Below are 72,089 nucleotides of genomic sequence, written 5' to 3' on the forward strand. Positions count from 1 at the left end.
AGACTACACATAGAGCTCTGCTTTAGAACTGCTTAAATGGTCATGGAAGAAAACAACGCACTTGTGGTGTTGGTGCAGTGTCGGCCATTTAAAAGGTCAATAAAGATTGCCTAGATGTCCATGGAGACAAATTCGAGTGCATTCGTTAAAAGGATAGGTAATATCGTTATTTTGTAACGCCGTATCATTTCATTCTGTGCCATGTGTGATTTTGCCCCGCACAGTGGGGCGAAACGCCGCATTTTGAAATTTTTAATACCAATCAATTTTACTCGGTTCCTCTTCACGTGGCCTCAATAGATGTGAGGCCAGAAGCGCTGCGAATATTGCCGCAATAGCTGCGTTTTGTTAGTTGTGTTTAAAAATTGAAACCATGATTTTTAAATTTGTAAGGCGTTTTGACCCACTCTCCCCTAAACCTGTTTGCGTTGCTTTATTTTTAGCGCGGCTTCATTTTTTTGTTTTCTGTTTGATATTGATCCTGAACGTGATAGCCATTTCCGACTAGAGTCGCGATAGACACTGCCGAGCGAAACCAAATGGTACTTGCAAAGTTGTGACACTCGGGGAACAATTAAAATACTTTCACAGTGTTTCACACATTTCTCTAGACCACGCTAGTGAAGCACACCGGGGTGCGTGCTTACGCGATGGATATAAAAAGTATTCAGGAGTAGTTTTTGCAGAATAACTCGCGCAGAATAACAGTGCGCGCGCTGTTGCAGTTCGCGCTCGTAGTGTGTGCGTGTTTCTCCAACCCTTCTTGTGTTCTTCTGCGCAAAGTTTTCCGGAAGATGTCGCTACGCGAACTGTCCCAACGTTCTTCTCTGCTAAGTTTCATACAAAACGTCTAGAGGTCGTTGCAGCATCCCCTCTTGCAAACTTTCCTATGGACTGTGAGGCAAAGGTTACTCTTTGTAAAGCTCTTCCTAGCACAAGAAGCATCCCGGCAATGCCGATGTCGCGAACGCCTGCCAAGGCGATTTGTTTTAGCACCCTAAAGAAGAATTACATGCAGCACTGTACCCGGTGGGTAATACCTATGAATGACTCTGCTGTCGGGAACAGTGAAGTTGCACTAAATAAAAATCTGCATCCCTTCGCCTCGGGGCTGCGATTTATTTGGTAATAACTTTAAGCGTCGAAAGGATATTGTAGATTATTCTCTTTAGTAGCGCTCCACATCTTGGGGTGAGGCATAGAACATGAAGAAAATATTTCTAACCACTCGGGGACGCTGTAATGGTTTGGTTAGTTCATAAGCTCCAAAGAACTCCCCGCTTACTTCGTAGATGACCGTAGATATCCGTCAGAAATGGTTTGCACAATCGGAGCTAGATCAGCCTCGGAGGTCGTCAGCCATGCCTCTAAATCTGCCTCGGGCAGCTAATGGTAGTTTTTACGGGGAAGGTCAAGCGTTCTTATTTGCCCGTAGTGACACGTTCGGCCATATTAGCTGCCTTCTCACGTTGGCGCATTGTGTTGTGTTTTGTTTTATGGCACATAGGCAACTAAGGCTATCATGAGCCAACCACAAGGTATAGGAAATGTTTCTTGCTGAATTTTATAGACATGTGAAAAATCATCCGTGGTGTAGAGGGCCTCAAACTTTATACCGCCTAGTGAACAGATAAGAAAATTTTAGAAATGGCTACTAGCAAAAGCTTTAAAGAGAGCTGTATAACCTCAGCAGCTCTCCTTGGCTTGGCAAGGAACTCGAGGCTCCTAACGAACCAAATAAAGATCGCAGCCTTCTTCTAAGGGGTGAGAAAGAGGCTTAGGTGGAGTAAAATTTAAACTGAGCAGTTGGCAACAAAATTAATTATTTCTCGAGGAAATTCGCTTCTCTATAAAAGCTAAAAACGCAAGACATGTCAACGATTCCATTGCCTTTAAAAAGCAGTGCAAGATGAAAAGGAATGTGTTCGTTATAAAATAAATAAAGTGCTTTTTCTAGGTTTTCCCAGTTTCACGCTAGAGAACAAGATATGGTTAACCGTAAGTACATTTCTGCCTTCTTCGCAAACAGCTTTATCTTGTTTTGTTAGCAGAAAGTTATGTGTAAGGTGTGTGTGGCCTATTCGGGGGGACTGATAATCACTTGCTTGAATCTTTTCTGGTGCACTCATGACTTCCATCCGCCTAAAACTAGCTTTGTCAAGTGTAATCTGTCATTTACCTAAGTGTTCCAAGACGATTGCCATTTTTTTTCTCAATTTACGTTGTAGAAAGTTCATTTAATCTTTAAAGAGTATATTTACCTTTTTTATTTCCTAGCCACGAGCATGTGCAGCGCACAAATCTTCTTTCTCGTTACCTTTTATGCCGACATCGCTCCGGACCCAGCACAGCATTACTTTTGTCCTTGAGCTGTGGCTGTTACTATGCTGTGTATGATTTCACCAAGAATCGGAGTGATTGCATTGCTATAAGCGCACTTAAGGCGTCTGTGTAAATAATACTGTTTGTGAGGTTCTCCTTTACCATTTTTTCTATGGCCACACATACTACATAGCATTCCGCAGTGAAGACGGATGCGCACTGTGGAAGTCGTACTGTGTCCTCCGAATTACCTCGCACCACTGCTCTTCTTACGTGAATATTCGTTTTCGAACTATCAGTAGAAAAAATCTGTGAAGTCACCGTATTTTTCCTCAAGTGCAAGAAATTCTTCTATGATTTGTTGTTGTGGAGTATGTTTTGTGCGGAAGTGTGTAAGAGTGAAATTGCACATTCCAGAAAAATTGTACCATGCAGATAGTGGATGTCGTCTTTGTGCAACATCAGGCAATATGTCCAGCATGTCGAGATCCTGGCCTATATCTTCAAATCGCGAGTGGAGGCCTGGTGGCTTGCGATCTGTTGTTGAATATTATTCTGGAAGGACAGTTCGTTACAATACGATAGCAGATATGTTTTCGTAGATATCGTATTTAAGGATATATGAACAAGTCTAGGTGGTTCTTCTAACTTCAAGAGGGGGTTTATTGGTTTCTACATAGAGGCTGACTATAGGAGATGCTCTGTATGAGCTGCACGAGAGGCGTAGGCTGGTGTGTACTGGATCCAATTTTTTAAGTTAAAATGGCCTTGCTGAACCGTACATAGTGCACCCATATTCTGGGGAGGAACGCATCAAAGAGCAATATATATGCAGAAGATATGTTCTATCAGACTCCCAACGCTTCCTTGAAAACACTTTGAGTGTTACAGATGAACGATGTGCGCAAAATATTCGACGAACCACATATACGGGAGGAGCACAAGGACTGGCTCAAAACTAATAACTATTTTATTCTTCTCACACCAACGCATAGGTATACATTTTTCCACACTTGCGCAAGCTAACAAAAATTCCAGTCATGCGAGATTACTGGAAATGATGCGAGCACAAAAACAAGAATTCGGCGGTGTAAAGTGATAAGGAAGTATCACTAGCACATCCTACAGCCTTTTTCGTAATATGGAAAGCTTCGAGAGCCAGCCGCGCGTGTTCGTTTCTGCTCCTGCCCAGAATCGCCGGCTCTTCGAATCACTTTGAGTGTGTTTGGAAGATCGGATGCTTTTTTTTTTCAGTGTATTTTTGTGGCGCAGGATTGTTAGTTTTTTGGCGAATATTATGCCTAAAAATATTCCTTGCTTTATTATTAACATGCTTTCATTCAGGTGCAGAGGGGGTCGTTGTGAAAGCGTCTTTCGTGGGAGAAAATAACTGCTACTGTTTTTTGTGGGGAGAACTTAAACCCGTTTCTCTCTGCCCAAGTCCCTGGTCCAATGTGAGTTGTGTCTTTCTCTGAAAGGTTGACAAGCTAGATGATGTGCATGCAATTTGAAGGTCATCAGTATATGCAGAGTGCATGATGGACTTTATATTTATTTTCGATATGGAAATGATTTTTACAATAAAGAGCGTGGTACTTGAAATACACCCGTGCGGTACACCATTCTCCTGAAGAAATTTTTTGAAAGTGTTGAACACAGGCTACATGTAATGAGCGTTCAGACAGGAAATTTTTAAGGCAGTTCAGCATCCTTCCGCGGACGCCTTCGAAGAACGCCGAACCTCCAGGTAGTCTTGTTAGCCTTTACCATGTAAAAAAATACTGCTAGACAGTTTTGCTTGTGTATGAAGGCTCCTCGTACAGTGTTTTCAAGTCAGACGAGAAGGTCAGTTTTTGAGCATCTGTTTCTAAACCCACATTTCTGGATGTCAAGCAGTTCACGGTATTCGAGATTAAACATTAGCCTGATATTTATTACGTTCTTAATATATTTGGCGAGGAAACTTGTGAGTGGTATAGGTCTGTACCTAGCAGCGGAGGTGGGTGGTTGTCTAGGCTTCACCAATGGCACAATAACCGCTTTTTCTACGCCGCTGGTATTTTTGCCAGTTTCCATATTTTCTTTAAAAAATTTATAAGCGCTCTTACTGAAGCTTCGGAAAGGTGCGGGAGCATCTCGTAATGTATTTCATCAGTGTCGGGTGCTGTCTGTTTACCGGGCGACAGTACTTTATGGATTTCCTCGAGTGTGATTAAATTATTATATAGCTCGTTCAAAACTCAAATTGTTGGAAGTCTCTGTTTTTCAGATATGTTTCTGTGCTTTAAAATGACTGCACATTGTGCGGAACTACAAATTGTAGAAAGATGTTCCGCTAGAATGTCTGCCAGTTCTTCAATACTTGTTTGTGTGCCTGGGCCTGTGAGAAAAGAATTTTGAAGAGGGACTAGCTGCAATTTATTTTTTGGACTTCCTCCCACATTTTCTTCGATGTTGTTGAACTGTTTATATATTACATATAGTTTTGCCACAATGATTTTAGGCGCTTCGACGGATATACCTCGCTTAGGCTCTGATCTTTTTGAAATTTATAAGGTTTTATGTGTACATTATCCACAAAAATCCTTCATACTTTATTTTGTTTCCGTTTTGCTTTTTAACATTCTTGTGAGTACCACATCTTATGACTTTGTCCCATCACGCCCGAGGACTGAGGAATAAATATGCGCGCAGCTGTAACTATAATGGTTGCGAAAATCTAATTTATTTGGTCAACACCTAGGTCATCCGACAACAGTTTCTCTAGACGCATTTTCACTGAACAGTGTCCAGTCATTTGTTCGGGATGACTGACGGAGAATATGACAGGCTAATAATGATTGGCAAATGATCACTCCGCCGTGGGTCATCAACATCACATTTAAAAACAGAAAAAAACAACAGATTGTGAACTAAACGATAAATATAAATAGCTTATTTTTCAATGTTTGGAAGATATATTTTTGCTTTCCTGAATTTAGTAGACAAACATTATTGAGCAGAAAAAAATCTAAAATGCTATCTGTAGTGCTAGTTTCTTCGCTTCCCCAGAAAAAGGAATGCGCATTAAAATCCCCGACTAAGAGATATGGCTGTTGTAGCTGTTCTAGAAGTGTTTCTAAGTCGTTAGGTGTGGCTCGAGATATACGGAGCATATTGTGATAGTTTTAAAATGAAAAACAATGACTGAAACAGCTTAAAATTTGGCTTTTAATTCGATTTCACGGGTTCCAGAACTAGACAGGATGCTAATCGCAAGGGCCTACGTGCTTGCTGCCGGTTGCACCGAAAGACTTTGTACTTCTTTAAAATGTTTGTATCTTTAGGACCTAGGCTAATTTTCTGTAGGCATAAAGCCAACGGGGAAAGCGAGTTAAAAAGATTTGTCAGATCAGTGCAGTGTTTATAAACGTCCCCGACAGTTACGACTAATCAGGAACGTCATGTTGAATAGGTTTATGTGGGGCAGCTAAAAACTTGTTCAAGATTTTGAAGGTCCTATTATGGCCGTCCTGACTATTTCGCTCAAGAGAGCTGTGTGTGAGAGAGCTGGGGTGTGAGTGGGTGTGAGTTCTGTGTTGTGTTCTTCGCCTAATTGAGGCTCTGGAGGTACGCGGAGAACCCGCGGGTGTGCGGATTGTGAGCCTGTCCCGACTGGGGGAAGCCTTGCGGGCAGCCGACTGATGGGCCGGAGGGCGCTCTTCCATAGATGTCAGGGCAGCCTTCGCTGCGTCTACCGGAGGCGGGGGTGGCATTGCCGCAGGCTTTGCCTGAGCACTGGCCAAAGCCCGGTGAAATTTGTTTTTGCTGTGAATTGGAAAGTTGAGGGGAGTCGTTTTCGTGGTTCTTGATAAGTTGTTTCCTTTTCTCTTTATCCTTATTAATTCCACCTCTCTCTTCCAGGTCGGGCACGACCTCGAGTACGCGGGGTGATCTCCTTCGCAGTTCGCGAGCCGTGGTGCAGCGTTGCAGTCCACGGATTCATGATCATTTGATGAACATTTGGCACATGTTTAACGGCCGCGACAACTCTAAGAGCCATGGCCTAATCTCTGACACTTGAAGCATCGTCTGTGATTTGCCATGTATCGTCTTACAGTTAATTTAGATACACTACTTATATGAATTGGGAGGTTGGCTGGTGCCAAAGGGTCAGGACTATGTGTTTTGTCCGGGATTCTATGTCGTCTTTTCGAATTTTGATGCGATGGACATTGATGACAGTCAGGCAGGTTCCTGCTGCCGAAAATGACGTTCTAGTATTTCAGACCCTCCAACATGTCTTCTTCAGAAAGATTCAGGAAATCGCGTTCGGATATTACGCCGTTGACTATGTCAGTGATCGGTAAGTAGTTGCGGATGCAGGGATGTCCCCAAAAGACACTATGGTTGGGAGTTTAGAGTATTGTACTTTGTTTCGGATTTGAAGGAGTAGTTTGCCACTGGCTAACTTCGTCACCTTGCAGCCAAGGCCCACGGCAAGAGAAAGAGATTTAGAAAGAATGAACGGAGACATTTGGCTAGCTGGTTCCTCAGCATTTTCACAAATTATGACATAATAATTATAGAAAAGTTATTATTTTTTCGCAAGAATTCTGCTGCTACATGAGTCCGCACTCTTTTTGAGGGGAAATATTTTGTGGGAGGAGGGAGCCATGAAATGTATGTATTCTTTCGGCGTGGAGCACGACAGGAACTTGCAAGTGGAGAAGGCAGGAACTTGAAAGCAAGTCCTGCCCCTGCCAGCAGTACACCTCAACTATAACGGTATATGTCGAAACCCAGAGGAGTTCACCACAGAAGGTTAACCCTAGCCGCCTGGAAAAAAGGTAGAACCAAGAAGGAAGGAGGAGAAAGAAGAGTTGTAAGAAAGAAACAGGCTAGTAAAAGATTTCGGCAAGTCACTGAAGCTGAATATTTGTAAGCGATCAGAAGTGCAAAACGTAACTTTCTTTATAATGATCTACAGAAAATGAAAACCAATAATGCAAGGAAATTTTGGCAACTGGAAACCCACAACAATCACGCAACCTCACCCTTAATAACGACAACAGCGACGTTGTCAGTGACGCAGAGTGTGCCTTTTTGTTCAACGCAGCATTTTCATCTGTCATCACGATTGGACCTGATGAACCATAGTCCTCACTACCTTCTGCTACTCAGCTTGCGATGCCAACCGCCAGTTTTCTTGCAAATGGCATTTCGTGCATATATGATTAATTAAAAATTCATAATCAGCTGGAACCGACGAAATTACTTCAAAGTTTCTCAAGAACTCGAAAGACATTTCTTCTAAATTTCTATGCTTGTTTTCTCAGTCACTTGCCACAGGTATCATCCCGGATGAATGGAAGGTGGGGAACGTCGTTCCTGAATTCAAATCAGGTAACAAAGATTCGCCTCTCAACTGCCGCCCCATTTCGCTGAATAGCATTCCTTGTAAACTCATAGAACGTGCAATGTATTACCAAGTCATGCAGCATCTTGATTCGATAATTTTTTTCTCCCCATGATAACATGGATTTCGAAAGGGTCACTCAAGCGAGACGCAGCTTGCTATATGCCTTCATGATCTCCATTCTAATCTCGATGCTAACGTACATATTAATGCCAGCTTTTTAGGCTTCTCCCAAGCATTCGATAAATTTCCTCATAAACGCCTACTCTTAAAGCTTTCCTGAATGAATGAAAGAATTCCTAACACATAGCTCACAGTCCGTTATCGTTAATAACTGCTCCTCTACCCATATACCAGTCACATCAAGCGTTCCACAAGGATCTGTCTTTGGTCCATTCTTATTTTTAGCTTACATTAATGATTCATCTCAGCCGCCGCGGTGGCTGAGTGTTTATGGCGCTCGGCTGCCGGCCCGAAAGATGCGGGTTCCATTCCGGCCGCGGCGGTCGAATTTCGGTGGAGGCGAAACTCCAGGGGCCCGTGTACTGTGCGATGTCAGTGCACGTTAAAGAATCCCAGGTGGTCGAAATTTCCGGAGCCCTTCACTACGGCGCCTCTCATAGCCTGAGTTGCTTTTCGACGTTAAACCCCCATAAACCAAAATCAATGATTTACCACAAAACCTACCTTGCCGAGTGCGTCTCTTCACCGACGATTGCGTTATATGTACCACAGTTACTAATATAGACGATCAAGAATTCTTTCAGGAGAACATTAGCAGCATTCAAGCATAGTGAAATCTCTGGTTGGTTACCCTAATTCCCATTAAATGCAAGCTCATGTCTTTTCATCGCCCTCGTAACACGTAATTATCGGCGTATACAATTTCAGATCCTCCTGCCCAAATTGTTTCATCATATGCATACCTTGGCATCACTATCATCAGTGACCTCTCCTGTCGCGAGTATGTAACGAATCGAATCTCATCTGCGAATAAAAACTTGGCTTCCTTAAACGTCACTTTCACATGCTCCTCAAGATGTAAAGTTCCTTGCTTACAAATCATTAATCCGGTTGAAACTTGAGTACGCATCTGCCATTAGGAAATCGCAGCAAGAATACCTCAATGAATTTTAGAAACCGTAAAAACGGAGCTGTTCGTTTCATTAATCGTTCATACTCATACGATATCAGCGTCTCATCCTTCAAACAGCTGTCCCAATTACCAAGCGTTTCCGTTCGTCGACCCACTTCTAGCCTGTGCCTGTTTCACAAATTTTATTACTCCCATCTCAACAGGAACCATACATTTGCGCACTTCCATCCCGCACGTGTAATCGCATCGGTCATCCGTTTTAAGTTCCACGCCAACGTGCTGGTACGACTACTTTTTCCAAGTCATTTTTCCTCCAAACAGCAAGTCACTGGAACGACTTTCCCCACGAAATTGCAGCCATTACCTGCCCAACCACCTTCCTAGTAGAAGTCACATCGCACTCGTCATCGTGAAAATATGTTATATGCACTTATGTTAACCCCACCCTTTATGTAATACCCCGAGAGAGGGGTCTTTAAGGAAATAAAAATGAAATGAAATGATTTAAGGGGAGGTCAGGAAATGCAACTGCCGATTTCCCCCGGTCGGGTCAGGCCGGAGGTGCTGCCTACAGGCAGCTGGGGCCAAAGTGTTGCGTTGCCTCCGCCGAGGGGCCTTAAGGTCCAAACGCTCGGCATCGGCTCAACCACAAGGAGCCCCTTTTCCCCGGACACGGCTGAGCCACGCACGGCTACGCGCGGGTGCTCGGGTTCGAGGTGACACACTGCTGACCCCATCGCTTTGCGGGGATGTCTCTGCGGATGCTCAGGAAGCCGTGGTGTCGCAGCTCACCAACACCTGCATGCAGCAGATGCGTCTGCGCAGAGCGTTAGCGTATTGCTGCAGGAACGTGCACTGCTGATGAATTGGTCGTCTCTAAGGTCCAGCTTCAAAACCACGAAGCGGTTTATATCGTGTAGATGACCGCTGGCTATAGAATAATGTCCAGTACCCCAATTCCAAGCAGTGCCTAAGTACTGCCGCCATAGACGTGGAGATACAGAACTATCGTATCCGCTGGAACGATGCCCTATGACGACCATGGCAAAGATTTATGTCGTCACCGATATTTCCGGTGCCGTAGGGTTTGGAACGGGGGCCTTCACACGTGGCAACGACTGCCGGCATCACGTGTGGGCTTGAAATGGGGCCATATGTTATAAGTAGGGCCGCCACGTTGGCGAGTGGCGTAATCTATGGACCTCCTTCACCCCGCGACGTCACGAAGATGCGGTGGCGCTGATGTTAGCAGCGACTTTCGCATGGTAGGCAAAACAGGTTACGCTTGCCCGTGTCTACCGCAGCTGCCGCAGCTACCGGCGGCTGCTTCAAGCCTGTGCACTGCAGAAACAGCATGTATTGACCAGCTGCGTCACTGCTTGATCCGCGTAGTAGCATAAAAAATATTAAATTAGCCTCGATAGGTTTCTCGCGCATAAATGGCGCATTCGGAAACTGGCTAACAGGCATTGGGCCACTGTAGTAAAGCGCGAAGTCTGGGAGTCGATAGGCACTGCCACTCAATGCACTTATAGCATGCAAGTTACTGCGTTCATTCACCAGAACTTCAGGATAGTAGGCTGATAATTGCTCAAGGAAAAAAAAAGACATATGCAGCTGCACACGTACTTATCACCTTGAGCCGGAGTGCACGGGGCGCCGACAGGTTCACTCGCCCCCAAGGAATGCGCTTTTTGTTAATAGCACACCATGTTTTAATGGCGCGTTTTATTACATTTAATATTTACTTGAAACTGTTTCTTGATATGACGACGTAATTATTTCATTCGAGTAGAAAGAAGTCTGGTAAGTTGTGTCAATCTTGCGCGGTCGTGTTGGTGTGCTTAGAATAGCGTACCTTAAGTGTGCTAAACGCCATATGCTTTTTCACTGCATCATGCATGTGTCATGTTTCATGAGGTAGTACATGATCGCGAAGCTTGTTTGGAAAGAAGCAGCCGCAGGCGTGCTACTAACAGACACGTGGCGAGATTGAGAGGGGACGCGGCAATGAAAAGTGTTTTCGTTATTCATGCATGCGATATGTAACTAAACTTGGTGCAAATATGGAATTTCTACGCTAGTTTCAGTAATTCCTTTTATTTATAGCTATACCTGGTGCAGTTCTGGGTAATTATAATTAACACCGTCAAGTCCCCCCAAGGTCTAAATAATAGAGTAGATAGTGCGCAGTTTTTTTATGCCAGCATGTACATAAAGCCCAGTTCTGTACGATGACGCGATTAGTTCTTTTTCTATATGATCAGTACTTATGCATGCATAGTTACATGAAAACGTTTCTTACAAGAAATAACTAACACAGTACTGCACGTGTACGGAAAAAAATCGAGATTTATTACGCTCCACAATGTCTCAGGAACAGTTTGCGACAAATGGAATCATTTGATTTTCATGCGAATTACGAAGGTGAGTGATCCAGTCGCAGAAAATGTGAGAGGTCACAAAACGAACCTTAAAGTTTATTCCCTCGTTTATGGCATCTTCGCTTTCGCTTTGGTCAAAGAAATGCGGCACTGAAACCAAAGAAATTACCTGACAATTTTTGACGACCACACTTCTAAAAAGCGTAATTTATAAATTTTTTACTCAAATTTTGCTATAATTTTTCGTCACGAAACTAGACTTCAGGGCTAGGAAAGAAAATAATTCTAGAAATCAAGAATTTTCACCAAATCGAAGAGCTTAACAAGAGGACAAGTCGGCCTGGCTGGTGCGTGGTCATGCGGCTAAACAGAGCGCTAAGCTAGACAAGAGATCAGGGACACGACGCTGTCCCCACTTTTCGCACAGCGCGACACGTACGTATGTCAGCAGACGATGAGCGCATGTCTGCTCCGACGAAACAAGGCCAGCACTTCCCCTCACTATTGTCCCGAAGTAAAATCATTCCGGCTAGTGCAGAGTGTCAAAACTTGTTTTATTCAATGCCTAGCGGATAAATAAACGGCAGGAACGCTTTCTACATGTTTACTACTAACCATATATACAATACAGTGGCAAACTATTTCTCTTTATAGGCCGCACGTGGCCAACGGAGCTCGTGTACTTCAACAAATTACTAAGTTGGAAGCATCGACCATTGCTATGATTCGCAGAAACTGGAAACGCGCCTACAAGCCTTGAAAACCCGCGCTCAACACCTATCCGCGACGCCACTCCCCGACCTTTTGCCTACCACGAGCTCGCTAGCTACTGCAGCGCCACCTCATTTGTTTACAAACATGCAGGAGGTCTATACATGAAATTCATGTAGAAAAAGTAAGTTTATCTTTGTGACAACGACCGACCTCACTGAAGCACTGGCGAGCTGCTGAATTCTAACCAAAAGTTTTCTCTTTTTAGATCGTGTGCGAATGTATTTCTTGCCAAAATTTCAGCCTCTTAATTGGCGTCTGGCTTCGTCTGTGCCTCAGCGTTGCGTTCTTTTGGGCTTTAGCTCCGGCATTAGGTTAAACGTCACGTTTAGAGTTCATTCCCATATCAACTTTACCGCAATCTTTTGCATAATCAACACTATAGCTACGCAGGGGAGTTGGTGGCACGTAGTTAGCCCATCGCAAGAAAGACGTGAACAAAGTTGGAGAGGACACAAGTTCCAATTATCTTTATCTGTATTTATATTTAATTATCTTTCAATGAAATTGCCAATGAACACTTGCGTAAGGTGAGCAAGCAACATGGAAGTTTCCTTGTAGTCAAGTGCAAAACTTGCAAAGAGTGTCACACGAAACTAAACAAAACTATTTTTTTTTTGAAGAGCGGAAAAGACAAATTTGAGCGAGAAGAGTGGGGGCGTATGTTATTAAGAAAGCGAGAACCGCATGCGTTAGTAAATCGTCCATTTCAAACCGTGACGCTGAGGTGGCTTATCTCGATGGGTGTCGTTAGGTTCTATTGTTCCGAAGTTTTATCTGCATAGCTTGTTGTTCCTGGATGTGTTTTACCGGCCAAAAGATAATTGTGTAGAAACCAATACTTTTAGTACTTTGACGCTGAGCCAATTTCTGGAAGGTTTTATGTTTCGGCGCTAGTTTTAGTACTTTTACGCTGAGAGGATTTCTCGAAGGTTTTAAGTTTTATTGCCCACGAAATTTTCCGAGTTTGTTGTTGGTCAATCATTCATCATCACACTATGTGTTAAAGCAGGAATTTTGAGATTTCACTCTGCCTTGGCCAAGCGTGCGTCACTGTTGCGAGGATGAATTACTTTCCTGTTGGTTTTGCGCTCAGATCATCCTGAGACTTAGTCCAAAAAAAGTGTGCTTTTATCAGGTGTGAACTGCTTAATGTCTCTTCTGGTCTGTTAGCAGTAGCGGCTACTTCCTGAATTACGACTGTTGTCGACAAGTTGTTAATCTTGTGTGATAGACTATTGCGATACGGCTCGGGTGCTTTATTATATGTAAGGGTTTGGTTGAATAAACCTCAGTTGCAAGTTGGGGCTTGTCCTGTTGTGTTCTTGTGACTATCTCCTCCTTGTTCTTTTCGCACAGTCCTGACATCATCTACAGCTATGAACCAACTAGCCCCAACAAAAGTACTTCTTGATACACAGAACGAGCGGTGGCTCAAAACAGAAGCTTGCTGATGCGAAATATGTACATTACCTCGAAATAAAGGCAACCCAGCAAACAAAACAAATCAAACGTGTGGCTTGCTACGTAATGTCTTGGTACATGACATAATTTTCGCCAATCAAATGAGAGGGCTAGCTGATGACCAGTCTTTTTTGTTGTTTGTGGGCTACGATCACGAACTTCTCTCGCTACTTGATCCATGCAATGCATGAGTGTTATCTAAAAAGGGAAAACATGATTGTTGCTGGCATGATGATCTTTGTGTTCTGCGCGTTCGTCCTCGTTCTCAAGCGCTAAATGTTTCATCATGCAATACCATCAAGTCCGAACTGCCACTCTGATGATTTGCACTCTAGGGAAAATGAAACTAGAGTGGCATTTTGTGAGCAACACCCGCACATTGTGGTAAAAACTTTTTTGGTGCTTAATCCCGAAGGTCGTTCCAGGTTCTTTCAGTTTTCCTGCCGTTCTTCTGCAATCGCACAGATGCTATTGAGTTTTTTTTGGCGCATCCTACTACCTGTTTACATGTTTCCTGGCAATAAACCTCATCTGTGAGCGACACTCGTTCTGTGTGACTTTCTATCGGCCACATATTTGCTGCTGTTGACCAACGTAGTGAGTTGTTGGCAGGCGATTAGCGATAAGAGAAGCTGGAAGCCTGCCATGCATAATACAGACAGAAATTGTGCGCACACCTTTCGGGTAGCGGAAAGCTCGAAGGACGTATCGAGATATCACGTGCGATTTTCGTCAGAACCACTTGAATATCAGCAGAGTGGAGAATCAGGCTAGTTGGTGAAGTTTATGCATTTTGAAAAGCGTAAAAAGTACGAACACGAAGCAAAGGACATAGGCACATAAGCAAGCGATGTCTATGAGCTCATTTTTTATAGAGGAAACATAAATTTAAAATCAAGGCGCGAAAGCGCACGAGAGCACAAAAAAGTTTCAGATCGTTTATCATGGCTAAGAGCGGAATATCGTCGAGTATCGCTGGCACTTAAGGTGCTTGTGTTACTATGTCATTTGATCTAAAGGCCATAACTCTAAAGGCATTTGGCCTAAAGTCAATTAAACGGCATGCGTTTACTATATAGGTTTTCACCATAAAGGCTTTTACCCTTCAGGGTAAAAACCTTTAGGATAAAGGCCTTTACGACCACGCCTTTTTCTAAATGTTTTTACTCTGAAGGTCTTTGCCTCGAAGGCCTTCACCCAGGTGAGCCCTTCACCAAGGCCTTCCCCCAGGTGAACCCTGCTAGGCGTACACACCTTTTCAGGTTGCGCACAACCAGGTCGACAGGCGGGCTGCCTGCCACAAAGCAGGCTTCAGAGAGGTACGTAGGTAGGTATGCCCGAAATGAGAAAATGCTCATAGTATAGCGCTATTGCAGAAAAACAAAATTTATGAGAACATTTGTACAAACACACGGGGCGCACCAATGAGGCTGGAGCCACCGCAGTGATTCCGTGGTTATGGCCCTCGGCATCTGTCCAAAAACACATGGTTCGCTGCCGGTCGAGGCGGTCGCATTTCGATGAAGTCGGAATACATTTCTCTAGATACCCACGCACTGTGCGATGTCAATGCAGGTTAAAGAACTCCATGTGGTCGTGAATATCCGGGGCCGTCCACAACGGCGACGTTCATAGCCCGAGTCACTTTGGGACGTTAAAGCTCATAACCTAAACCAAGCCAACGAGGCTGCAAGGGCTTCGTCAACATAGTTCAGTTTTACGGGGTGCAAAACGACCGAAGGTTTTTGCAACACACGTCGTATGCGATCTGGCGAATTGATGCGCCGATGAGCGCTCTTCTATTCGCGCCTTTAAAAGAACGTGTTTTCGGTATAAAACAATTGTTCATCGTCAGAGCTCGTGTTCGTTCCTTGCTTTGTCTTCGCTTTTATTCGGGCTGTTATGTTCAAAATGGATTACTAGAGTACGTTGGGTCAATTACGGGCCCAACCCTTGGCTGTGGGACCCACTTTAATGGAATTCATTGACTAGAAGGTAAACAAAGTTTTTTTTGCATTGTATGCAACGATACCGACGATGTTTAACATGGAGACAAGACCGTTTCCTGGTGATGACCGTAAGATAAAATTGGTGGTTTGATGAAACGAGTGGGATCCGTGTTGCCAGGCGCTTAGCGGATACGCTGAAAAACGGAGTTGCCTTGATTCCGACGAATCTGTAGCTGGGTGCACAGCGTGGTATAGGAATCTAGCAACTTCCCGGATGCAGCTTTTAAAATGTTTTCTTGGAATACACGTGTTAAGCCACCGGAAGGCAATGCATCTTATGTATGTACAGGAAATGGGGACAGCTGCAGCTTTTAGTGTAGAGGCAACAACTGTACACAGCTTCTATTCTCACTGTCGATAGACTGCTTTCAGGAAAACTGAGTTTCTTTATTTTCCGTGGGGCCCTGTTGCCGTCAAGTGGACTCTGTTAGCGCCTATTCAAGATAGAACTCCCTGATCCACTAGACTGCTCGTCGCGTCGGCCGAACTGCGACGCTCGTAAGTTCGCCAGCTTCAACTTGCTGCATCATGTGTTGCCTGTACAATGAAAAATGAATTGCTTTAAACAAATAGACTAAAACCTATCCATTCCTTCATTGCTTCGTCATTTTATACTGGCGGACACGATGTAGAGCTGGCCATGAGGACACGAGAGCGAGAAAGCAGCGGTTTTCAACAAATTTCAGAAGTATTGCGCTGTGGCGGCTTAACCGTTCGATGCCTAGCGAATGACAGCTAATGAAGGGTGCGAAAATATGAAAAAAATTTATTTTTTGCGCGCGTATATATTTGCAGAAGCACACTTCCTCGCCGCAGCAAGCTAAATGTGTGAAATGTCGCAGAAGCAGGAGGCCTCCACAAAGCTTACATTATGCAAAATGAAACCGTAGTAGTAAAGCAGGCGAAAATTCATATGATTGTAATGCTGAACAAGCGGCTGATGGAATAGGGTTCAGGGTTGGTCTTAATAACGCCTGTGCTTGTTCTTAGCCGTCTAAAAAGCTGTCCTTAGATATTCGGAATTCATCAAACTCAGCTAAGCTTCTTTACGTTCAGTCACCTTCTTCGTAATGAATCTTGCTGCTTCTTGAAAAATTGTACACTTAATGGAGCATTAGTGACGAAATCTAGGAACTTCACACGTTTTATCCAACGTTTTTGATGCCAGAGCACTACAACGCTGACGTAACTCTTTGTTAACTGTGTGACTTGCTTTTGAGCGGCTGCACGCCGTGCTGCTTGGCTGCGCGTTTATCCGCCTGTATTTTGCATGAGGCATAAATTCCAGATCACCATTACAAGCAGTAGAGACGAGAGCGCGATACGAAGCTTTGATGTGAGGCTTCCGCGCTACTTGTAAAGGGTTGTCATCTATAGCCGGTGAGGCCGCCATGTGTTACACTCTTCGTACGAGTCGTTTTCAGAACGGCCTCTTGAGTTGAGCGGAAAAATGATTTTGATGAGAAAAAGGCGTTTGGGTAGAGTGGTCTTTCCGAGTCATATTTCGTGCGAGAACAGAGCGGAGGGCGAGCGGTTGAGTCGAAATTAAAATGCTGGTCGGACTGCAATAATGGCCTTTCTTAGAGAACATGTACTCACGGATGTATTGGGGTGCTGAGGCGGTAAGTATTATTTTCAAACCGCAGCGCTACTGAGAATCCATCTATCTGGTGAGATCTACAAACTTCTGCAGCAGTCGGGAACATGAAATTGCTTGCAATTTAGCTGGGTAGAGCGCAGCGTGGCACGGAAATGAAAATGATAGAGTGACGTAAAAATTTAACAGTGCAACAAAGTTTCGTATGATCTATAAAAGAAACAAAGAATTGCAGACACTCGCCAAATAGAAGTGATTGAAACTGACGTTTTGCAGACAGTTTGATTTCCTTGTTCGCCATAAAATGGGCATGGCTAGTGGCGTCTTCATCATAAGTGTATAATGCAGAGAATATTTGTACTGTTTGTTCATTCTTTAAAGCTGCCGTCATGCAACTTTATCACTTTGTTTGCGGATGCAAGACGCGACCAGATTTATCTCGATTGATCGCATCCAGGCGGAGCCGATTCTACGTTGTAACAAGAAAATTCAAACAGCGCTAGACAACAGGACAAGCATGGCGCTGAACACCACTCGCGAAACACACGCTGACCTCTGCATCTGGTCCGTAGTAAGTCCTTGAACAGTCTCGCCTGACGCCACCACTACACGGACCACTACACCTACTACGGACCAAATGCCGAGGTCAGCGTGTGTTTCGCGAGCGGTATTCAGCGCCGTGTTTGTCTCCTCCTCCTTCTCGTCGTGCTGTCTAGCGCTGTTTGAATTTTCTTGTTACCATGGAACACCAACTGGCCCAATCTGCTGTCCTTCTACGTTGTTCCAAAATGTTGTGGTAACTTTGCACGCCCTATCTCGAAGGTTTGCTATCACCTTTAAATGTTAAAATATTTTTTGTGATGACTTTTAAAAAATAATCAAATAAGAAATATCTGTCCTCTTTAACTGGCCGGTATGCTTACACAACAGGAAAACAAAACTTTAACAGCTGACGGGGCTCGAGGGCGAATCTATGTTACTATCTTAAGCGCCTTCTGCACATGGCACATTATTGCAGCGCTCTTCATACCTCCTGGATCAAAAGTCCAAGGAATGCCTATCTCATCATATCTTCATAGAAAGCGCAGGGAGATGTTCTTACAGGCTAGCAGGGGTTCGAGGTGTGCACAAAGAGTGGCGCGCTGTATGATCAGGACTGGCGTTGTGTCATCGAACGCGTGGTAAAAGAGCAAGTCTTTTTTGGCAATCCCCCATGCGGTTCTGTAAGGCTCACTTCATTAATGGTATGATAGGTGCATCATTTGCGATTCTTGGGGAAAGTAATTTTCGAGATTGTTGTTTAAAAAAAATAAATCACATCTCGTTGGGCAGGCAGAAGAGAAAACTACAACTACGCAAAACCATTGATTAGCATGAACCTATTAAAGCAACGTTGCCAAATGCAACCTTCACAATGTTGATCAGATGTTAAGCGGAATCATCCAAGGTGGAGTAAATTTGTAATAATAGAGTAATTGTAATTTTTAAGGGAAATTGTAAGGGAGGGAGGAAAATATACGGGAAATTTGTAATTTGACCAAAACTCTTTCTACTAGTTATTGATGAATTCTCTCTCGCCCTACCATAAGCTAGCAGTCATAATTAGCTCAGTTGGTAAAGCGACTGCTCCGGTCAAGTGGCGGTCCTGGGGTCAAATCCCGGACTAGGACGAATTTTTCATTAACTACAAAGTTTCTAAGAAGGCTGTACAGCTTTCCTTTGTAGCCGTATGACTGCGCTACGGTGGATTCCAATGAATAATTGCTCCCTTATTACAACGTTCACAAGATTTCTAGTAACAATGATATGTACTAAAAATGAGGATGTTTATAGAAGCTACGTATTTTCACCGATGGGATCAGATGACATCCACGTTCCAGCCATGGGGTGACTTTAATGGCTGACACCCAGCCTGTTACGAAACTTGGTGTAAGTGACAAAAGGATTCAGCTTCAAAGCTTATCTTCCGGGCACCCTCAGCCCCTGCAGCATTTCGCGTCTTTGCACGTATATATATATATATATATATATATATATATATATATATATATATATATATATATATATATATATATATATATATATATATATATATATATATATATATTGAACAAAATATCATGAGAAAGTATCATCGTTAGGGTGAGCTTATCGACGGCAAATTCCTAACTGATGACGGCATTCTATGTTGGGCAAAAAACTTTAATTAATGCTGAGGACAAGTAGAAGTTGGCGCGTGCATCAAAGAGGTAGTGCGTTCGGACCCAGAATGGGCTTATTTCAACGTAAACAGATATTGTTTTTCAAACTAGAAAAGATAAAAGACGAAATAGAGGTTTGGCCACCAGCGGTAGAGTTGGCAAATCTCATGCGGCATCGCCACTGATTTTCATCGCGAGGGTACGCAGCAGCTACGCTGCACTGCCTTTCCTTTCAAAACGGCTCATCCAGTCATTTTCGGCAAGGGAATCAGGAATGTTAGTGAAGTGGCGGAATCATTTTTTATTTCAGTTTTCTCTCCAATAAAGGAGGCTTCTGCTCCCAAACAAGCGACAATATAGCGAGAAAGAGACACATAATCAATTTTTGCAGATAACCTTATTTGGATTGAGTGCTCCTCAGTGCGATTTTGACACAAGATACGAGCTTAGCGATTAATAGCGACATAAATAATAAGCTCCTGTTTTTTTTTTGTCGCATGAGAGATTTGTAGCTGTCGCTATTTCTTCAGTGATATACGTGGTGGGAAATGAGTCATACATAGTAGGAACACATAAAAAACACACAGAAAAACTGGGACAAGTTGCGATGACTCGCCTTTTCTTGTCCATAAATAGAGTAACATACAAGCTTCAAAATTTGTCAAATTTTTACCTTTTATGGTCTGCCGACATAATGCCTGGTATTGCACTCATACAAAATAAAACGCTCATTTTGAAAACGAACTCACACATGTGTGTGGGCATGATGTTTATCGGTGTAACTGCTACCAAAGCAGAGATCAAAGGAGCGTAAGCTTACAGAGAAAATAGACTTGGTACGCAAAGTTTACAGCAGCTTCTTCCGTCGGCCAAACACAAGTAGACGTTGCACGTCCGAGGGCCCTTCAGTAACACACCGATATTCAACATCGGGCAGCGCTCAGGCGCTCCCAGCTTAGAGGTACTGCTGCCCTGCAAGCTGATGATGGCTAATTTTTAGGGCTCAGAAACAGGTTTTGCCAAAGAGGGACGTAACATGAGGTGTTTATATGAACGCAAAGACATATTTTCCAGGCATTTCCGAAGAGTTTTTCTGCAAGCGTTTCCGATGGGTGCTTTAGGCAAGGCTCCTTTCCGTTCTGTATCACAGCACGTCCATCAGAGTGAAGTGCGAAGTGCTTCACAAACTGGAAGTAGGTTCATATTTTCGTGCCCTGGCATAAAATTCTTCGAAATAAGGCAGTAATTATTCATTGCCGTCTGGCGAAGCGCAGCCGTACGACTACAAAGTAAAGCTATACAGCTTTCTCTGAAACTTCGTAGTTTAAGAAAAATTCATTCTGGTCCGAGGTTCACACCCGGGACCACCGCTTCACCGGAGCAGTTGCTCTATTAACTCAGCAAACCAAGATGGCAAGGTTATGGTAGGGCGAGAGCGAATTGATGAAGAACTTGAAGAGAGAAGAGTGTTGGTCGAATGTTTAGGGGAATCCTCCAGGATGGTCTAGATTTGAAAAAAAGAGAGTAATTACTCATTGACTTTTTGGCATTGGCATTGGTTTGAATTCCCCTAAACATTTGACCATAACAACCTTCATACACGCCTCTTTCTATGCTCCACCTAGCAGTTCAAATGTCGCAGGCGAATCTTTTTCCGTTTCTGCAAAAAGCGTGCATAAAAGTACTGGAAAAATAACCGGCGAAGGGAGCTGCGCACAGCAGATGTGTTCTCACTGCCCTGATCCTAACTGGATGAGTTGCTAATTTTAAGAGCGTGAGCTCTTACTCATCACGTTTCGAGATTTCATGGGGTCTGCTACTGGATGGATGGATGGATGGATGGATGGATGGATGGATGGATGGATGGATGGATGGATGGATGGATGGATGGATGGATGGATGGATGGATGGATGGATGGATGGATGGATGGATGGATGGATGGATGGATTGATGGATGAATGGATGGATGGATGGACGGACGGATGGACGGATGGATGGATGGATGGAGGGACGGACGGACGGACGGACGGACGGATGCATGGATGGATGGATGGATGGATAAGGGTGAACCTTTAAATCGGGTGGTGGCTCAAGCCACCTAGCCATGATTTATGAAATTTTACTCTTGTCTTGATTTTAGCCACCAATCAGATAACCTTATTTTATTTTTATTTATTTTATTTATTCAATACTGCCAGCCTCCATTTGGTGGCCAAGGCAGGAGCGGTACAAGGATACATCGTACATCGCGAAAAAACAAAGCAAGTAAAAATGCGGATAAAGAAGCAAACGCTAACACACAGGGTTTTATAGAAAGACAAAGAGCAAAGTTAAATGCACTCGGTTACCTAAAATACAAACGAAAGCAAACAAAAGAGCATGAACGAATACACTGCTCTTAAAATGACGATATGACAGCAGATAAAAAAGACTTCTGTTCTGTCGAACGGACCACGTCACACGGAAGCCCGTTCCATTCCAATATCGTTCTTCGAAAAAAAGAAAACTGATACGCTTTCGTTCGGCACCGTGGCACCATGATTGTCAAATTGTGTTTATTGCGCGTTGGTCGTGAAGTGTTGTATGCCATGTAGGTCTCAAAATGAATGTTTGTTAAGTTATTAACAATCCCATGCAACATTTTTAGTCGGTGCAACTTGCGACGAGATTGAAGTGTCTGCAGTTCAGATTCCCTCAATAGATTAGTAACCGAAACGTGCCTTCCATATGCGTTGTAGATAAATCTAAGCGCCTTCCTTTGAACGCCTTCAATGCGCTGTACATCTACTTGGGTGTGCGGATCCCAAACCACATCTGCGTATTCCAGTAATGGCCGTACGAGTGCAGTGTAAGCTGCTAATTTAGTTTTAGATGTGCAGTGCTTTAGACGATTTCTTAACAGCCAAAGCCTGTTGGACGCCTTTGAGACTATATGCCCGATATGCGAACTCCAACTCAAGTTGCTATTGAATACAACCCCCAAGTATTTGTATTCGTTTACGGGGGAGACAGCTGCACCGTTTATTGTGTATGTGTAATTAAGAGCGCACTTTTTACGCGTAAATGTCATTTTTGACCACTTAGACGTGTTTAGTGACATTTGCCAGACTAGGCACCACCTTGAGACCTCTGAAAGGTAGTCATTCAGCACATGTTGATCCTCCGCATTTTGAATAGGCAGATATACAACGCAGTCGTCAGCGAAAAAACGGCACCGTACAGGGGAGTCGAAGTTTAAGTCGTTTAAGTAAATAAGGAACAATAGTGGACCGAGAACAGAGCCCTGGGGTACTCCTGAGAGAACTGGAGCTGGCACAGAATTGGAACCTGAGATCTGAACGTACTGGTGCCGTTCAGAGAGGTAGCAATCTAGCCATTGAACAAGACTCTGATTTTGTAATTGATGTTTGAGCTTTATTATTAGATTACAGTGCGAAACGCGATCAAAGGCCTTCGCGAAGTCGAGAAATATTGCATCTACTTGCCCACCCTTATCAATGCATGCCAAAAGTTCATTGGTTGTGTGAATTAGTTGTGTTATGGTGGACAGGCCACGCCGAAACCCATGCTGGTTACTAGAAAAGAAGTTACTACTTTCTAGAAAAGAAATCAAGTGCTTAAAAATGAAATGCTCCATAACCTTACCCGAGGTACAAAGGAGTGAAACTGGCCTGTAGTTGTTTAGACAAAGTTTGTCACCCGATTTGTGGATAGGGATGACCTTTGCAGTCTTCCAGTCAGCCGGAACTTCTGAATTTAGAAGACTTTCATTGTAAATGATGACAAGATATTTCGCGCACCATTCTGCGTAGCGGGAGAGAAACGCATTTGGAATGCCATCGGGCATTTGGAATGCAATGTCGTAAGGATCCTTATTTTCTCTGTTATTCAAACGAATTTTACTAACTGTATCCTTCTTCTTTGTTAAGTGTATCCAAAATTTGTGTGGGTCTGTGGTGAGAAAGTTATGCATTTTAACGTTAAAAAAAGTGTACTTAGACTGTTTAATTTTCATGCGCAACTCTGTGCGTAGTGACTGTAGGGAAATGTGCCCTGTTTTAAATCGCTTGGATCCTAGACGCTTGATACGTCGCTTGAGCTGGAGCAGTTCGCGAGTAATCCAGGGACTACTGCGATTCATTTTTCTAAGTTTTGTCGGCACGTATCTTGTGATACATTTGTGTACAATAAACTTGAAGTGCACTTGAAGTGCAATAAACTTTCGTCTAGGGCATTGTTGAAGTCAAGAAATGGTTTTTTTAACTCAGGGACAGGCGGTCGCATCATGTTACTTTTGAAGAGTACAGCTTTGTGATCAGAAATTCCTGGTATGATTTCAACGGAGAAGCCAAGTTTTTCAATAGTATCGGTAACAAACACAAGGTCTAGAAGGGAGCTTGAACCTGATGCAGTACGTGTCGGCCCCTGCACGACCTGCTTTAAATTAATTGTAAAGGCGATATCAAGCAAAAGATCAAAATGTTGACATGAAGCTACAGTACGCAGAAGTTCCCAGTAGATTTTTGGTAAATTAAAGTCACCACACATCATTACATAAGCATATTTTTTAACATGTTCCAACAAAAATTCGTGCAGTCGTTCTAGAACCGAGACGTCTGCATCCGGGGGTCTATGCACAGAATCAATAAAAATGTTCAAATTGTTAAACCGAAGCAATATCCAAACCATTTCGATGCCTGTATTATGAGGAATAACTGTGTAATCTAATCCCTTTTTTATAGCTATGGCTACGCCCCCTCCCCGTCTGCTACGGTCGTGCCGTACTATCTCATGAGTGTTGGGTATTACTTCTGAATGAGGAATAGCTTCGTTCAACCAAGTCTCGGTTATGATTGTGATGTCAGCGTCGTGTGTGATAAGAAGACCTTCTAAGTCATCCCATTTATTCCATATGCTTCTGGCATTAATGTTCAACAAAGAAAAAGGGCCCGCAGTGGGGCGGACTTTGAGGCATTGGTTGGGTAACTTCACAGTCTGCGCATGTCTGTGATATTTGCGAGCGTCCGAACAGACTGGTCAGGGATCATTTACGGGCACTGTTTCCTCGAGAGTTTCGTCCCATCGGAACAGTTTTCCGTTGATCTTTATCTTGTCAAAAAAGAGCCCCACCTTCGCACCATTTGCTTTGTGCTGTTGGGCGCTGTTCCAAAGCTTCTTACGTATCGACTGAACCCGTGGCGAAAAGTCTTCCGAGATGACGTATTTCGTGTTTTTTAGCTTGCTGCAATTTTGAAGGATCCTTCTCTTGTCCCTTCCGTTCAACAGTTTAAAGATTAGTGGGCGGCATTTTTTTTCCGCAGGTCTTCCAAGTCTGTGAATTCGCTCGATAGCTACATTAGGCACCTTCAGTATGTCGTTGAGAATTTTTTCAGACACAATTGCCTCTAGGTCCTCGTGCTGCTCTTCATTATTTTCTGGCACACCGTAGACAATTAGATTATTTCTCCTGCTTCTGTTTTCTAAGTCGTCAACCTTACGAAGCAAAGTTTCCACAGTTTTTTGCATCTCGTCGACTCTCTGTGAATAAGATGTAACAGTAGAAGTCAATCCGTCCAGTTTTCCTTCGATAGCAGCTATCCTGTTATTTGTTTCGCCAAGTTGTTGATGTACTGACTGCGTGGTTTGCTTTAGGACATTCAGTTCAGCCAGAATTTGTGTAAACATAGTTTCAGTGCCAGGTCCAGGATTAAGTTCGACGTCACCACAAGAACAAAGCAAGTCCACGAAACAATGGTAAGTCGCCAAAAGCACTACGCTCAGGGGCCGTGGGCACGGCAGAAGCAAAAGAAAGGCATCATCGCTATGGTAAACGTGGACAGGACGCTTGTCCCTCACCTGGATAAGAAACAAGAAGGGGCTTGTAAGACGCATATTCCTTGAGCTTCCGCCGCGCCCACTGACAAGGCTGCACCGCAGGTCCGTCTTTATACCCGTCGGAGCTGGTGACGTAGACGATGGTGGCTGGTGATAATCAGCGTGTGGTAGATTCCAGGCGGGCAGGTCCGGATTTTCAGTTCCGCAGGTGTTTTCCGCTGACTGGTTGGTCAAGAAAACGTGATGCTCGGTCGCTTCGACAGGAAAACCGAAGCATATTTCGCCTGGTGAAAGCTTCACAGCGATGAAGTGCACGGCCTGGATAAGAAACAAGAAGGGGCTTGTAAGACGCATATTCGTTGAGCTTCCGCCGCGCCCACTGACAAGGCTGCACCGCAGGTCCGTCTTTATACCCGTCGGAGCTGGTGACGTAGACGATGGTGGCTGGTGATAATCAGCGTGTGGTAGATTCCAGGCGGGCAGGTCCGGATTTTCAGTTCCGCAGGTGTTTTCCGCTGACTGGTTGGTCAAGAAAACGTGATGCTCGGTCGCTTCGACAGGAAAACCGAAGCATATTTCGCCTCGTGAAAGCTTCACAGCGATGAAGTGCACGGCCTGGATAAGAAACAAGAAGGGGCTTGTAAGACGCATATTCTTTGAGCTTCCGCCGCGCCCACCTTCGCTTGGTTACTTCTACCCTGCTTAAAATCTACTTTCCCTTCACTGTCCTTAAACCCCAATGCCTTGGATAAATCAGCCCCGCTGCTTTCCACTCTAGTGTGAAGCCCTTTACAGAAAATTATCAACTGTTCAGCCGTTTCCTCCTCCTCTCCGCATGCAAAGCACAACGTGTATATCTCGTGGTATCTCACTCTATTTGTCTTTGTCCGCAAAACTCCCGTCCTGGCCTCAAACAACAAAGAGCTTCCCCTACAATTATCATAGATATTTTCTTTGACATTTTCCTGCTTAAAGATCCTGTATGTTCCCAGTGCCGATATCGTCAGCATCTCTGTTTTCCACAGAGCTCTCATTGTTTCTTTAACCTTTTTCGTAACCGATAATTGCTTATTTGCCCCCTACTGCGGTCCAGATATTTGCTTGTCAATTTTCTAGTTCGCTTTCTCTATTTCGTGTCAACATTCCTTATGTACAGGAATCTGAAAACGTTCCTAGCCCACTGCTTTTCCCCCATTTTTTTCAATCACTCCTCAAATGTCATCTTACTGCTCTCGAACGACGGCCATCCCATATCCCCCTGTACACCCGCCCCGCCCTGTACACCCTGATTTGGAGTATTGCCATGTGCTGCCAAAGCTAGCCTCCTTACGACGCTTTGTTATATTTCTAACCTCTCTTGAACATCTGGTCTCATGCATAGGACCGCATTACCGAAAGTCAGGCTAGGAACTATCTCCCTTTTCCAGTTACCTCTAACCACTTCATACCTACTGTAATTCCACAGTGCCCTATATTTCATGACAGCTGGATTCCTACTAGCTTTATTCATTACATAATTTCCTGCTCTGTCAGATGCTCAGCACAGTTATTTACCCACGCCCCAAGATACTTGTAATGATCCATTACTTCTAGCTTGAACTCCTGTATTTTATGCTCGCCGACCTCAATATTAAACATCATGACTGCAGAGTTTTCCTCACTAAACTTGATATCTAATCTATCTCACTCTGTACAACAAATGTCTATCAACTTCTACAAATCTTCCTTGTTGTCAGCCATTAGCGCTATATCATCCGCGTACATTAGTCCCGGTAATGACTGTTTAATCCATTCTCCTTGCTTGAAAAAAGGAAGGTTGAATCCTAGTCCTCTCCTCTCTAGCTTGGTCTACAACCCTTGCAGGCACAACATGAACAGCAAAGGAGACAGAGGACATCCTTGACTGAGCTGCCGCTGTATCTCCACAGGCCCTGATACAATTTTTCCCAATTTATAAGCTCTCTGTAACCATTATATATACCTTGTAAAAGATTAATTACTCTAACTTTCACATCCAATGTGCTCAGTATAACCCACAAATACTCTTCTATAACGTTGTCGTAGGCTCCCCTAATATTCAGAAATGCTAACTATAGGGGCCTGTGTTCTTTTTCAGCAATCTCTATACACTGCGTCGATGAAAAGAAATTGTCCATAACCTCCTTTGTTTCCGAAACCCATTTTGTAGCTCCCCTAGCACCCCCTCGCCCTCCACACAAGACTGCAATCTGTCCATTATAATCTGCACCACCATCCTGTAAACCACAGATGTCGCTGTTATGGGACGGTAGTAACGTCACCTTGAGCCACCCTGAGATCACAGCGCCATACGGGGCAGCAACTACTCAACACGTTTCGAGATTTCGTGGGGTCTGCTACCCGCCATCTGTGGCAGCAACTAGAAAACAACACATCTCGCATTGAGACTTGTAGCGCCATTTATAACAGCATTCCAGAAACAACCATCTGCCGAGTTTTGGTGGGGACGTGACAGTCTAATATCGTGTATACAGGTGGAACTATGTGAGTATGACGTAAGGGGACGAAATGGTGGCATGGTTTTGTGTTGTCAAATCCAAGAGGACGGCCATGGCGGCAATCCAACACGCTTCCAAGGGGAGGCTCTTATGTTCCATCCATCCATCCGTAATGAGCTGTCTCCCTCGGGAGCTCCTCACAGATGCGCTCGTTGCGCCAATACGTTCACTACCACAATGTGTTTCAAGAAGGACATGGATGTACCTGCCTTTATTCTCATCATATCAATTCTAGTAAACCAAATAACTAACGCTCGTTACTTCAAGGTCTTCCAGACGGTGGCGGTCTTTTTTTTGCGCAGCTACGCTTGTCGATTCGTTGGGCGCGGCGCAAAATGAACGTCACACCAGTTCCACACATTTGGCTTATCTGAAGATGCTCTCAATTTTTTTTTGTCGCCCTTTTGTCTTCGGACATATTCCTGACCCGTATTTGCGAATCATGACCGCTGTAGTCAAAGCACCATAAAACATCCAAGAGTCCAAACATATAAAGAACAGCTTTCACGTCGTCCCCATTTCCAGCTTTAAACTGCATGCTCATAAAGTTTTAACTCAGTACACAAGTGCGACAGCGAAAAGTGCACTAAAAGTTAAGTAACAATAAAAATTTCAAATTGCTAGTTTAGAAGTCACATACGCACAATCCATACATATGTGCAGATGGAACTTCCATTACTCACATATGTTACTTTTATCGAATTACGGGCAATCCGTTTATAAATAATATCAAAGACAAGTTGTAATTTTCTCATCAAAGACTCCATTTTGTAGACGAAATCCTATACTCCTACTGCGCATTTTTTTCATAACTAACTAAATATATGCATTTCCGGCGCCATTATAAATGTGGCGAGAAGGCTATATTGCGCAAGGCTTATTCATGTGCAACGACATGAATTTCTTGTGCCGTCACATCCTTTTGTGCATGGAGAGAAGAGGGGTAAGCTTGCCCCTTGGATGACTGAAAAGTATTGATAAAAAATAATAGGGACAAAACCAGCCCAGGAGGGCTAAGCTATATGACACAACTATAAATAGCAACATTTTGAAAGCTGAGAAGCAAGTCATTATGCACGGTGAAGCATTGCCTTGGGTGAAATACGCGCGTATGATATGGACTGTGAAGAAAAAAGAGGCGTCTCCTCATCAAATACAAAATGCCTGATAGTATCTGTCAGATGTACTGTGCTTTTAAGACCGCCTTATTACGGTTATTGCTCAGTGCTTGTCTTTTGTGGTTCGGAAGATAGCATCATTATCCTTACTGTCGATGCCGAGCATTGTGGATACTCATTACACCCGAATGTGTAATTTTTCTTTTAATTCACTACCCAGGACCACCAGGAAATCCAAAGCCATGTCACTAGTGGTCCTTGTCGTGACGTTCGCACTATGCGCGCTGCTGAAGCTGGTCTTGGAGCGCCTACAGAGAAAAAAAAGCTTCCCGCCCGGAACCAGGCTTCCTCCGATGCCTCCGAGAAGCTCCATACGCGGTCATGAGGAGTTGAATCTTAAAAACTTCCACTTTGCGAAAGGCATGGAATGGGCCAAGGAATACGGGCCCGTTTACAGGTAACTCTTGCTGCTATCAGGGCGCACCGCAGATGCAGAGTTGAGCATTTCACTTGAAGAGGCAGATGTAACTGAACAATGGAGTTCTGAATAAACTGTTGAGTTTGGTGTGCAGCTATATTTTCCAGTAACCACTTTAAGGTTTCATTGCCTTGTGTCCGCGCAGTTGTTGTTTGTGGTCTATTTTGTTCCGGCTATGGCTAACAAAGAACCTGGATTAGGAGTTTCTGGCTTGAAAGGGGGGGCTTACAACTTGAAGCGACACAGAAGAAAGAAGTGGTCAAAATATGTTTAAGAAATATCACTTGTAGCTTTGTTTCTCGCCCTGGTACGTCCACCTGTGCAAGGGTACGAATAGCAGGATACGGAGGTTTTCGATATCCAGGGGTAGGTTACAGAGTTACCCCTTTTTAACCTTTATTTAAAATTAGCTAATGCTCATGCCTTTCCCTAGTGCGCTTTCTGAGCGCGGCTGCTCCAGCACACGAACCGTCGGCTACAGCGTACGGAGTACGCAGTAGGGAACGGAAGCGGCTCTGGGTTTCGACTTGGGCAGCGCGAACAGCGTTCAGCCGCCGTTGAGCCTCGCCTCGGAAAATTGGTATGTGTGAAAAGGAAATGGCGCAGTATCTGTCTCACATCCCGGTGGACACCCGAACCACGCCGTAAGGGAAGGGATAAAGAAGGGACTGTGAGAAGAAAGGAAGAAAGAGGCGCCGTAGTGGAAGTCTCCGCAATAATTTCGACCCCCTGTAAATCTTTAACGTGCAATGACATCGCACAGCACACGGGCGCCTTTGTGTTCCTCCTACATCGAAACGCTGCCGCCTCGGTCGCCTTCAAACCCGGGTACTCCGGATCAGTAGCCGAGCGCGGTAACCACTGGGACACCGCGGCGGGTAGGCCAGCGCGTTTACAGCGCGCACTACTCTGGCGAGCGACGCATACCTTACCAATGACATCATAGGCGAGCAGACGACAGCGCGAGCTACTCAGGTGGCGCGGGTGACCTCCACACAACCTGCCTTCACTCTATCTCCGTACTCTCCTTCTCCGCTTTCTCCCTCGCGCTGTCTACGCAATCGCCGTCTTTCATTCGCCCTGAGCCCCACGCTGCGGGTTCTTCAGGCCTAGTCCAAGCAATACCTCTTTTGTAAATAGTATAAATAAATCTGTTATATAACCACCACCGCCACCATACCACGCTCGGTTAGAGCAACGGCAAGGCAGGCTGCGCAATCCGGGAACAGGCTCTAAAAAGCGGTGCTTTAAAAACAAAAACGACTCGCTACTCAGGGGGCAAAGTTGCGCAGTTTACGACGGATCCTTTTGTTGAAATTGTGGATAGCCCAGGTGTAAAAAACTTCGCACGACCCCAATCAAAATGTGTCCCCAAGGTCACGAGTAGTACATGACTGGCGAACAGTTTCCTTGTAATCAAGCGACCGAGTGCAAGCGATTCCACGTAGGCACGTGTATCCGGCCGCGGGACTCAATGGATTCTTTTTGTTGTGTTTTGTGTTTGTATACGGTTTATGGCTGGCAGGTGGTTTATTACGTTTACCGTTCCAAAGCGGCTGAGGCTACGAGGGACGCCGTAGTGGAAGGTTGCGGAAAATTTCGACCACCTGGGGTTCTATGGTATCGCTGCGTTTATTGCAGCGCGCTTAGAAAACGGGAAAAAGTTTGCACCCCTAACGTCGAATCAAGTCACAATCTTGTGTGCAATGTGCTGTGCTGACGCAACGCGTTTGACCAGAATATATGGGTAGACTAATCTAGAGCGGCGCTGTTTAAAACAGGAGGAAAACTTAGTTTATAACTTGAGGAAAACTAGCACGTTTAACCTAAACGGGCAAAAAAGGTTAGGTGCGTAGTACCGAGCGAAGTTTGCTCTCATTAAAACGGAAAAAAGAGGACAAGGACACGAGGCATCGTTGTGAAACGATTGACACCTGGAAAGAGCCCATATGTGAGCCGTGTCGCGACAGAAAGAAGAAAATGACAAAAAAAGAACCCACAGATGTAAAACGTTGATCTCCGCAAACACAATTTCACAAACAGGCATGTCACATCCATCCTTTCTAATATCATTTGCAGAATTGCGTTTGAGGTTTTGATACCATGTTTGTCTTTTGTTTCTAATTTGTTTGTGTTGCTGTCAGTTGCAGTATACACCAGGGTTTTTTTGGTGTACCACTCCGTCCTGCCAGACGCATGCCATGTGTCCTTGCCTTTTTTTTTCGCCGTGATAAAATGTGCTTGACTGTTCCTGTCTCTATACAAAACTACGTTCGTGTTTTCGTAGTTGTAAGCAGCGAAACTCCTCATTCATGATGTTCCAACAAGCTCAATTGCGGGCGGTTGTTGATTGCAGGTTGACGGCCGCCATATTTCGCACTAAGCTTTTATCCTTAAGTTCATGCAGAACTTCGTATAAAACCCGGGTTTCTCTATACTGTATCCCTTAAAACCTTCATATCAGTTACGTTTAAATTGCTCCCCTGGAAAGGGGAATTTACTGTGGTTTACGTGCAATTTTAAATCGTTGCCTTTTCTAGCTACAGAATAAAATTCCATTTCAAGGCAAAACTAGATTCCAGGCTGTTTTGCAGGAAGGTGCCATCGACGGCGGAACACCGGAATGTCCAGTGAGACAAAAAATACATAAATTCCAAGTACCCCCGTTGGCGTGATTGTTAAGAAAGACAATTGCATTGGTACCTCTCGACGGTTGCGTCGGAAACCGTAGGTAGGACAAAAGGAATGTTGTTCGGGTGTCGGATGAACTTTCGGAAACTATGTTATATATAGCACTTACGGGCACTCTTTGCGAAACGTTTAGAGCGCAAGGTGTCTGGTTCTGGGCAATGCCTTTTTTTCTCTTTAGGAATCGCCAGCGTTCCTAGCCGCTTGAATGTGAGAGTACGAACTTCCAGCCTACATCACCATTCTCGCTGTTCTAAAGGTGGCGTGTTTTGAAATGAAAAAGAAAATTGGTTTTTCAGGGAAGGAAATGACCCAGTAACTGTCTCACTTATCACGGTATACACCCGCACCGCACCGTAAGGGAAGGAATAAAGGAGGGAGGGAAAGAAGAAAGAGGTGCCGTGGTGGAGGACTCTGGAATAATTTATACCACCTGGAGATATTTAACGTGCACTGACATCGCACTGCACACTGGCGCCTTTTTGCGCTTCGCCTCCATCGAAACGCGGCCTGCGCCGTCGGGTTCGAACCCGGAACCTTCGGCTCAGTAGACGAGCACCTTAACCACTGAGCCACCGCGGCGGGTGGCATGTTTTACGCGCTAGAGAATTGCGACACTAGATACGCGACTGGGAATTCAAGGCTTTTTTTATGAACAGCAGAAATAGTGCTAGTTCAAGAAATGCGTCGCCTCAATAGCCTGACCACAGTGCGCTGGAGTCTATATAAGCATCATTGTTTTAATGCATACTTCTTTTCCTGTGCAGGTTAAACCTCAACTTCACCGACGTGGTGGTACTGAGTAACGTAAAAAGCATAAAGAACTTCTGCAAGAACACTGACGGGCTTTACCGTTCAGGCTGCTTTGTTGTGGGTCGGGACTTCTGTAAAGGTAAGTGTCTGGGAAACGAGCGTAAAGCCGCACACGGTTTAGTACTTAAAATTGAACAAAAAATGAACGAAAAGTTCCACAGGAGGACTACAAGAATCGATAGCGTTGCAAACAGAGCGAACTGGGAACTTCATTTCGGTTACCAAATTATTCACAGCATCCCCTATCCACATTGCTTTTGATGGCTGCTGGGTTGCTTCGCTTAAACGCACGTAATGTGGCTATGAATTACAAATAGTCACGCTTTGTAAATGGTATAATTTTCCCACATTGTCTCCGCTTTCCCTAAATCGCTTAAAACGAGACAGATATTTCAAAAAACGCCAATAGACTCAGTTTGTCAAGCTAATAGCTACCACAACTACTGAGGTTGAAAAAGCTGATCATACAAAATCAGCACCAATGAGCAGACGTTTTATGTAATGTCAGTTTATAAAAGGGCTTCAGCATTAATAACAACCTGAGAGTCGTCGGTTGTCATGTTTTCTTGAGTTTTAAAAATAACTGACGACAACGCGAAAAGAATAAGTCTCTAATACCTCCATTAGGCTCAATTATGCAAGTGTGCATTGTTCAGAGTGGTACCATCAGCTTCAGATGAAACGCGAATAGGGTAACAAAAGCAAGAAAGCAAAAATAATGGCTCCTGAGGAGCAGACAGGAATGTATTCTAATAACTCTCCATGCACTAGTCTTTCCGCCATCGAAGACAAATCCAGATACGCTGGTACATAACCTTTCTCAACTATAAGCTTCTATTCTTGCTGTTGTCGTTTAAGCCACCGCCTTCAAGTTTTTGACGCAGAGAGAAGAGTGTTGTGGAAAACGTTCTAGCGGGATGGTAGAATCAGGAATGAATTGACAAATTGTCAATTCGTCATTCCCGAGCACATGAGAAAATACTTATCCTTTTCTGGGAGATGAACGCTGTGTTCAGTACTAAAGAAAGCTGTTTTTTCGGCAGTGATGCTTCGTCGGAATAAGTGATGAGCGTTGCCCACAGACTAAAAAAGGCGACCATTTTATATCATTCTGATGAAAATTCGCATAGCGTGTCCTTCCTTCCTTCTCTAGCATCCTTATTTTAGAGCGAAATGTATTTTTTTTTTACAGGAAGCCGATCAGGGTATGCTTTAGAGCACCTGCTAAAATTATGTTATAAACGTTTTTTTCAGTGATGCTACAGCAACCATGAAGTTGTTGATAATAAACAGAAATGATGTTATTAGGGGAAGTTTCAATATAATCACAAACGCAGAATAAATAGTGCATTTCGCACTGAACTGAATAAATTAAGCTAAAGAAGCGAGAAATACCTGATCGCCTCAATATATTCAAATCTCTTTCTTCAAGGACTTGCGACTCTGAACGGCAACTTATGGGCAGCCAACAAAAGGTACTGCATGAGCGTGCTGCGTGACCTGGGATTCGCTAAGACGTCCATGGAAGAACGAATGATGGTGAGAACCCTCTTTTCAATACGGCACAAGGTTCTAAGTTAATATTGTGGCGGTGATATCCTGGCTGAGTGGCTGTAGAAGGAGTAGCTCCTAGAAGTCAGTCTGGCCGTAGTCTTCTGAAAGGTGCTTACTGCTCGCGTTCTGTATAGACTCACTCCTAAATGTTAATTAGAGACCAGCTTTTATTAACGAGGTGCACCAGAATGTGATACACTCTCTCTTATCACAAATATTTGAAAGACATGATGTAGCTAGTGAAGCTCTACTTTAATAGCCCATATTTTGAAGGTGAACATGTGCAATTTCCAAATATCTTCTATGAAAAGGCAAAGTGTCAGGAAATTTTGCAGGGTTAGATAGTTCATTGTCGCAGATAACAGAACTAATAAAACTGCTCGAAGAAAACGGGGGCCTCCCATTACCGAAGCAATTACCCCTGTCCTATTGATTCCACCGGTCGCATGGTGCCTGTATTAGAGTTTCTTGTCTCGAGCGGTTTAATGCTGTCGCGAGTGAACACTGGCACTACGAGCTAGCTCCATTAGAAGCGTACCACCCATGTTCTCCCTCAAGCTACATTGAAAAAAAACTCTTGTGTGCAATCCTCTGTAGATCGTATGAATGCGTAGCGCATAACGCTCGTTTATGTGAGGTTGACACTAATATTCGTTATGTCGGAGGTTGTATACTTATGTTCGTTATATTCCATGTCAACACACTAATTTCGCTACATTTGAGGTTCACACATGAAAGTCCCATTGTATCCGAGATTTACAAGGAAAGCTCGTGATATGCGAGGTGGCAGATTAAGGTTTTTTTTATATCCGAGGTAGTATACTAGGTTCGTGTAGGTAGTGTATACTTAGTTATGTAGCATCGCTTCCTTGGAGTAATCATCGATCGTCATCTAAAATGGAGCCCACATGTCACGTACATGAAAAGGCGACTGACATCGATCGTTCACATTCTCTCCTGTCTCGGAGGGAAGTCGTGGGGAGCATCAATGCACTCGATGCTCCAGCTGTACACCGCATTATTCAAGGGATTCCTTCGGTACAGTATCCCTGCGCTAGGAAACTTGAGGAAAACGAACATACGGTGTCTGCAAAGTGTTCAGGCTCAAGCTCTGCGGACGTGCCTAGGACTGCCAAAATGCGCGTCTACAGCCGCAACAGTACTCACCGCTCAGGAGAATCCAGTGACTGCCTATGTCACAATCGAAGCCTTGAGAGCGCATATTCGTCACCTCCCTCGGATTCCCACGCACCATCTTACCAGTCTTCCTGCTAACCGGCCGAGTACATCGTTTGCGAGAATTATTGATGCCCATCGCGACTTCCTACCAATCCAATTTACACCAGCCTCTAGACCGTCTTCTCCATTATGAAGTCTGCACCAACGTAGCGTGCTTCTTTCCATACCAGAAATCAAAAAGAAGGCTGATTTATCATCGACAGCATTAAAACAGACCATTCTAAAATATTTGCATGAGAAACAAGGACACCGACTGCACGCATACACCGATGGCTCTTTGACCCCTTCTAGTTCCTCGGGCTCCGTAGTAATCCTCGTAAGAACCGTAGTTAAGAAAGCGAAAACATCCCATCGGACTTTATCGACTGGAGCAGACATTACTGCTATTCGTATCGCCATTGAACATATCAGCGAAGAAACACACCAGAAATAGTCTGTCTTCACTACTTCAAAGTCAGACCTCCAAGCGTTACAATCCGCTCTTCTTCATGGGCCCCATGAACTACTTCTCGCGGAAATACGAGAGATCCACCACACAGCCATCAACAAATGGCAAGATATTGTTTACCAATTGCTGCCAGGACACAGCGGCATCGCAGTCAACCACCGCGCGGACGAGGCCACGCGAACTGCTCAACATGAGGGCGATTGTGTGTCCATCCCCATCTCGAGAGCCCACGCAGCGGGTAGGCTTAGACCACTGTCACGGGACATCACTCTTGCCGCGTGAAATTCAGGCCAATTTTCGCATTCGCGTTTAAAAACCTTGGACCCAGATCTGAAGCTTCGACTCTCTTCCGGCCTACCACGACGTGAAGCAACTTCCTTATGTCGCCTGTTGCTTGGTATAGCTTTCACCAAGCACTACTCCGTCTTAATAGACATTTCTGACAGCCCAGCATGTGCCATCTGCGGGTGTGATGAGACTATTGCCATGATTCTTTGTGAATGCCCGGCCTGCAGCGCCGAAAGGCAGTCTCTCCGGCATGCACTGTAGCATCTAGACCTGCGCCCATTGGCGGAAACGAAGATTCTCGGTCACTTGCCGCGGCGATCATCGGCGGTGAAAGCCTCCAAGGCATTTCTCCGCTTTTTGACGGCTTCTGGCCTGCACGATAGGCTGTGACTTTGCATTGTGACTTCAGTTTCCGGAAACTCTTTTTTTTCTCCTTCATCTTTTTCTACCCTCAACCCTTTTCCCCCGTGCAGGGTTGGACACCGGTTATTCTTCTGGTTAACCTCCCTGCCTTTCCTCCTCTTTCTCCTCCTAGTTTAGTAGCCTAGTGTGCAGTTTTTCATCTGCCCACCATGACACATGGCCCACTTGCTACTGACAACCAACAGACGGCGGTCACCATCACCACTTGCGCAGAGGCCTGTATTGCTAACGCAACAATAACGAAAGGATGTGCGTTGTCTTGCTGGTGTCACAATCTTCCATCGCACAGCGCTGCGGTGTGTTTCGCCTCGCAAGTAGGAAGGTTGTGAAGCCGGTGCTCTCAGGAAAGACAGCTTAAATGAAGACAGCATAGGCGAAGCTATTGTCAATGTAGAAAAAATAGATTTTTTTTCTAGCAATCCTTTTGACAGGTTCCGAAGTAGAGCGAAATGTGGAGCATGTTGGTGATGATGCATGACGTGTACTCTAGAGGAAAATATTATTTCTTCCTAGATTACCCATACTCGGTATACAGTACGCCCACTCCGGGTGTAAAGGCACGCACAACAAGTGCTTGTAGTGTGCCTTTCCGGGTGCCTTCTTTTTTTCCTCCTGCAATGGCCATCGTGACACATGTTCTGGGACTTCATAAAGTTTGTTGCGCTTGCAAAACTAGCAATGACGTTTCAGTGCCCATACTACTTCGTTAATTGTACAGCTGGAATGTGTGTACTGTATACCGATTATGCATAATCTCGTAAGAAATATTTTCAAAGATAGTTTACATCAAGGGCGGATTATAGTATGGAAATTGCGATATATGCAAGTCAGTCTCCTTACTCAAATTTTTCCGCCCTTCACCGCATCAGTCCTTATTTCTATCGTTTAGTGCGTTAAGGTTTTACAGCTAAAGTTTCCGCACGCTACGGATAGTTTCAACAGAGCGGGAACGCTCGAACCTCGCGGTAACCAATGCTACGTGTTCGCGCACAATCGCTGTTGGTTCGCCGAAAAGCTGTCTCCTCCGTTCGCTCTGCAGCGTGCGGTGGACGCCCTATTGGTGAGGAAACCTGCAGCCCATATTGTCGGTATAGTTTGTTTATGACGTTGTCGGCTGGTTATAGAGCTGAGTTTTCAACCTTCAACATCCGTTTTGGTATTTGACAGCCACGGCCCCTGCGGATGACCGTATCGGGTGACAAAAGCGAAGGGATGCATTTGTCTGTGATGAACACGAGGCGACAGCGCTGGTATTAGCAGGATGGCTGCAATAGAGGCACAAATAAACTAGCGTTGACGTCACCGGGGTTTGGAGTGCAGTAAAGATATCCGTGCGACTAGGTATCGTGAAAATGGCCCTGTACAAAGCTGTATAGTTGAGTGTTCATTTAGGCGGCCGTGCCTAGTGCCTAGTGTGCTTTGAATGAAAGGACACGATGGAAATTATCAGCACATAATTAAGCTTGTAGTGTGGCTCTTATCGTTACTGGGCGCATGTTCTTTTGCATGACGTATATGAAGGGTTGCCAGATCTTTTCTTTTATGTAGAGGCTTTCAGTTCAAGAGAACGAGAACTCTGTCACAGTTCGTGTCCAGCAATTTCGGATAAAAATGTCGAAAATTTTAAAACTGTAAGATACATTTACGGTAACATTGAAGGTAATGGTCCACCCTCCTGATGTGTAGCAAAATATTTCTTTTAAAGTGTTTCCATTAGTCGCAACGAACAGTTAAGGTTCCCAAAGAAAACCAAACGGGAACGCTTTTGACGACAGCAAAAACGTTAATAGAAAAAAATTCAAGACTGCCATCGGGTGCTGTGCAGATATGTCGATCCTTATAGTGAAATCTTACATTATATGAAAAATGACGTTCATTACTAGTTTCCCGTTCAAAAATGCTTTCGTCCAGAATTTCTGGGTATGGTTTATACATACCAAATTTTCTGCTTCAGAAAGTATCAGTGCAATTACGGTGATTGTTAAATTAGTATGGAGGCTATGTACTACTAAGCCTTCTCAGATATTTTCATAGTAAAGTTGCATGAGTATGTAATGAAACAAACGGCTTTTTCGCACGCTGAAATGAGTTTGCGCGCAAGAAGGACGGTTAGGAACAGGAGTTCTGAGAAGCAATATTTAGTCGGTATCCTATGCCGCTTCCTGCTAAGAATGAAAAAGAAAACTTGTAAGGCAGGTTGTGATACCTGTGCTTCGAGAAGCGCATAAAGTTCAGCTGTATGGCAAATGGACAGATGTTTCTGACAGGACAACAGTTTATTTATTTTAAGGCAGGAGCGAAATACTCCCACCCAAAACCACAATTTTATGGTGAAAGAAGTCTAAATTCCAGCGGAAGTAATATAACATTACATCGCTCGTTAAATATAAGAGGACAAAACGGGCTTGGTCGGGATATAAAACATGTAGGGGTGACAGGCTCTTTATATCAAATAGCGCTTACGGTCCGCGGTCTCACCAATGGCATATACGTGACTGAAGGTCAGTGCTGTATGCGCGCTAGGGGCATTATTCTATATGGATGTTGCGAAATTTATAAATAATTTGTTTCTGATATCCTCATGGCCCGCAGGAAATCAGAGGGTATACTTTTTTTTTCTAATATTGTTGATGCAGTGACATTCTCCACAGTTTTAGCAGCCTGATGTTTTGCTGCACACAGTGTTATATTTATGCTTACATCATGCATGCATTAGCGTCATCAAATTTAGTTACGTATTTTAAAAATGAAAAAGCAATTTAAAATACAGGAGCGTCATTACTAAAAAAATTACAAAGGGGCACAGTCAACAAACCGCATGAAAATTCATGAAGTCAATGTTGTGCGACGCTTTCTGCAAGCAGAGTCGTCAGATTAAAAGAGACGAAAAAACTGGTACTGAATTTGCACGAACATTTCATGTCTTTGTCCAGTGTCTTTGGCTGTGGCAGCATTGTAGACAAGTGATTCTGACGGGAGCAGAATTGCGGTGATGTCAGCTTTGCGGCGATATTTTAGCTAGTTCGCTGTCACCTATTTTTTTATGTCACCCGTAGGCTCATTTCGCGGGACATTTTCAGCGATGTAATTAAAAAATGATATAAATGCCAAATCTGATGTAGTCTACAATTAGATTTTTTTTCACGGTGCGTCCTCTTTTAGGGGCGTATAACACCTAATGTTTCGTTGTGTGTTTTATTCTTCGTAATGATACTGAAGACATGGATATACATGGATCACCACACGGTACGTGTCTACAACCACTGAATAATTAATAATCAAATTTTTTCTGTCGCCTCCTTAGGTATCGGTTACAACGGCCGAGGGATGACTACTGCGTCAGTATGGGTCACATGAAGAATGTGAAAATCTGCAATATATTCAAATCTCGTTCACTCATTGTGTTCCTGGTATCAAGGCAGGCTGCATTTAGGACTGTAGCGAATTTTAATGACACAACATTGGTTATATCGCATTTTTTCGGATGCTTCCTGTTACCTCTACGGAACTTCGACATCATAGTCATCGCTCGATAGTTGAAACGGAAATAGACAGAGCAGAAATTCAATAATAAATTATTTAGCGGATGTAGGTGTACAACTCAGGGTTGTTGATGTGCGGTAATGTCTTGCGCATTATTACGAAGAAGAAAACATGCAACGAAAGTTGTTTTCTATGAACCTCTAAAATTGGAGGAGAAACCACACATGTCGTGCTGAGTACGGACTGGCGACAACGCCAGTCCTACAGCCGACAGAACGGAGTAGCCCGTCTGCCGTAAACAGGCACACACGCTAAGCAACGGTTCCAGTGAATTCGAGTAAAAGTGTTTTTCTCTTTAGGTGCAAAGCAAAGCATTGGTTTCATTGAGAGCTTTGCTCTAGAGCCCTTCATTATTTATTTCATTAACTGTGGCGTTGTGCCAATGCAGACTGTCTGTTCAGCACTCACAAGGAATTGTTTTCATCTGCAAGAACCCAGGATTTGGCTCTGACGATAAACTCTCATGTATGATTGTGAGCTTAAAATAGCAGAAAGCGATTGCTGTGGCAGGCAACAAACTTTTTCGCATTTTTCACTGCGTCAGCAGTGCGAGTTCTACTAGGAGAAAATTCGGGCGTGTGTCTCTGCGTGGCCGGCGAGTGATGCCTCGAGCGTCTGCAGCTAGCCCAGCACAAGAACCCCGCCTACTACGAGAGGGGAAAAGGAAAATTCGCATCGCCGGGAGCGGGAAGGCGGGTGCAGCGATGACCCCAAGTGAGCGGCGACTACGGAACAAGAAAAGCAATGTAGAAACCGAGCGTGCGTCAGCAGGTCACATTAGGGAGCCCGTGTTATTCTAATACACCACGGCGCGCCACCTAAGGCGTAGTGTGTTTAATACAGCAAATGTAAAGACATAATAAATTATCGAGCCTTGATGTCAGCCAAAGTAAAAAGAAGCGTGAATGCAGCAATTGTACATCATAAAAACACTGGCGCGTCGTGAAATACAAGGAAAAAAAAGCAAACTAATTGGCATATTTTTGAGGCATTGGAATGCGGCAAATAGAAAAGGATAAAATGCAAAAAGATCATGCGCATTCTGCACGCGCAGTTGATCGCATCAGACCAAGTAAGCCTCTGTACAGTTATTCATTTTTTCATTAAAACGCAATTTCGGCTGCTACAATATATAGGTCACGTGCAAACAAGGGAGGGAAGAGGGGCGCACGTCGTACTCAGGCACCCCTTACAGGAACAGGCTTTAGGCAAATTAGGAAACGCTTTTGTCCTTTGTGGTGTCCGGTGTTTGCCGAAGTATTGTGCAAATGCTTCGTCACTATATGTATGACGCCGTTTTCTTACTGGCGGACGTTACGCTAATCTAGGGAAGAACGTAGAACGTAAGTCCGAAACAGTTCATAAGGAGTTGGAAGTTTATTTTTGCCTTACTGTCAGAATCAGGTAATGTACTCCGCGGTTTTGCGAATTTGCCGCAATTTTTCAGTAGTATAGCTTATTGCTTCTAATAATAACGATGAAGGATTAGAAAAAAAGGCGGCGTTTTCCTCAACAAGCACTATACTGTTCAATATAAGTGCTTTGTAAATTCGAAATTCGCGAGAAGATATAATGCACATACAATGAAACCTCACCTGGAGTGAATGAGCATGGCTGCAAATGCATAAATTGCCGCCGTATCTTTGAGGAAAGCCAAGTTCTGTTTTGTCAAGGACAAGAACACACCAGAGATGTGATGGATGGATATTACATCACATCGCATGGTAACTACATCAGCATGCCATCACTCTCGCGATCGAAAAGCGAAATTGGACATATCCGGAGATCTTGATGTTTTCTTTTTCAACATGAGCTGATAACTATTTTGTCATGTCGTTTCGTATTTAAGCAGCCGCCGCCATTCCAATAATCCAGTCGTGAGAACGGCGCGTATCCTTGTCCTCTTTTTTCATGTGATTCTAAAGTGTGCGCCCACAATTTTTGTGATAAACATCCTCCAACTAGCCGAGCTTTCTATCAATTGTTGGCCTTCCCAAAAGAATTGATTTGCGCACCCGCTTAGTAACTTGTAAAAGACTCACTTTTGCTGGCTAAAGAAGCGAAAGAACTTCAAAATTTCGAAGTTATTTGCAATTATCGAAATACAGAGCCCTGGAGACGCGATTTCTTTTAGCCCATTCGTTACGAAGCATTACTGGGTTGGGGTAAGAAAGTTAGCGCATCGCCGAAAACAAACAGCTGAACGCAAGGCGCTGCCGATGAAGACGACAGGATAGGCTGCATTGCCCTATCCCTTTGTCTTTTATCTCGCATTTCAAGCTCGTTTTGTTGGATGAACTTATTTTGAAAACGTTATGATTTGAGATATCTCAGAAATAAAAAAAAACACGCAGCGCAATGAGAGTGCGAAAAGACAGCAGCTAATACAGAAATGGAAACAGGACGAGTGTTGAAGACATAAACTGTCGTCTTATTCAAGCGCTAATCCTACAGGGCAGAGCTCGGTAATAGACCCGAATGGGTTGCCGTGATGGTCGATTCGAAAGACTGCCTTTTATTCACATAGAACAAGACGTCTGAATAGACTATATAACTAAGCGCTTTATCTTTTGTTTTCATTTCACCCCCCCGCGGCAGCTCGAAGGCTTTGGAATTCGGCTGCTTATCCGATGGGCTGAGGTTCGATCCTGGTCGCGGCAGCCGTATTTCAACGGAGTCAAAATATCAAAACTGCCGTGTAGAGTCCGTTGTAAGTGTACGACAGGAACCCCAGAAGGTCAAGACTAATCCACCGCCACCCACTACTGCGTTCCTCAAAGACCACGGGCCGCTCCGAGACGTTAAACCTCATAGTTTACAATTAACAACTTCATGTTTCTCATTCCTGCTTGCTGTCTATTCCAGGAAGACTTCCGTAAACTGGAACGAAAAATAGGAGAGACCAAGGGTCAGCCTGTGTTCGTTCGCCCTTATATACTGACCTGCGTCGTCAGCAACATCATCTCATTCTTCTATTCCTCGGGACTACCCGGAGAGATCGCTGCATTGGGAACGGTGACCAGCATTCTCGAGAGGATGCGGACGATCATGTCTGGCGGCGCGGTCATACAGTACCTCCCCAGGTTGTTTCGAAATCTGCTCTACCATATACCTTTTACCAGGAATGGAAAAGTGCAATCCATCATGGATGAAATGGACAGCTTTGTCAAGTAAGAAAGACCTCTCCTCTCTTTTGCTCCGGACGTATGTTACTTCTGATATCTTAGTTTTTCATTAAGTTCCCTATATAGGCGTAGTTACATACTGTTTAAATCTCTGCCAGGGATTACAGATGTGTGAAATATGAAAATAGCGGACATATAAAGGAAGCATGTTTGTATGAAGCTGGCAATGAAAGTAACCTCCCGTTTCTGCCCCAGATATGAAGGCCAGAACTGGCCTTCAGAAGTATCTCATAGTTAGCCTTTGTGTGGCAATTAATTCAACTTTTTAGCATTTCTCTTTTGTTTTAGCTAGCCGAAGGACTAGCCTTTAATGCAAAATTCCTGGGCAAAGCGTGTTTGTCGTCATTGTCGTTGTCGTAGTAGTAGGGTCGGAATTTAGCAGGGCTGTTGTGAAACCTGATGGGTTGAAAGCCGAGATAGTAGTTAGACTCACCGTTAATGATTACTGTGGTGTTTTTACTAGGAGCCGACTTTTTACACACAAGACCGAATTTTTCTTGCTAGTGAACATGAGCGGAAGTACGTCGCGGGTGTCACAGTTGGAGGGTGGAGGTGGTGCGCGGGTGTGGGTCGAAAGTGGTCGCGGCTGTGCAGTCCCTTTGCTAGGAAGATTGGGTGGGGAGCTGGCTGGTGGGCCGTTCTTTTAGAGGGCAGCTGTTTTTTTCACTGTCTGTTTGAATTCGACTGCACCGTCGCTTTTTCGTTCCTTTGCTGCTGCGGCTTCAAGTTAGAGGATACCTTGTGAAGGGTGGAGATAGAAAAATTGGTTGCGGGTGCCGCTTGTGAAAACTAGAGCTAGGTAAATGGGTGATGGATGGCACTTCACGAGGGTGAAGCTGGGGAGGTGGTGGTGGTAGAGGTGATAAACTCGTTAATACTCAGAAATAGAGTTTGGAGGTCAGAAGACCCCGCTACATGGTCGGTGTCCTTAGTCCAGAACACCGCACGACGAGGCCCCATCTCGCACCCGCTTAACCAGAGCCCTTTGGGACTCCAGTGTGGAGCAGGTGAGGAGGGCAATCTCCCATGCCTCTCGCATAGGAGTATGAGAAGGGGCAAGGTTAGGATTATGAGTACATACCCATACCATGTGAAAGATATCACAGATCTCCCCACAGCGCAGGCAATGTCCATCCATGTTGGTATCAAAGTGCTTGACTATCGCAGGAGGTGGATCGAGGGTGGCGATGGACAGGTAACCTTCTAGCTAGGGGTGCGCAGTGGGTGTTGGGTGTTGCTACTAGATTGTGGAAGCTTCATTCATAAGACTTCATATAGACAATGGCAGCATTTTCGCCAAATGCCACTGGTACTGCTATCATAGAAACAGCGTCCGTGCTGCCGAGTGGGACGGGAAGGAGGAAGACAGTAGGGCAGGAGGGGACACCGCACGGAGTACTACTCCATGGGGGCGCTATCTCGTGATCACCCCGTGCACACAGCCTGTGCCTTGCACCTCGTTCTTACTTTACCCTGTATCCCTCTGAGTAATGATCATCGCATTCCCGCTAGGGCTGATTTCCCTCATAAATTATTGCGTAATCGCTATTCAGTTTTTTAAGCACAGCTCTTCGCCGCCCATTCCAACATTCCGCGTCGTAGTCGTCGGCGTTGTCGGCGTAACTGATTGTGAAAGAAGCAGAGCGAAGCGCCACCTGGAAAGTGGCGGCCACTCGAAGATCCCGGAGGGTGGCCAGCAACGTAAAACGCCACCTGCCAGCGGTGGCAGGTGGTGTGTAGAGAGCTGCTCTCATATTTTGTATTACCGACTACTGTAATCGAATGGCAATTTTTAAGTCTCTGCCAGGAAGTGACCGGCAAATCTGCCCTGTTCGTGTTCTTGTCATTTTTTCTTGCTATGTTCGTGTTTCTTGCGCCTCGAATTTCACTTAATTATTAGGAATAAAACGGTGCCTGTTGTGAATTAGTACTACACAAGCTATTAGAAAATTTGAAGTGCCCTGTACACGACCAGAAATTTGTACTTAAAGAGCATGGAAATGAATGTCACTTAAATGTTGGATTATAGTAGAACAAACGAATGTATTTCTTTAAAGTGACCAGATACAGGCATACGAGCCAAACCCGAGGCTGGCTGAAGGACGCGACTTCATTGAGGGCTATGTGAAAAAGATGGCGGAAAGCAAAGAAGACCCGTACGCCACGTTTCAAGGTAAACGCTTTAATTGAACTGACTTAATAACTAGAGCCAGTTGTTAATGAGGACCTCAGTATAGCTCCCTTGAGTTTGTTGTTGCGTACAATATGAAGTGCTTTACTATGGTTTAACTTGTATAGTTTAGAGTCTCTTTGATGCGACAGGAGGCGCTTAAGTGAAAAGTGCAGTGTTCAGTGCATGCGGTCACAATAATTTTCAGAAAATGCCGAAGCGCCCACATGTGATAAGATGCTTTAGACACAGCCCATGCCCGCTAATTTATCCCGCCGTTAAGATAGAAAGCAGCAGGGTGTTTTCAGCACTTGGCTCAGCATAGTGAGTCGATTAGCCAACTGAAGGCGGAGGGAAGGTGCCGGATAATGTTTACTGTCGAAAAAAACCTAGACAAATTGGTAACTGTATTGGAAGTTTGGAAGTAAAATGCGAGAAACCCCGACAGGGCGAAATATCACAGGAAACCATGGCCTTTTTCTTATTTTGTCTTGTCTTGTGTAATATTTCATTATTAAGTTGTAAACTCACCTCACGCATACACAAAAATAACAGTTATGAAATAAATACGATATTTTGGATGATCTACCGGATGAACGCTTTTATGAATTGTAGGTCGGTTCCTGGTGGGCAATGTGAAGACCTTCCTAATAGCTGGCACATTCAGCACCACAAACACGATGCATTGGCACCTGGTCAACTTTGCCGCTAGGCCAGAAGTGCAGGCCCGGGTTCAAAACGAGATCGACGAGGTTGTCGGCCCCGAGAGGGCTCCAACGTGGGAGGACCGACGCAAGATGCCTTACACGTTGGCCTGCGCTTGGGAAATTCACCGATGGAAGCCGGCGCCCCCGTTGGGAATGCCCAGAGAGTGAGCCGGGAAGATTATTTAGATTTATTTATGTTTACCTTTCGGTCAGACATTTACTGTTTCTTTGCCAGCGGCGTAAAGTTGAGAGACAGGAAGAAAGTAGAGTGGGTCAGGGAACATTTGCGAGTTAAAAATGCCAAACTGAAATCAAGCAGAATACGCGGGTATGGAAAGGGCACCTAATGCCTAGTGAATATATCTGATAGTAATTATTGTAGCCGACTGGATTCCAGGTGAAGGCAAGTGTAGCAGCAGAAAGCAGATTCAGATGGGTCGGCGAAAAGGTGGCCGCAGCTTGCATAGGACAGGGGTAGGTGGAAAGGTTTGGCAGAGGCGTTTTTCCTGCAGTGAATATGGTAGGCTGGTGATGACCATTTTGGCAATTTCACTGGAAACGAATGGTACTTCGAATAATGAAAACCTGTTATTTACAACTAACTGAGGTGGTCGTTATAATTGTCTCCACACTTTTTACGCGATCATAATTTGGCTTTTTGAAGAATAGCGGCATTGCACTGAAGATACCATAATTAACTGGTAGACCGTGTGTTGGAGAGAAAGGAATTATGCATCACAGGCAAACAAAAAAGACGTGGGGTGCAACCAGCAACTGCAAGGGGTTGTACATATCACGCTTTAATCTACTGTCACGGAAAGGAGTCATTAAGTAGGAAAGGTTACTCTTAACTGCTTTCTTACCACTTAGCTACAAACTAGCATTGTTTAAAATATAACATAAAAATTTGTTCCTACATTTCGCTTCATTGTACATTTTCACCCCAGTTGATGCATGTAAAAACAGTGTGTTCCCATCCCATGCTTTTGTGCAGGGCTAACGAAGACATCGTGGTGGACGAGTTTGTTATCCCGAAAGGCACTGTCGTCCTTTTCAACTTCTGGGCAGCTCACTACGACACCGAGATTTGGGAAGAGCCGAATCGCTTCAACCCGGACAGATTTCTCGACAAAGACGGCACATTCCTTCCACAAAAACTCGAGAATGTAATACCTTTTGCAGTCGGTGAGTTTAAGGTTTTTTTTTTACATATTCCGATTACTGGTCTGAAACCACACGCAAACGCTTGTTTTTATATCACTGAAAAGACATTTTTAAGGACGCACTTTAACTGTGCTGTAGAACCTGAATTTGTGTTCGCTGAGTGGTTAAACGACTACACAGACGTGAACTCGGTGGCGTGTTTTGTTCTTTCAAGTGATGCGTCAGACACTAGAACACACGGACCGCTGGGTGAGATGTAGTAGCATTTTAGGTCACGTGAGCTACGAGAGAAAAACACCAAAAACAAGTGATACATAATTTCATATAATTACGGTGCTTAAACGAGCTTGCTGCAAGAGCTGGAATGAGAAACATTGATGTATCTGTAGCTATACTTCCGCTTTTTTCTCGCCTCACGAGACCTGAACTCCACAGGTGATCAAAGCCATCATTCGGCTGATGAAACCGAAACCGCGTCAGGAAGAAACTGTCATAAAGTATGTAAAAATCATCGGGGAATATTACGGGGTGATCTATGCATATTCTTGCCTTACGCATTCTTTGAAATAAAAGAAAAGAAGGAAGAAAAAACCTGGTTTCTAAAGAGCTCATTGCACGAAGGGTGCGCTTGAGACCGCAGACAGAGACGCGGAGAAGGCAAGAAAAAATTAAGAAAAGGCTACACAGATCAGTTACTGGTAGCAGAAGCCTAGAAAGTCATGTCGCCGCTAACAAAATCTGCGAAGGCTACCAGAAAAGACTGTAAACGATCTCTGCCTGTTCGATTGCATGTAAACAATGTATACCAAACAGTAAGGGGATTGGAAAAAATAACCTATTGTGGTTTTCATTACATACCGCCCCAGGGTCAGCGAACATACTAGAAGTGAATGACGCCAGCAGAGTAACGAAATTGTATCGAAAAAAGAGAGAGAAAGTGGGGCATAGATCAGGACAGCAAATATATCTGTAGTACCAAGAAGGCTGCGTACATGCCTCCATTTACGTTCAGGCAGGTGTAATTCGAAAAGGCTGGCTGATGCGCCTATGAAAGCGGTGATCAGTTTAAACACTCGCAGGATTTAGAGAACACTGGCCTTATGGGGACCAAATCATTCAATCAGTGGCTCAGCTGGAGAAATTGCCGACAGGCCGCTCTAAGGCCAATCCAGCCCGTACATTAGCACCACCGCCACCCTACTTACCATCAGAAAACAAGAAAAAATTGCGCGATCGTTTCTTTCCATAGTGGCTTACCAGTATATGATGTGTCGAGCATAAAAGGGTCTTGACATGGTTGTTCTACTTATGGCAATTTTGTACTTGAGTGAATTATACAAGAGCCTATGATTCCATGTAGTAAATTTGAGCGCCTTGGACGCACTCTATGTTTCCGAACACGAGGCCAAAAATCAGACTGGAAAAGTCCTTCTACCGGCAACGACCGTCATAATGAGTGCTAGTGTTCTTGACAAGGGCATACACGGAGCAGCATCGGTTGCTGTAGTTGATGCAATGAACGCAGAGAGGTTTCCTGTCCTGTGTACTTTCGTGGACGATTGAAGTAGCAGCCTCCCCTTATATATGAGTGACTGCTGCTGCAAAAGCGATAACAGTAACGCACGTTTTCTTCAGTATAGTTAGGGTCCGGCCACACTGGGGAGATGCGACTCCGAGCATACAGGGCTGGTCCGTATGCAGACACCGTCGCTGACACACAGGTCTGTCGCACTCAATCGACGACGTCGCTAGCACGACCAACGATGGCCGTTCGTAGTAGTGTAAACATTGAGCTTAGTGGAAAATTTCATGGTAGCACAGGGACACATGTTACGTCTCTGTACCAGCGAAGGCGTGCTTTCATTCGGTGCCTGCGCGTAGAATTGAGCGCCGAGGCAAACGAAGTGGTCTAAACACAGCGCGACGTTTCCGCTCGTCGCTTGCCGCCGTCACTTCAGCTTGTGCGGCCAAGAGCAAGCTTCACACCCGGAAAGGCAACGTTCTGAAAAGCAGCCCTTGCGTTTATATTGTCCCTATAGCAAAATGCAAAACAAGTGGCTGTATTTCATACTTTCTCACTTTAACAATAACCAGCATGCACTTTTGCTAACATCTTATATGGATTTGGCAATCTTCTGGAAAGAAAACCCAGGAAATGCGTTTTATCCGCTAAGCGAAAAAAAAAATTCCGTCACCTGCCGTTTACGGCTTGCATGAAAGCGCCTCAACACTGGCTACAGTGCGCAGCAGATGACGCGGGGCAGATATGCCCTTATGACGTCAGCGATGAGAGTGCGAGACCAGAGAGCTCTTCGCAAATGAAACGAAAATAATTGGTTTTAAAAATATCGACCGCACCGAATCAACTGAAACTTCGGGGAGCAGTAATCTGACCTGAAGGCAACAAGCAGTGCATACAAGTTACTCTGCTTCCAGGGCCGCTTTAATGTTTCAAAGCTGCACAAGGGGCTTTGAGCGAAACTGTACGAAAGGGCCTGGGATTAATTTCGGCCAGCTAGGTTGTTGAACCTACCATAAGATCACGCAGCATGCTCGAATTTTATGCATCAAATGCTTTTAGCTCCCGTTGTTGGCATGGCGCGGTTGACCTTGATGCCAGAACTGAGAGGGAACAACGAGGCAAACGGAAGGCAGAACACGGATGAAGCGAAGGCCTAAAAGGGGGCGAGACTAAACATATTTGGGGGACATTTTCTGTCTTTCCCCTGGCAACTACGTGCTACGCTGACGCCGGAGCAGCGCATGCGTTGACATCAGCGTCGTCACAGTCTCGTGGTGAACGACGACAGCGTGTGTGTGTGTGGTTTGTTGCATGACGAAGTTAGCAATCGACTAAATTGCCGGCCTAAATGGTTGGCAATGCACAGATGGTGGAATCAGCGAAACTGATGTAGGAGAAGACAGAAAAGCACACACACAACATCGCTGGACTTACAGCTCTGAGCTTTAAGTCCAGCGATGTTGTGTGTGTTCCTCATCGGTTATTCCTGCGTCACTTTCGCGGGTCCTCCATGTGGAAGAAGGGAGAAAGGCGCCAGTTTTTCTAATCGTTAACGGTTTCCATTGTCTGCACCTCAAAGATCTGGGGAGGAAGTATAGAGCGGATAAGACAGCTAGGTATGAAGGTCATAGAAGAGAGATAAGATGCGGTGGGATGAGAAGAGGGAGAGGGATTGGGTAGAGACAGATTAAAGGAGGGTCATAAGATCAGTGTATTCGATATAGGCGAGGAGACCGCGAAAGGCAGCAAGATTGTGAGATTTTGTAAAGAGGAGTTGTTTAAAGTGCTAGATTGCAATCCAAGATGACGGTATGCGTCGTGACAGAAAAACTTTGTAGTGAGAAGGAGGGGCATGTGCAGAATAAATGTTCAATTGTCTGATAGTCACCATATCGCGTGCATAGAGGGGAGGGGACTGTTAGGCGGCGCTTTCTTCCAACAGTCCAGCATGCCCCAACTAATAACTTTAAGAAAGTATATCTTTGCCCGCTGGTAAGATTGCTGCGAAGGGGTGTAGGAGGCTTGCGAGTGGAGATACGGCTGTCAGAACGTAGAGAAAGGATACTGTGGCAAATAATGAAGCGAGAGTTATCACATTTTCTAAATGAGCAGGCGGAGGGTGCGTTTTGCTGGGCAGTATTAGGTGATGTGTTTGTCTCCTTGTTGCCTCACATGCCAGTCTGAAAGTGTACCCAATGAAGTTGGGTTTGGCATCAGGTTTCTTGGAGGCCATAAAGCTTAAGACTAAGGTAGGTTATGCCTTGTGTAGCGCATTTGGTGTTCCTAAGAAGTTGAAGAGCTGGTCTTGAGTCACAGATGCTGCAGACTGGGTATGAAGAGCTGAGTTCTTGAATGAGGTCAGCGGCAAGGTGAAGACCGGCAATATTAGCAAGGTTGGAGAATAACGACAAGGATGCGCAGCATTGTTTCGTGATGCCAAAGGTGGATATGATGCAGGCCGCAGAAGCTGAACCCGCTTTGGGGAGAACTGGTGCATCGGTGAAAATAAAAAAGGTGGCCTGCGAGTTGTTCTTCTTGGAGGTAATGGGTGAAGAACTTAAGTGAGCAGTGTGGCGAGCTTCGTTTGGAGCCGCCTTCGAGTGTGGAGGAGAGGCTGAGGTATGATGTCAGCCCTTAGCGAAAAAAGGCTGTGCTAAAAATGTGTTTCAAATACATTTTAATAATTTCGTCATAATTTAGCATTTTTTGTCGCTATCCTTAAATCGTAACCCGAACTCTTTCTAAGTATCTTAGGAATAATATTTTGAAAATTGTGACAATTGCATCAAAAATGGATGTTCTGTCTGCTTAGTATATTTATTATACATTAAAACTATACTAAAATAAGCATTAAATACAAAATATTACATTAAAATGCACTAAAGTATACATTTATACATGAAAACATATTCACTTCTGCTCGGCTTAAAATGGTGTACTAGTCGCATTCACCGTATAATGCTGATCAGTGTTGTCAAGGGAACTAATGACTGAGCTTGATATAAGCATCAGGAGACAGACAATTGCAGAGAAAACGCAATGCCATCAAGAAGTCTATGACAGTGGAAGATCATGTGACGGGACCTGAGCTTGAAAATGTCGCCACACAGGAAATGCCGACATAAATAGACGTCATTAAACTGGAACTACTCCATTAAGCCTAGTACTTGGCTTGTCTTATATATACCCCCAGAGAGGACACACATTCTCTTGCCCGGTGAGGCGCTTTTTGCGCAAAGACTGTGGGCACCCAACTTGTCGCGCAAGTGCCGGAGTGGTCGCTTTCAAATCTGCGGTCTATCTAGAACCGAATTGTTAGTCTTAACTTGCGTCAGGCAGCGGTCGGGAGTCGAACTGTCAACCACCAATTACATGGGCGTCTAAGGGAGCCGGTCGGCCCTCCCATTCGAAGTCCTTTTCGTAGGCATGTTCGGGCCCGAGGGTGCGCACGGCGCCTTTGCCGGTATAATGCTATAATGCAGTCCACGCGCAATTTAGATATGTGGTAGTTTACTTCATGCTAGAAGTTGCCATTACTATGAACTAGTTGACGACAGAAAAAGAGAGTTTTCACTGTTCCTGGAAACGTAATTTTGAGCACCAGGTTTTTCCGCTGCAGCTTGAAGTGTGCTGCAGATATCTTGACGAGGCCTGCCCAATGGTTAGAATTGAAGAATACTATGAACGTATTAGTTTCGTATTTACGAAAGTACACTTTCAATACATTGCCGCCATGTCATTCCCCGAAACGCGATTTCGAGCACTAACTGTTCAACGGCAGCTTGAAGTGTGCTGAAAATATGTTCATGCGGACCGCTCATTCGTTCGAATTGAAGTATACTTTGGACGAAATAATGTCGTATTTCGAAAGCACTTTCAATAGATAGTCAACATGCAAAGGCTATTTCCCGAAACGCGATTTCGAGCACCGGGTTGTTCTACGAGAGCTAAATGTGCGCTTCAAAGATGTTTAAAAGGACTGCCCGGTTGTTAAAATTGAAGTATACTTCAGACGAATTCATTTCATATTTACAAAAGTACACTTTCAATACATTGACAAGATACCAAAACCGCATACATAATTTTCACGTATTTGAATTGTGCTCAAAGTACGCTTTAAGTCATGTATTTTGGCAAATTTTAGAAATACATTTCGAATACCAAGCATAAAATTTCAGGAACCTACTTGCGGCATATTTTTAGAGAATTCACGAAAACAAACTATGTTTAAAATGCATTGTAGATATCCCGCCTTATATTCCAAACGTATTACTTTTCGCTAAGGGAGCAAGCGGAGAGATTGGTTGGAAGGCGGGTGAGTCGCCAAGAATACCTTGGTATATATGAGCAATGGGGCCCATTAGTGTAGAGGGGCACTCTCGAAGTTCAGCAACGAGTGGTGGCCATCGGAAATCTTTAGGAGCCGGTAAGCGTGAAGTCGGGCGAATTGGAGGAAGCTAAGAGAGAGGGGCCAAGCTTTTGCCTCAGCTAGTGTGGAGCCAACAAAGGAGGACTTGGTGCTTGAAGTGCACTTCAAGACACTGCCACGGGCTTGAAGTAGTCGGATGGTCTTCGCGGTCTTCGCAATCTGCCCAAGGCAAAATTTAATTTCTAGTTGTGAAGTGAGGAGATGGTCGATGATGAAACCTTGGAATTGCCATGAAATGGGGGTGCCTTGGAGGGTTACGGAGGCAGGGCTGCGTCGTGCAGCGGCTCTTGGGTGATATAATAGGGCTGTGGTCTTTAAAGCTGAGGCCGAAAGTGCCATGCGTGTAAGTTCGGTCATTATTCCATGAAGGGTGCATTGCAGAGAGAATCTATGGGATGTCAGTCTTCGTGTTGGTCCAGTGACCAAGAGGGCGACATCGTAAGCATAAATGTGGAGTCATAGCGGCTACGCTATCCATACACAGGTTAAAAAGGCAGGGCCTGGGAACCGAATCTTCTGGGACCCGTGTAGTTAGGTGTCTGGGGATGCTGAGAATGTTGCCAATACGTACTTGAAGAATGCGGTCTTTAAGGAAGAAGGTAATGAAGAGGCGAAGAATTTCAATGATAAGATGTAATAAAGTGTGCGATGGATGGTGGATGTGTTGTAGGCGATCAAGGCCCTTTGGACATCAGGGAAGAAAATTAGTGCAGTTATGCGTTTGTTGCGTGCTCTTTCCAAGGTACTGGTGATGTCGGCAATGAAGACAGCGGTTCAGCTGTGCCTAAAAAAGTCACGCTGTCTTTGACGAAAGAATTCGAGCACGGTGGTGATCTATTCTAGGTGTTGAGGGCTATGTAATCCATCGCCTTGCATGGGGCTGAGATGCGGGAGATAGGCCAGTAAGATGTTATTACTGAGGGAGCTTTTTCGGATTTAAAGATAGGGACTACTATAGTGGTGCACCACGTGTCTGGAAGGACTCCAGTTTGCTAGATGCGGTTAAAGCTCTCGAGTAAACAGGACTTATCCGTAGCGTGAAGGTTTCTGAGCATTTGGAAGGTCATTCCGTCGTCCTCAGGAGCGCTTCTGCCGGCGCGACGAGGTAAGGCTTGATTGAATTCATCGAGGGCGATGTCGAGTTCACAAAGAGCATTGACTCATGTTGTGAAAAGGGGAAGGATGGTGAAAGCCGTTCTTGCTGATGGCTGGAGAGAGGAGTTGATAATTACGAGTTTGTGGGAGATTTTTCTCGAAAACTAGGCACCCTGATAGGCAATACCTTATGAAAACGTACCAGAAACTTGGAAGAACAATAATATTGTCTTACTCCATAAAAGCGGAGACATCAAGGACTTGAATAATTACAGACCAATCAACTTACTGTCTGTTATCCATATGATGTTTACTAATGTAATCGCTATAGAGTCAGGAGAATCTTAGACTTCAATAAACGAAATGATCGCGCAGGTTTCTGTAAAGAACAGTCGAAAATAGGCCATTTTCACACTAACATTCGGTTGATAGATAAATGTGTAAAATATAAACAAATTCTTCATAGATTACGAGAAATCATGTGACTCATTCGAAACCTCACTTGTTTTAGCAGAGTCAGGTAGCAGAAGAACCTTGTGTAAAAATACTGCAAGATATCTGTACTGGTTACACAGCCACCGTATTCCGCCATAAAGTGAGCTATAAAATACCATTAAGGAAGGGGCGCCGGGAAAGGAGACACGATCTCGCCAATGCTATTTACTGCCAGTTTATAGGAGGTATTCAGAAGCCTGGACTGGAAGCAGTTGGGGATAAAAGTTATTGGTGAATACCTTAGTAATCTGCGATTCTCTGATGCCATTGCCTTGCTAAGTCATTCAGGAGATGGACTCCAAAGCATGATCAATGACTTAGACAGGCAGAGCCGTCTAAAAGACATCGTCATCTGAATGGCTACGCCCACTGCAGGGCCAAGGCCTCTCCCATGTCTCTCCAATTCACCCTGTCATTTGCCAGATACGCCCACCCTATGCTTGCGAACTTCTTAATCTCAACCGCCCACATAACCTTCTGCCGCCGGATGCTACGCTTGCCTTCTCTTCGAATCCGCTTTGTTATCCTCCAGTAACCCCCAAGAGAAAAGTGTATAATTGCTGTATCTTACCGGTACTCACCTCAGGGGCAGAAACGTGGAGGATAACGAAGAGCGTTAAACTTAGATGAATTTCAAGGCACCTAGCTATGGGAAGGAAAAGTATAATTGGTAACGTTCAGAGACAGGAAGAGGGCAGAGTGGGTAAGGGAACAAACGCGGTTTAATGACAACCTATTAGGAATCAAGCGGAAAAAATGGACTTGGCCAGGGCATGTGATGCGACGGCAAGACAACCGATGGTGCCTAAGGGTAAAGGAGTGTACTCCAAAAAAAGGAACGCGTAGCAGGAAACGGCAGAAGGTTGGTTAGGGCGGAACACATTAAGATGTTTGCGGTGATAGACTGGCTGCAGCTGGCACAGGACCGGTTAATTAAAGAGATATGGGAAATGCCTTTTCCCTGCAGCGGGCGTATTCAGGCTAATGATCTTGATCAGGATAATGTAGGAGGGAAGCGGTTAGCAAAGAGACAATCTAGAGTGACTATGTTAACTCCGAGAGTGATAGCAATTGCAAGGGCTGAATGGGAGAGACGCATGAATTGAAGAAGTGCATCTAAGAGGAACCAAGCATGGGAGGAGTTCTTGGAGGTTTCTAGGCTTTGGGCGGTGCTCCTCCAGTTTTCATTACGTCGGCGGCTGGTGTGTTGGCGACATTTGGCATCTCACCAGTTGTATACTGTCTTGTGCTCTGGGGGGCAGGCGCGCGTAGCGCGGCGTTCAGCGTGGCTACGGCAAGCGCGAAGGTTTAGGAGTGGAGATCAGGAACAGGGGAGGTAAGTCTTGCCGTGAAAAGTGTTGCGGATTTTCCAGCGCAGTGAAAAATAGTAGACCCGAAGCTTTGTTGCACTGGGACTTCTTTTGTCGCTGTGCGGTAGTCTGAGCTGTTGGTAATTCTGTAGGCTTTCTTTTGGTTGTTTACACACTCAGGGGTGAGTAAAATGGGAAAGTGATCAGAGCATCAAGCGTCAGATGATGTACTCCAGCTGTAGCGCATCGTTCAGAGGCAAGGGGCAGATCTATGCAGGTGGGAAAAATGTTTGGCCTACAACACTCCAGTGCAGTGATACGCTTATTAAGGAGTTTTCAGGGGTGTTCAGAAGTTTAAGGTCAGGCAGGTTATGGCTTTGTACAGAAGGCGGCCACTGCGGGTACAGTAGCGGATGCCCCAATCACGGTAGTGGGCACTAAAATCTCAGCAGAGTACACTGTCTCTTCCAAATTGTGGCCCAGTTGGCCTAAGACAAAGGGATCCCAAGGTTTGACTGTTCGGACATGCTTTCTTGCCACGGTGGTGTCTATGCAACCCATGCTGACGGTAATGGCGCAGCATTTGAGTGGCGTGTTGTTGAGTGGGGCTATGAGAACAGCAGTGCGTGGGATGTATGTTTTGGTATATACTGAGGCTATGGGCTTTCCTTCGGGGTGATATTGTTCATGACATGGTGAGTCAATGCAGGAGCTTAGGATGAAATCGGTTCAGCTGGAGTATCCAGTGTAACAAAGGAGGAGTAGTGATGTGGTTTTTGTGTATAGAACCGAGAGCGCCACGCGTGTTGGACAATCCGCACTCCCGCGGTCTCGTCAGCAGCTATGTTTTCACCGTTCGGTGCGTAGCAGAACCCGTAGTCAACATTAAGGGCATTGCACTGTGCCGCTTGAGCAACTCTGCCCATGAATAGCTGTGTTTGGCCGGGCGAGACGGTGGCTTGCAACGATATTAACTTTCTAACGGGCTACGCTGGTACTGCAAAGCATTTTAATGCGTACGTCTATTCTTTACCGCGAGAAAGTATTTTGAAATTTAGCCACTTTTAGAACGGTGCCGCTGGGGCCGGTATTCATTTCAGTTACCTTGCCGAAGCAGCAAAGCGACGTAGCCACTATGCCACGGTGGTGGGTGCGTCAAAGGTTAATCGCCGGCAATAGCCCACCTGTTTACAACCCCGGGCACACCCATTAGCTAACTGAGGGGAGGTCCCAATCGAAGGCCCTATATTGTCATTAAGCGCTCTTTTGCTCCATAATGATATTTTCATCGAGCTGATTGAGGGGTGCCTTGAAATATGGTTCAAACTTACCAAGGTAACAAGACGAGATTTTTTACTATCTGGTATGCTGCGATGTCGACGGAGATGACTCTTAACAAAAGAAAGTCTTTAATAATGACACTGATGCAAATATATCGTGTTGCTCCTTACTTTGGGTGCCTTAATAGGATAGGGAGTGGCACAAGGATTAAAGCTTCTCCTTCCCTCCTAAAGAAGGGTACGAATGCTCGTTTTTCTGGTCCCTGATCACTTATGATGCCATCCCATGCTTTTGGCTGTTTGATTGAGGCTGGATAATGTAGCCCACGAAATATACGACCCATGCTGGTGGTTGCGCCTGCATCCCTGCCGGGCAATTTGCAAACTGAAAGAGCACTGAAGGAGCGCACATTCTTTTTGATTTTTATCCGCCGTCTGATGTAGAAACTCATCTTCATTCTCTTGAAATTTTCAACATCGCAGGAAAGCGCTCGTGTCCGGGGGAGGTCTTCGCCTCGATGGAGATCTTCCTTCTGGTGACATTCCTGCTGCAGAAGTACAGCGTGGTCCTTGATCAGCCATTGCAATACGACCTGGATGACCCTGGCATCAGCCTGAACACATTGGACTCTGTTAAAGTGCGCTTTATACCGCGGCGATCTGTTAACGCTTGATCGTCTGTGTCTCTCTTGTCCCACAGGTCATTATGTGAGTGCGTGCAGGTTTCATGCAATGTCTTCGGTCTATTTCGAGGGATGTTCAAAGCAAGGAGAAGAGAGCAGCATCACCTGAATGTTATCAGTCGCAAGAGAAACGAAGAAAGGGAAGGGCTGCTACAGTAACTCGTCCACATTTGGGTTTCCCACAGTAGTTTCTAGTTTCAGCTGCGGAGAAAAAAAATTAACAACATACTGTCTTAGTTTTATGGCATTCTCCTCTAGTGTTCTTGTACTTTTTCCATCTTTACCTCCTGAGGTCCTAGCATATCCTTGTCCGAAGGCATTTATGGGTGTTTGGTAATAAATTATCTGAATAAAACGACAAGGCCAGAAACTCTCTGTCTCACATGTTACGCAATCAAGAACTCGATAACGTGTGCGGCACACATGCCACAGCGCTTGCTAGCAAACTCTAACAATGTCCGCGCCGCCGCGGTGGCTGACTGGTTATGGCGCTCGGCTGCTGGCCCGAAAGACGCGGGTTCGATCCCGGCCGCGGCGGTCGAATTTCGATGGAGGCGAAATTCTAGAGGACCGCGTACTGTGGGATGTCAGTGCACGTTAAAGAACCCCAGGTGGCCTAAATTTACGGAGACCTTCACTACGGCGTCCCTCATAGCCTGTGTCGCTTTGGGAGCTTGAATCCTCATAAACTAAATCAAAAATCAATCTAACAATGTCCACGGTTTGGCAGTGGGCTGATAGTTGTGTTTATTAGGCGCTATGTGTGACGCGGTGCAGTGATACGCTTATTTGATTCTTCGTTGACTAATAAAGCTTCAGATAACGACCAGTACCCTGCCCCAACTATAACTTTGTCCTCTATCGGCTTCTCTGTTAACGCCGGCCGTAGAAGGCATTCTTGGCATGAGAGGATTTATTTGTTACACTTCATGGTGCGACCCTTACCACGATTTGGTAAAGCCACTGGCCAGATAGCAGTACTGTCCGTCACGGATGTCGACTGATGGTTAGGGTTAAGCGAGTAGTTTATTCAGTTATGAAATGAGCTTCCCGTCTTACGCAACCAAAGATTAGCTTTTGCGGAATATTGAACAAAGAAAGGCTGAAAGAAAATTCGACATGAACAGTGAGCACGTTATTCATCACATTTGGGCAATCCGTGAACTTGTGTGTAAGCATTGAATTTCATTTGGACATTTCCGTGCAGTCAACAAGCAATGCCCGAAGTGTAATTGCGCAACCCGCCACTAGAAGGCGCTACCAAGTGGGCGGCGTTCCGAAGGATGAATCGGAAATCTATTGGTCGGAGGACAACGCACAGCGACAAATTTAGGAACGAAGGGAGTTTACGACGCACACGGTACACATTCCCGCGACGACAACCAAACAATGTAGCTCAGTCGGTTCAACTGGAGTGAAAAAAATTAGCTCTTAACATTTGGGTTGCATCTGCTTCATTGGTTAAAGGGAACAAAGTTCTTTTCGGAGAACAATTTTAATCAGGCTTGTACACATAGCTGCTTCACAAGAAAACTCAGCCACCTTTAGTGCTTGTACATGGCAGTTGTGAAACACCACCTCGCTGAAACTTCAGTCATAGCCAGTCTGTGCTGGGCTACATTGAAGCAACGTTCCACGCTACCTGGACATGAGAAGAGCAGGCGGAAAATGCCCAGAAAGCACTGGCTGGGGCTTCGACGTATCGCAGGTTGGAAAAGTGATGGTTGTAGCTGTATTGTATTTGGCACGAGAACACGCACGTGCTCCTGAACTTATCTGCATCACATGACTGGCCTGTATATGCAAGGTCCACAAAAGACTCGGAAATTAGGAAAGAGAAAATGAGGCGCTACTTGCTCTGCGAGTGTATGCTTTGTTCGTGGTAAAGTAAAAATTTACTCTGTGGCTCATCCTGGCTGTTCTAGTTTTTGCCAGGCAACAAAAGATACATTTGTAGCAGTGGCAAAAAGCCTTCGTAATTTTGCTGCCACTGGATTCAAAATCGTGACGTAAAGACCACGAAGGACTGGGTGATCATTTTATGGGAATGAGCAGTGGTGGAGCCTTCCCTTAGGAACCCACGTCCGAAAACTGTCTTAATTCTCCACGGTTTGTAAAGAATGCTGGTAATGGCGACAACTGCATTGCATTTTAAATGTTTTTCTACATTATTAAAATTGCTTTCAGTTAATGTGCCGTATTAGATATTATAACGCAGAAATATAGCTCATAAACGTCGTATACCATTTCACTCTGAGTGGCGCTTTAATCTTATGTTGTATGGATTACCAGAATTCTTGCTCTCTCTCCAGGTAATATTGTTCATAGTCTTAATATCTTGAGAAGCCAAGAACTCAGAGTGATAAATAGCCCATGTCGGAAATATTCCTGCAGATGCTGACACACGAGAATGACTGAAACGCTGGTCATAGGACACCTTGCCACAAAGCCTACAGAGCAAAGAAGCAGAGTTTGCCGGTGAAACCGAATGGCGTACTGTATGTTCAATGAAAGTTGTCTGAATGGAGCAGTGCGAACTACTCTTTCATCCTCACAATATCGAGCTCATCCTAAGTTAAATATATTTGGCGATATTTCATTACCTTGCATTTGTGGCTTGCAAACCACTATGGCTGCGAGTAATATGCTGTCTGCTCATCTCGATGATGTTACACGTGACAGCAAATAGTAAGAAAAGGAGCACTTGGTAGATATAAGTGCTAAGAATGGCCTCAAGAGCCAAAGCAAACAAAGGAAAAGACACTGCGCTACGCACAGTGAAGATTGACACGCTCACTATTTTGTTATCTGCAGTCCTTAAATAAAATACGGCACTGAAAACAAACTGAAAACCCCTGTGCAAAATACTGCAAATTGTATTTCTTCACTGCCAGAGTGCCACGGCGTATATCGAAGCATGTCTTCGCTTTCCTGGAACCGTGCCCAACATAATGCGCACGCTCTTACTTTTGTAATATGCTTGTTCAATGAAAAGTAAGGTTAGGTTTGCTTTGAACTGGCTCTGCCTATTTTCTTTTTTGATCAGCTTCTTTACCCGTGGTCACCTCTAATTTATGTAAGCTAAGATGACTGAATATTCCACGGCTCACAATCTAACAAGTACGGTCTCAGATGATTTTGCTCAATTTCATTACATTTAGCTAATGTTCAATTTCCCTCACCCACTCAGCCCATTTATAGTCTCTTCATATTTCACGTATCGTTTTGTTTCCATAGCTCGCTGCGTTTTCCTTAACTTAGGCTGAACCCTTTTCGTCAGCCTCCACGCTTCTGCCCCATAGGTGAGTACCGGTAAGATACTGCTGTTGTACATTTTTCTCTTGATGAATATTGGTAAACTGCCATTCATAATCTGAAAGAACCTGCCATATTGGCTCAACTTTATTCTTATTCTTCTTGTTATTTCCTTCTCATGATCTGGATAAGCAGTCACTACCTGCCCTTAGTAGATTTATGCCCAATGCACTTCCAGCGCCTCGCTACCAGTTGTGAGTTGCTGCTTCCCTGCGAGAGTGTTGAACATTACTTTGGTTTTCTGCATATTATTTTTAGACCCACCGTTGTTCTCTGCCTATCTGACTCATTGATCACGCTTTGCAGTTAATCTCCTTAGTGACTCAGCAATGAAATGTCATCAGCGAAGCGCAAAAAAACTGAGGTGTTCTCTGTTAACTCTTATCCCCAACTGTTCTAAATCCAGGCCTCGGAACACCTCCTGTAAACAGGAGGTGAATGGCATTGGCAAGATCGCGTCTACTTGCTTGACACTTTGACTTATGGGAATTTTATTGCTCTTACAGAGGACTATGGTAGCACTGTAGTCGTTGTAGACATGTTCTAATATTTTCACATGACACTTTTACACCACGATTCCACAAAGCCTACATGAATGCTGTGGTTTGCACCGAGCCAAATGCTTCCATGAATGCTTTCAAATCAAATGCTTCAAGATCATGAATGGAAGCTTACCAGTATCCTCCAACAGACACATAAGCAACGTCTGTATCTTGCCGGTACTCTAATATGGGGCAGAAACGTGGAGGGTAACGAAAACGGTCCAGCTTCAGTTAAGGACAACGCAGCGAGCTACGGAAAGTAAAATGATAGGTGGAACGTTAAGCGACCAAAAGCAGGTAGAATGGGTGAGGGAACAATAGCAGGTTGATGACATCATAGTCGAAATCAAGAGGAAGAAATGGGCTCGAGCAGGGCATGTAATGTGAAGGCAAGTAAGCCGCTGGTCCTTAAGGGTAATGGAGTGGATTCCAAGAGAGGGAAGGCGTGGCACTGGGTGGCAGAAGGTTAGATGGCCGGATTACGTTAAGAAGTTTGCAGGCATAAAGTGGCCGCAGCTGGCAAAGAACAAGGTTAATTGGAGAGACATGGGAGAGACCTTTGACCTGCAGTGTCCGTAGCCACGCTGATGATGATGCTGATGAAATGCTGGCGTGTAATTAGTGAATGCTATATGTTGTGGCTTGTTCACAATTTTGTATCACTTGATTGATTATAGAATATAGTCTATAGTCGGTTATTATTTGCGAAAGCATGGATGATTATTTCGTTGTGGGAAGTCTAAGGCTGTCCTGACTTAATTTGCGATTACCGTAATAAATACCTTGCAGGCAACGCACGGTATGCGGATCGTTCTGTTATTTTTCAAGTCCTTGACCTGTAGGTTCTTATGAATTAAGATAATCTTAGCGTTCTTCCAAGCTTCTAAGGAACTTCGTCTTAGGAATGAACTTGCGCGTGGTCAAAGTAGTGCGAGAAGACTTTCTTCAAGTCTAGTAGTAAAGAGCTCTGACGTTTCTTCTTTATCATAGAGCAGGCCGGTAAGCCTTTCTTTGGCTTTTTGTGCTTATTTTCGTGTGTTTGTACGTTTCATTTTTCGCTGTAACGCATTCGTTGCTGTCATCGCCCGAAGGAAGTTCAACAGTTAGCCGATATTCCCACAGTCATGTTTGTTGCCGATAATAATAAATGAATGGTTACGATATAAAGCCGAAAAAAACATAAAAACTAATATTGGGGAGAACTCAAGTAGCGGATACAGACCGCGGGGATTGCAACTCCAGTACAAGAAATAACCAAGGACTCAATGATTTAGGAACGATAATCCAGATTCAGACTGCACAAGTATAAAGTTCCAAGTGAGTTAAGTACCCATCTCGACGGCAGAAAAAAAAATTCATGACGACTTTGGTTTTGGCGTTTCTGAAGAAATGCGGTGGTTGAAGTAAGACATGACAAAACAATAAAAACTTGGAGCAGTCGCTGTGTTTGCCACTTTATGTTAGGTTTTATATCATTAGAGAATATTTTCATTCTGAGCGGAATACAACTGCTTGCTATATGTGCAAGGAACCCTTGAAATTGCTGCACTGACAAGGCTGGCTGTTCTTTTCTTCTGTCCTTGCAATCAATGTTCATCATGCAGAAATACATGTTCGTGCAGCCGAAACACTGCTGCTCAGACGACGATCGAAGGTTCGCGCGCAAGCGCATAACTTTTATGACGTGGTGGCGAGCGGAGGAACGTACTCGCCACTCAGAAACGGCAGGCAACAGCCACATTGGTCTTTGTTCTTGAATGTTTGTTTATTTCTTATTCTGATTCAGCGACGTGGGTTGATTTCGCTTGCTACAGTTTGCTCCACCTTTCACACTACTTTCAATACAAGTGTCGATTCTACTTAGCCGGTCTGTCTTTTCAATGTGTACACAAGTGCTTTTTACGCTTGAGGTAATTTGATTGGTTTCCTTAAATTTTTGCTTTATTTTGACTCTCCTTTTGCAGCGAATGTTGATTTTGCTTAGGTATGCTTAGGCTCAATGTCTACAAATGTTATTTGCTTGCTTCACTTATCGCTTTCCAAGGGTAACACTTCTATCATTATGACAGTTCGCAATCACTTGAAATCCTGGGGATAGGATAGATCATTCCGTTGTTCAAATCTAGAAATTGGGAACCTGGTGGTTTTGTCTTAGCATTTTGTTTCATTGTTAGAGGTTCTTTTACATCTCCTATTGCTCCTGACGCCGCTGATGGTATTAGGGAAAGGGCTAATTACGGAAGGTGCTCAACTGAAAATATTTGAATTAGATTTTGCCATGTTATTTAGTGCTCCTTTATTTGCTGCGTTTTCTAAACTATTATACGGCTATAGAACTGTCCATTTTTCTAAACGTAACATCACATGACTGTGTAGCTATGGTGGTTGCGCTTTCTGTCCTTAATGAGACTTCTTGCGCTGGCTATGCAACTACGATGTTCCCGTCATCTAGCTGCACACCTGTTCCTGTTGACCTTCCTTGCGTTGCATGACGTTTTTGTAACGAAAAGTCCCCACCTAGCCTAGGGTCTCTTTATTTTCACGTTCTTTATTGATCACAGAGTACCCTTTCCCCACAACTGGGGTGAACGGGGCTTGTTGGTGGAGGTTCGTAATTAAAACAGAGCGACAGGCAAGACAACAGAAGGAGACAACCAAATCACTGTGTGGTATCCTTTTTTTGCCCTCTCTCGCGCTATATTAAGAAGACCCCCCTCTCCCAGGAAAAAAATACCAACCCAAATATCCAGCTTCTAGTCTCCACATGCTGCTCGAAGCTCTTCAAAACAACGAGACCAATGACACTAAAGTCTTGTGTTTTTCATCCCTCTTGTGCTACGCGCGGGCTTTGTCCGAACGAAAATTCCCAAATAGATCAGCATCGTGCCCTTTTTATCTCTTATGTGCTGCACTGCAACTGACAAGGCCAATTTGGTTTGCATCATATTTTCACAACTGCTACATGAAGACTCGCGCAGTGGCAGCCGACCGCGGTTCAAACGGTGCATCCTTTCGGAAATGAAACGCTACAGACTACGCAGTGCTTGGAGGCCGAAGATACGGGAGCACAGAAGCAGTAGCTAACGAAGAAGATTCAAAGAAAAAAATGAAGGAAACATTGTGTCTATATCAAATAAGGTCTCGTACACTTTTTGACCGATGTGTATATTTCGTACGCCGGCTTTATAAGTACCAAATATTATTTGTTGCCTTTCTCAGGTTTGTCGACGATGAACGGTGATGTATGGGTGGCGAACAAAAGGCTCTGCATTGCAACGCTCCGAGATCTTGGGTTTGCTAAATGTTCTGTAGAGAGCGGTGTGATGGTGAGTGATATCTGACAAAAGCATTGATGATCAGTGCCGTAAATGCTCCTTGGACTTTAAAAACAGGCTCCACGACATGCAAAGGGTTCTGTTCAAAGGAGCAGCCTTGGTTTGTAGAGACACCAATATAGTTGATGGTTTCGCAGATTCCCCTAGAAGATGGCATAAGGATAGCGTTCTCGTATGTTTGTGGTTTCTGTGAGCAAAAGGCAGCAATGTTCACATACCATTCAGCATTACGTGAGTGGTCCTTAAAAATATACAAAGAGGAAATATCTACAGAAGCTAGCAGTGACTGATAACGGGGAATCTGGCTTTTTGCAGCACTGGAAGACTTTTTTCGTACGCATAACGTGACTCAGCTGCTGTGGTGACTCAGCGGTTATGACACTCGTGCGCTGTCCCGAAAGACGTGGGGGCGATGCTGGCCGCGACCGTTGCATTTCGATGGCAAAATGCCAGAGGGCCGTGTTCTGTGCGATGTCAGTGCCCGGTATAGAACTCCAAATGGTGGAAAGTATCCGGAGCCCTTCACTACGGCATCCTTCATAGCCTGAGTCGCTGTGGGACATCAAACGCGATATCACAGCTTGACTGAGTTGTAGAACTCATAAGAAATGGCTTTCACCTGTCCTTCTAACTTCCACAATCCAGAGGCGCAAGCGCTATTACGTAAGTTTTATGCCTAATAAACAGAGCCCTTGGCGAAGAACAGAAACGACACCTACAAGACGACCCGTCTTGTCGCTATGGCAGAACAATAGAAAGAGCCGCTTTGAATTATCCAGTCCTAGTTGAATTTGGCGCACTGGTTACATATTTCGATGGTACTTCGAATGAACACTATTAGAAAAGAAAGCGGTGGCCTATTGGCAGCAGGTGAAAAATTTACTTGACCTGGCGCAACAACCAAGACATTTTAATAATATGCGCTGTCGGGTTAGTTGGTTCATTTTCAGAGTTCTTTTTAGCGCACACAAAGACGACACAGTAAAGGACGAGGAAGAAAGGGCAAAACCCTGTCCTGTCTTCAGCCTGAGGACATCATCATTATCATCATCATTGTCATCGTCATTCGCTGTGTCGTCTTTGCGTGCGCTTAAAGGTTTATGGTTTAGGGGGCGCATGTCTCAAAGCGGCGCATGATATGAGGGACACCGTATTGTAGGGCTCCGGATAATTTGGGCCCCTGAGTTCCTTTAAAGTGCACTTACATCGCACAGTATATGGGCTAAGGCTAAGGCTGCCTCGGTGGCTGAGTGGTTATGGCGCTCGGCTGCCGGCCCGAAAGACGCGGGTTCGATCCCGGCGGCGGCGGTCGAATTTCGATGGAGGCGAAATTCTAGAGGCCCGTGTGCTGTGCGATGTCAGTGCACGTTAAAGAACCCCAGGTGGTCGAAATTTCCGGAGCCCTTCACTACGGCGTCTCTCATAGCCTGAGTTGCTTTGGGACGTTAAACCCCTATAAACCAAACCAACCATCTTTAAAAGTGACCACGCTGCCTGGGAGGTAGATAGATAGATAGATAGATAGATAGATAGATAGATAGATAGATAGATAGATAGATAGATAGATAGATAGATAGATAGATAGATAGATAGTACTTTTATTCATATCGATTTTCATACAGGATTAGTCAGGCCTACGAAATCCTGAAAGGGCTTAGAGTGGCAGCGCACGGCAGACAGCCAGCATTGGCAAAAAAAATGGAGACGTTGCAACGAACTTGACAACTAAAAAAAACAACACCGAGAGACAAATATAGAGACATAACTTATTAAACCAGACAGAGGGATGAGAGCAAATTGAAAATAATACAGTAACATTAGATTAAACAATTATGAGGCAGGAAGCAATGCAGAGACATACGCAAAATTTTTTTCAGGTTATATTTAGTTTCCATACGGAATACACTAGGTGGCACACTATTGAAACAGGCAGGTACAGCCGGCCAAATCTTTAGCTGGCGTGCGCGACGGCCGCTTTTTTCGTGCTCCTGCAGCTCATGGCGGAGCAAACTTTTTAAAATATAAAATATAAGCACAGGCTCACTAAGCCTGTGCCTAACATCGAGCTTTCCGCAAGTTTGCTTCGTCGCAAGGCGCAGGAGCTCAGAAAAAGCGGCCGTCGCGCACGCCAGCTAAAGATTTGGCCGGCTGTACATAGTATTGACGTGGGCGCTTTCCGTACCGGGTTGAAGAGCGAGGAATGCAGTAACAGTATTTTGGTCTTAAATCACGTACAGGAACATATGGAATGGTGAACTGACTATAGCAGAAATGTTTTAGCACAATTGTTTCTGTTAACAAAGCGTTAGAACTCGGAAGCTTAAGACATTTAAAAATATCAATGTCGTTACCAATAGACAAGTCGTAGGCAATATTCTTTATGGCGCGTTCACACTTGAACATTCGGCGGCGAGAGGGAGCGGAATCCGCGGCCGCCGAAATGCTGTCTCGTTCACACTTCCCGGCCACCGCGTCGCCACACATCGTCTGCGTGTCTTCTGCTCACGGCGTACACAGATGTGGCAAGAGGTTAATCGATGCTGTCTACATACCAAAACCGTATGCACGCTTGCTTACGCTAAATGCAGCTATTTTGTCGGACGTTGCGCCATTTCTAATATTCTCAATTTTTGAATGCCTAGCGGCGCCATCTGGTAGTTAGTAGAGAAACCATTGTTGTCAACAAACCGACACCCCTTTTAAGCCTAAAAGGGGAAGAATCGTAACCCGAAATAAAAAATAAAAAAAATTTTCACTCAAGCGTTTTTTTATGGGCGAGATGAGACAAGCGCGAAAGACCGCTGGCTCTTTTATGGCCAGTGAACGCCCTGAAAAAGGCAGTAACAGCGACGAATTCAGTTCGAAGCGAGGCGTCCTGCATCGAAGGGCGCCGCCATGTTTCTCGCCGCGGGTACTCGCCTTCCTATTGGCTGACGAGATTCGGCAGATTTTTTTCCGGCGGCATAATTCAGTCCTGGACCGATCGGCCTTTCCGCTGGGTATTTCGGTGGAATCTCTGCCGCGGCAGCGGATTCCGCTCGCTCTCGCCGCCGAATGTATAAGTGTGAACGCGCCATTAGAAGGGAACGCAGAAGTGAATTCACGCTGTGCTGCCAGCGAACCGTGCAGTGACCATAAACAGTGGTGCCATATCTATGAACACTATAGGCTAGAGAATGTGTAACACATTTACGGACAGAAAAAAAGCAAAAAGTATCTAATATTATACACCACACACGATACAGTTTATGAAACAGATCATGATTGCGCTCCTTAGCCCTTCATCGTTAACAAGAACGCACTAGTTAACCTTCCTGCCTTAACTCTGCCTCTTTCACTTTTTGAAGATGAAATGGATCTAGGAGCAGACCTAAATTTTGTTAGAAAGTGGTGCGACAAGCGGTAAGGGCTTCCGTGAAAGCTTTACACGGTCGTGGTGCAGGATGGCCTGTATCATGGTGCGAGAAAAGCCGAATAAGGTGGGGAATATGCGCTCTCACGGTCTAAAATGCAATTTATGTCGCAAGGAGCCTCCTAAACTGAGCACATTTGTCACATTAAAGAACACAAATTATTTCAGAGAAACACCGCTGAATAAGAAAAATTCTTATTCACAGTTGTTTCGCTTTAGCGGTTCATAGCGAGTGCATTTTCGGCTGACACCTGCCATAAATTTAGCATAGCTTTTTCTTGCATCGAAAACATTATTCTGAGAAATTGTGCATCAAGGTTCTTGATCAACGTCTTTATTATATTTTTAAGCTTAACGTCAGTTTTTTTTTTCAAAGGAAGCAGATCAACAACCACATGGCGGCCTCCTCAGACGCAAACTCGGACCGGGACTTCATTCAGTCGTAAATGAACAAAATGGAAGAATGCAAAGGAGACTCTGAACCTTAATTTGACTGTAAGTTTTAAGACATTTAATTAGTCACTGATTCATTTGTATATGCAACGCCAAAATGCACAGCTTCTGGCTCGGTACAAGAGTTCTGCTTCCAAAATGCAAATTCAGCTTTAAAAAAGCATTCTTGTTTCCCTTTGTGGTTACAGCTTCAGCTTAGGCGTTATCTTTTGCAGGTTATATTATTCTATGGGTTATGCTCCAGAGTTTACGATATAATAAACTCTATGATCTAGTCCGCATCGGCGGCAAGAAGTAGCCGGAACAGTTGCTAGACCCCAACCCTAGCTTTTAAGATTATGCAGATAATAATGTTACTTTCACTACATGATTAATTCATTAAAACAGAGAAATATGAAAGACGACATAAATCTAGAAAACCGCTTCTCCTAGTCTCTTTGATATGACTACCATAAGCAGTGATTGCAGTTATACCTATTTGGTGAGAATTGCAAGCATAATTTAAAAGAACGACAAGCTGTCACATAAACACTAGCACGAGAAATGTAAGAAGTGTGTCCCTGCTAAAGTGGCTGCACAGCGCTCTTCAGAAAAACCTCGCCATCCAGGTAAATACGTGCCCTATTCGAAGAGAACTGCATCCTCGCCTTCTGAAGAAGCTCCGGACGTCCTCCCACCGTCTGAGGCCTCCTGGGAACCATGCATGAGTCCAGCTGAGCTGGTCACTGACGCTAGGCTTAGTGCCTCCGCTGCCACGCTGGCGGAGGTAGCTATGCCGGCGTCTCTCGTGGCAGCACCTGCCAAGCAGTCGACACCTGATCCGGGGCGCCAGGTCGAGGTTTGTGCTCCCGGTTCATCGGCAGATGCACCCTCCTGCCTTCCCGAAATGCCGGACTGCTCGTGAGTGATCTGCCACCAGGGCACATGGCCATCAACTCTGCACCACCGGATGGGCCTCAAACCGCACGGTATGATGAACAGGGCATTCCAGTGGACTTATCGGCACCTCTACCCGTGCAAAAGTGCCCTCGCGCAACTCACAAGCGTCCCTAAAACGACAGGCAACCGATTCCACCTTCGGCAAGTGATGGCTGCCAATGTAAGCGCACTTGTCTTACGATCGAGAACTCGGTGAAGACTGCACCCGGATCGTCTTCTTACATACTGACCATTAAATCACTGGCCAACAAAAGCCTCACAGATATACCGAACAAGATTTTACAAGCTAACTTGGACGCGTGTCCCGGAACCAAAGGTTTTCGTGGCTTCACAGCAAGGACAAAGTCCAACACCATTGCAGTGAGGCTTTCAACTCTGAATGCCGTAGAACGGCTGCAAACGCTCACCAGTATTTCACTGACAAGCGAAATCTCAGTGCCAGTAGAAGTATATTTAATTGAAGGTTCCGACTTGCGGCGCTGCGTCGTCTACAACGTCGATATCACTGAGGATCAAAATGCACTCCAGCATGAGCTCTACTGTCGCACGCACCGTGTCATCCAGGCCCGACGCATGGGAAAGGGGCCCTCTTGCATAGTCACCTGGCAAGGCCCTCTGACACTACCAGCCCGTCTGTACTATTATGGCTGTATTTTACGGCCTCACCCCTATAAACCGAGTGCGGTATATTGCTATAACTGCTTCCGTGCTGGACATATGCGCAAATCCTGCCCCTGCACTGCTGCCGGTGAAAGTACATCGGAAAGGAAAGTGGCTTATCGATGCGGCCTTTGTAAATCCGACCAGCACGAGATAACATCTCCAAGCTGTCCGACAAAACAAAAGGCAGCACAACAGGCTCGTCGTCGAATGACTAAGCATTGGCCAATAAAAGACAGTATAACTCATTGCAGACATCCAATCGGTTCACAGCTCTTCATTAGGATGACGACGAGTGGCCCGAGCTCCCTGAGCACACCTCGCATGATCCTTCAACTCAGAAGTCTTCTAACGGTACTGTGCGAAAAGAACGCATCCGAAAACAGCCAGCAAAGGAGCATAGTGTGCCTGAACTCGCGCAGAACGATATGTCAGCAGTCGACGAACAAATCGCACGTCTTTTAGCGGAGGTTACCAAGCTCCGGCAACACCGTGAACTGCTCGCTCCACGTAGACGGGCAGCGGAATCATCCGCCGCATCTATCAATGGCGCAGCAACATCGCCTTCCTGCCGCCTCTTCCCAGATTACCGCAATGCCACTGGACAACTCTGCGACTTCTTTGCTCCGGTTGTTGGTCAACCAGTTGTCCAACAGGACGTCCATGATTCTACAGCGCTTGGGCTAGTATCTAGAAATGGCAAGTTCCAGTCGTGCTGGTGTGCTGCAGTGGAACTGCAGAGACATTTCCACGAAAGTGGAAGAGCTCAAGACCCGACTACAAATTCGCAAGGTCCAGGTATGGGCCATGCTGCTACAGGAAATAAACGCCTTGCCATCGATTCCGGGCTTCAGTGCCTACATGTCTCCTTCAATGATAGACCGTCCTGTACAAACTGCCGCTCCCCCGGGAAAGGCGGCGGTGTATGTGGACTCACGTTTTCCGCATGTACGTCTTGCTCTCGAAAACTGGTGCACGCCGTATCAAGAGGTAGTGGCAGTGGCTGCGAAACTTAAGAAGGGAACCGTTGTGGTCGTTTCATTTTACGTTAGACCAGCCGGTGGTGCTTCCTCCCGTATTAATCTTGGCTGGTTAACAAGTGTCCGTCGGCAGTATCCCGGGTGTCTGATTTAGTCGGGGGCGACTTTAACGCCCCTCACCAGGATTGGGGGTACCCCACTTCGAG

The 72,089-nt window shown here is 44.8% G+C and overlaps 1 protein-coding gene across 1 annotated transcript; it reads left to right on the forward strand.

Moving 5' to 3' along the window:
• Positions 1-15,786: 15,786 nt before the first annotated feature.
• Positions 15,787-59,049, forward strand: LOC144132528 (cytochrome P450 2F1-like). The gene is made up of 9 exons (XM_077665005.1): positions 15,787-15,942; positions 28,954-29,190; positions 32,667-32,791; positions 34,145-34,251; positions 43,073-43,377; positions 45,450-45,565; positions 46,178-46,433; positions 47,264-47,454; positions 58,048-59,049. Exons 2-9 carry the CDS (start codon positions 28,976-28,978, stop codon positions 58,236-58,238), a joined length of 1,506 nt encoding a protein of 501 aa, XP_077521131.1. The 5' UTR covers positions 15,787-15,942; positions 28,954-28,975; the 3' UTR covers positions 58,239-59,049.
• The last annotated feature ends 13,040 nt before the right edge of the window (positions 59,050-72,089 follow it).

This window comes from Amblyomma americanum, chromosome 5 (genome assembly GCF_052857255.1).
Source record: "Amblyomma americanum isolate KBUSLIRL-KWMA chromosome 5, ASM5285725v1, whole genome shotgun sequence".
Taxonomy (NCBI): Eukaryota; Metazoa; Arthropoda; class Arachnida; order Ixodida; family Ixodidae; genus Amblyomma; species Amblyomma americanum.

Bases quoted from the DNA above. Each gene is read 5' to 3' on its own strand.
- LOC144132528 (XM_077665005.1), top strand. From the start codon at position 28,976: ATGTCACTAGTGGTCCTTGTCGTGACGTTCGCACTATGCGCGCTGCTG. The intron at 32,792-34,144 runs GTAAGTGTCTGG...TCTTTCTTCAAG, and splicing joins GGGTCGGGACTTCTGTAAAG to GACTTGCGACTCTGAACGGC. The intron at 34,252-43,072 runs GTGAGAACCCTC...TGTCTATTCCAG, and splicing joins CCATGGAAGAACGAATGATG to GAAGACTTCCGTAAACTGGA.